Source organism: Helianthus annuus, chromosome 17, assembly GCF_002127325.2.
Source record: "Helianthus annuus cultivar XRQ/B chromosome 17, HanXRQr2.0-SUNRISE, whole genome shotgun sequence".
NCBI lineage: Eukaryota > Viridiplantae > Streptophyta > Magnoliopsida > Asterales > Asteraceae > Helianthus > Helianthus annuus.
In genome coordinates, this window is record NC_035449.2 from 111,295,555 (window position 1) to 111,367,643 (window position 72,089).

The window sequence follows — 72,089 nt, forward strand, 5'->3', positions numbered from 1 at the left end:
TCCAAAGGATACAAACCTTGAATTAATTGCATACACAGATGCAGATTATGTAGGGTGCAAGATTGACAGAAAAAGCACATCTGGTGAATGTCAAATCTTGGGAGAAAAATTGGTATGTTGGGCAAGTAAGAAGCAAAACTATGTTGCCACATCAACAGCAGAATCAGAATATGTAGCAGCAGCAAGTTGCTGTTCACAAGTGCTGTGGATGCAAACTCAACTAAGGGACTATGGAGTAAATCTGACAAAAATACCAATTATATGTGATTCAAAGAGTGCCATTGCAATAACAGAAAATCCAGTTCATCACTCAAGAACCAAACACATAGATGTCAGATATCACTTCATAAAAGATCATGTGGAGAAAGGTAACATAGAAATGTATTTTGTTACAACTGAAAACCAAATTGCTGATATCTTTACAAAGCCTCTTGATGAAAAGAGACACAATTGTTTGATCAGCAAACTGGGCATGGTTAATTTAAAAGAGGAAAATTTTTCAGAAAACAAAGTGACACAAATTGAAAACCAAATTGATGATCATCAAAAGTCTGATAATCAAAGATTAACTAAACAGAGAAGTTATAAAGAAATCCATCAATCCGATGGAACATCAGAAGGTCTGATAAATCATCAATGAATGTGATGATTTATCAAAAATCTAAAGAGGTATCAGAAATTCTGATGAATTCATCAGAAATTCTAATACAACATCAGAAACTTTGTTTAAACAGTAGGATTATCATTAATTATCAAGGATTCCTATCCTTATACATATCCCATTTGTATAAATTCATAATTGTGCATAGTTTATTTTTGTTTTTTTTTGTGTATTTTATTAAATAAAAAAACAAAAAGGGGGAAAGTAACATGCATCTCAAGATAAAATTCAGTAAATTCAACCGTCACAAGAAAATTTTTCAAGAAAATTGAATTTATTCTTACAATACCAATGCATGCAACGTCATTTTTACATAAGGAGTTTAAGAGACACGTAGGCACTAAAATGATTAGGAGCTATGAAAGTTGCCGCCTAGTTATTTAATGCTTACTCACACATGAGGCTTAGTAGACTGTCACATCCACTGCAACAGATATCGTCTTAATTGAAGAGATGAAAATAAAAACCTTTTGCCATTAATATCATTTATGAGGAACTATCACTTTCAATCTATAAATATTAATAACCTGAAAAGGACTTTCTTCACAACAAAATCATCTCTTCAAAAGCCTTCCATTAGAAACTTATTATTCCAAATGGGTCGCCCAAAATCAATGAAAGTTACACAATTCCCTCTCCCTCTTAACAGACATCATAATCTTAGGCTAAAATCTAACTTGGAAGGACCTGCATGGGAGCACTGCAGGTATGTGTATAATATGATCATGCGAAGTCCCTTGGGCTTTGCTATATCAACACATGTCACTATATATCCACTACTTCTACAAGAATTTTGGTGGAATGCTCAAATCGTTTTAAGTGGCACTTCCATGTGGATTGACAACAAAGTTATGGGGGTAAAAATTACCCTAAAGGAGGAAACACTCAAAGATGTCCTCCGGTTGGGTGATGATCAGGAAAACACCTTCCTGGATAAGGCAGATGTGCTACAAACCTTGACAGAAATGGGTTTTCATTCTAACAACATGTCAAGGCAGGTTAGCAAATCTGGTTTTATACCACCTTTCTAGTATTTGGTGACACAGCTAAGTGTCTGCTTTTCTAAAAAGATTGGGCACTTCAATGAACTGTCCTATAGGATGATGGAAGTGATTCATGCTGTTGTACAGGAAAAACCTTACAACTACACTAAGTTTCTCATGAGAGACTTAGAAGCAAACATTCATGACCGTCAACCTTTTCTGATCTACCCTCGATTCGTAACCAAGGTGATTACCAGTCAGCTAGACTTTGGAGGAGTAAGGAGCTGGTATCCAAGGAAAGAGCTGGCACTTCAAGAAAACATAAGAGATCCCACCCTAGTTCCATCAACGAATCATACTGGACGTTTAACTAGTCTCTGGTTATATGTGAAGTACATGTACAACGTGCTGGATGAGGAGGAGGAGTATTTGGTGTTTGCTTGTTTTGTTATGTTTGTGTGTTTGTTTTGTTTATTTTTGTCTGTTATATATTAAGTTTGCCTTATTTTTTTTGCTCAACTTAAAAAAAAAAATTCTTTAGTCAATTGATCTAGGGGGAACATAGATAATATGTCAGATAAAAACAAGAAAAATCTGGTAAAAATCAAATAAAATCTGATAGGATTTAGTGAAACTCAGAAAATCTGATGATTAATCAGAAAATCTGGTAATTTCTCAGAAAAACCCATTAACCCATCAGAATCTGTTGATACACCAGAAAATTCTCAAGATAAACCGAAAATCTGATAAAATATCAGATAATCAATTTTTTATCAGAAAAATGTCTTGACAACCAGGAAGTTTGACAAATCAATCAGAAAATACTGTCTTTAACCAGATCCAAAGAAGCTTATGATCATCTAAATTTTTCAAAGAAGTTTCTTTCAAAATATTTTTTTTTCTGAGGACTGGAACAAGCTATATGACAAATACTTCCTGAAAATCAGAACAAAGATGTGGAGTTCAAAACTGCAATGTAAGTAAAAAATCTTCGAACTCTACTTATTCCCTCTCATCTCAAAAAAATGTTGATTCAATTTCTGTAAATGAATCAAACGCATTCCGATGATATATAAAGGAAATTCAACTCTCAAAAGCATTACTCAAAGATTTTGTGATATATATCATCAAGAGGAAAACTTGGGAAGATACATAATCAAAGGAAAAGGTTTTTATTGGACCTTTTTGAAACAAAAGGGGTCCTACATGAAGAAAAGGTGCAAGTTGGACATTAGTGTTTATCTGCTAAATCCTTGGTATCTCTAAATCTCATCAAAAGATTTACATTAAATTAGAGATAAACCAAAGGTTTTTCAAAAACGGTTGTTTCCTAAACGGATTAAAACATCATTAAGGTGTCATTAACCACCTTGAATACAAACAACCCACGAAAAACATTCAAAAATCTCTGTTCCTATCCACTATAAATACATCATTCGAAAGCAGAGACTTCCATCTTCAATCTTCAAAACTCAAACCCTAAAATCCTTTTCCGAAACAAAAACCCAAATTATCAATGGCTGCTACCAACATCAACACACCTCCAATTGAACACTCTGTTACTTTAATCACCAAAGCCGAATATCTTCCATTAAAGAGCAACAATGAAGCAATGAATCATAACATTGAAGAGTATGACATGAATTGTCAAATTCTCATTGAATTTCCGATCAGATGCCCGATAGCTCAAGCTCTCACAAAGACCAGAGATGTACCAGAAAGACTCCTACAACAAGTTGTGAAAACTCTCAAAGTCTCAAGCCAAATGGAGCTAACAGCACGTGTGTGGGAAAATATCTTCATTACAATCTCATCGGAGAAAATAAGGCGATGCTTAGAACTACCCTTAAACCAAGGCTATGAAGAAGCACCAGAGAAAGAAGATATGTTCGCACAATCATGATGTTGTAATGGGCTGCAAGACAAAAGTTTCAAAGATCAATGAATTCAGGAGAAACAAGCTACCTGCCTTCTGGCAAGTATTAATGGAGATCCTGAACAAGTGTTTATCATCAAAGATTGGAGGTACAGACCAGATAAATATGAATGTTCTGACAATCATGTTCAGCCTCATAAATGGGTTGAACATTGATTTTGGAACAGAAATATTTAATATGATCAGAAGATCAATTCTGACTAAAACTGGAAGGATAGATTCACATCTACCCTTTCCCAGATTTCTGTCAATCATAATTTCTGATGCATTTTCTGAAAGGAACCTACAAATTCCAAAATCAAAAATTATGTGGAAAACATAAATTATGAGACCTTGGAGTGCTGCAGGGTCCTGGAAGTCAGAATTTGATGTACCTGTTCTGTCAGAAAGAATGATGTATCTGATACTAGAAGATTCACCATACAGAGCAGAATACCTGAAGATGTTAAGCAAAAAGGAAGAAAACAAAGAAGGTTTTGAAAATGTGTCCCCCATGGAGCATGATGCACAAGAGTCAAGCACACCAAGAATGGAGCAGCAGGGGAATCTGATCCTCATCCAGTTGATGAAGATGTGAATATGAGTCCTGTGACAGAAGAACATCATGCTGAAGTCTCACATATGGGAGAAACGGGTGCACAACACTCTAAATTCAATAAATTTCATAATTCTAAGAGTGATTCTGATGAATCAATTCAAGGAAAGTATGAAATCTTACACTGGGGTACTGTTTTTACAAAACAAAATGTGAGTCAATCAAAAGACCCATTTTCTGAATCAGATTCCGAGGAGGAAAATGTGGTGGCAACAGGTGGAGATCAGTCTACTGATCAAGGAAACCTGGATGAGAAAACTAAGAGTTTCTCAACAACTCATGGAGAACCTGAAAAGGTTCAAGGATATGAGGAAAACCAGGCTTGAATATGTTTCAGTTTTCTGGTGAGGGAACAGAGAATATGGAATATTTCCATCCTCTTAACCTCAGAACAGCAGAGAATGTGCTTTCTGCTGGTGTTAAAGGTGGAACATCTGTTGTTTCTCCTACTTACCAAGGACATCAATCTATGTCCACTGAACAACTTCACAAGGAACTTGAAGATACAACTGCCACTGAGAAAACAGCTACAGAAGGAAAACTTGATCTAATACTGGAAGAAATCAGAAATCAAAAATCAGAGATCAATGCCTTATCAGAAACAGTCAAAGTTGTGCAGAAGCAGACAGAAGATAACACTGCAGCTCTCAACAAACTAAAAGAGTCATCAGAAAACAGAGAGAGCTCATCAGAATTTAAGAAAGCTCTCAATGAACTATAAGATATCAAGAAACAAATGGCTGGAATTGCAACTGCAGGAGAAAGCTCAAGTTCAGGAAGAATACTTGAAGAAATACAGCTCCTCCGAGCCAACAACATCAGCATGGTTGAGGCCTTTGAGAAACTGTTGGTGGAATTGACTGCACAAAGAAATCAAGAAAGCGAGGAGTTTTGGAAAATGAAGAAACATGAAGAAACAAATACTCAAGCTCTTACTAATGTTCATCTGTTAGTAAAGAGATTACAGTATAATGTTGCCAGTCTAGCAAAGGTTGATCTTCATAAACTGAAAGCTCCAATTCCACAAGAAAGACAAGCAAGAGGAATAGAAATTCCTCAACAACAACCAGAAAACATTCAGCAAGATCAAACCAAACAAACAGAAACACCAACAGATCAAAAACAGAAGTAGCCCATGGGTCCACCTCCAGATAAACAAAAGCTACTCATGGGTCCTCTACCAAACGTCCCAAAGCCAGACACTTCAAGGGTCCAACAGAAAGAACATGTTCCAATTCAGACATTTTCTACAGCCATCACAGGAGAAACAGAGTTAAGCATAAGGATGGATACAAAAGAGAAGAGAAGAATGGAACATGAAGTGACCTCCTCAAAAAGGCCAAGAAAGATAATGAGAGAAGATTCAGAAGGAAACATCAAAGAATCAATGGTGCTGGAAGATGATTTACACACAATCATGTATCCTGAAGAACATCTAAAGCACTACTATTGGAAAGATCCAGAAGACAACCCAAAGAGGCCACTCTCTCTAATGAGTAAGGGCATTGTTGAAGAAAGAAACAATGGTAGCTGGGTAATTTTGCATAAACACTTGACCAATCCAATAGTATCTATTGAAAGAATTGATACTTTGACCACTGGAGGAGGTATATTAGGTAATGAAGTACAAAACAAGTATACCTTGATCAGAAAAGATAAAAATGAACAAAGGGTTACTGATGCAGATCTGGCTGATGATATTCATCCAATGGACATAGTCAAAATGAAGAATATCATTGATAAAGAAAAAGGGAATACAGTTGTGATCAGAAGAGCCATTGACTGTCTCAAAAGTGCAGGAGCAAAGTTGTACAACAGGGCTGCACTGGCAGATTTTGATCTATGTATCAATTTTGAGTATAGCAACAAAGTACAAATACCTCCTCCCAACACCATAATTCCAGCTAAAGTTCCTTCTAAACTAGTGAGAAATGGAGCAATCTTTGACAAACCAGAAATGGGTGTGGTCTTCAAAGATGCTAATGAAAAGAAAGCTCTGTTTAGAATTAGTGAAATATGCAGGTATTCAAATCAAACTCTGAAATAGATAAGAAACTGCATGAATGAGAAACAAGAGCAACTCAAAAAGAAGGGAAAGCACAATGAACAGCTGAGAAAAATAATTGAAGAGTGCATTGAAAACTGGATGGAAGCAAGAGGATGGTACAAAGAAATGTACAAAGAAACTCAAAAGGCAATAGATCACAAGAAAAAGCTGAAACCAGGGGATAAATACAGAAGTGGAGTGAAGATCAATTAATGAATTCATGAGATTAAAACTGCTGTTTTTGAACAATATTTTAAGTTTTTTTCTGTTTTGAACAATGGTTGGTTTGACTATGTTTCATGTTTCAGAACTTAGTTGTTTGATTTTTTTCTGTTCAAAGAATTAGTTGAAGTTTGTTTATATTGATATAGATATAGATAGTTCATTTTCTTACAATACTTAGGGGGGGAAACTGTTAGGAAACTTTATTTGTAAGTATTGAAGAAAATCACAATCAACTGGATCTCTGAAGAGATAACAGTCCTGTAGATCACAACAAGAAAAAGATGAGATAGGACAACTGAAATGCGCAGCATCTACTTCGAAGAATCACAAGTTGATAAAGAGTTGATTTGGATTATCAGAGAAGGTCATTTCTGATGGATCTGATTATATTTCTAATGAAATATCATCAGTTTCTGACGATTCTGATAATCAGACTTTCTGATGATTTGTTTACCAGGATTTCTGATGAAGTGGTTTATTAGCAATTCTGATGAATACCCCACTTGTCTAAAACCAAGTTCTATCCTGCCACCAATGACCGAAGCACCTGACACTATTGGATATCATGATTACAAAGGCAACTTGAACGTTGGATTCAATGAATATGTCAAATTGCTACTTTATGCAGGACTTATTGCATGAATAAACTATTGTTTATTCATGTACCCGGACTTCTATAAATAGAAGGCCCAACCAGCAGAAGACAATTGAGTTTGAAGCTTAGCATTCATATACAACACCCAAACTCCATTGCCCTTCTCACCCACAGAATTCAAGATTCATTTGTATTAGATAATAATCTTACAATCACCTTGTTAAACTATTTTGTTTCAAAGTGATAAAAACTTGATAATTCTATAGGTCTTGTTTCTGAAGGTCTGATTTCCATTTCCGCACATCTTTTTCACATCTACCGAAATCACTTGCCATATTACGTGAAAAGAAGTTGTTTAGGCCATACTGGGTCCAACAGTTGATATATTTCACATGATATACATGATATTTTGGATGCACATTACATGATTTACATTTGACACATGAACATTTTAACATTTGTTATACATTACATGGTTTACATTTTGACATAAACATTTTGGCAAATGGTTTAAACATAAACATTTTACATTGGTAGTTTGTTTGGGTAAGTGATTTAAGTAACGAGGCATGTGTAATATGATACAAGCATGGTGGATACGCTGCTGGTACTTCCTATATACAAGTGCTTGTATGATATTACATATCGTAACGTTATTTATGTCATTTCAACTTAGATATATAACATTTTACACAAATAACATATTTTTCACAAGATATTGTTTAACAAAACAGTTTGTTTTATACAACTCATTTTACTTGGTTATTTAATTAATCATACACCTTTCTTTTATATAATCTGTTTTCTTATCACATTTTTCGTATGATTTATAAAAGAAAACACTTAACAAGGTTCATGACCAATTTTTATTAAACATTTCTTTAAACTCAAGTCATGAATCCTATTTTCACAAAACCTATGTATCTCCCAGGCATTTTTATGCTGACGTACCTATTTTCACATGTGTTTCAGGAGCTGTTGCATAGGTTTGATTCAGGATACACTAGGGTGGACTCGGGCCTTAGTGACATAAAAGAAGCAAGATTAGTTTAAATAATGCTATGAACTCTTGTTTCCTTTGTTTAAAGACAATGTAATCCCTCTTTGTTTATAAATAAAACAGAACTTGAATTACCATGGTTATGAAACAATAATTCTGTTACAACACTCCGTGACGTTTCCGCCGCGGTTGCATGTTATACGCGGTCGGGGTGTGACAGAAGAGTTGGTATCAGAGCCAATGGTTATAGGGAATTAGGTTATTATTAATGCTTTGACCTAGACTATAACCTTTCTAGGACCCCAACACAAGTTATCTTGTGTTTAGATCTTAAAACATGCACTTCACCTATCCTTAGGTGATTGCCAAAACAAGAACCCAATTTTCCGAAACGATTTTTGAAAATCAATCATCTGTTTTTAAATGATTTATTATAAGGTTTTGAACCCTTCAATTTTTTTTCTGAATGATTTTGAAAATTTATCATCCGTTTTTGAATGATTCTTTTGGCCTTGTGCCTTCCAAGTTTTCAAAATCTCGTCAAAGTTTTGGGTTCTAAATAGTGTGAACACATGCAAACTGGAAGAGTGAATGCTTATACCCTGGGTCTTCTGTCTAAGGCTAGAGTGTTCAATCCACATAATCGGACCAGTCACTCTTAACTGGGAACTCTTGGGGTGAGTGTTCACTTATATGCGAGCATGTCTTCGCGATACATTATTTTTGACCCATTTACTTTGGTTAGTAACTGTGTGTCATTTGTTTGCTTTGTGGTAACAAACAAATGACCACCATCTTTGCCTTTGTTGATTTTTGTTTCATCTCATTCTTTTCATCTAATCATCTCACTCGTTTCCTCTCATGTTTCCTCTTTTAGAAGGCCTCCTCGACGCGAAAATCCGCTATCTAATGCCGAAATGGCAGATATCATGGCGCAGCATATGGCTGCTGTACTCCCAGACATTATTGCTCAAGTGAACCAAGCCAACAATAACCAGAATGCTCCATGCAATTTCAAGAGTTTCAATTCGGCTAAACCACTCAAGTTTAGTGGTTCTGAAGGGGCAACTGGGCTCCTACAGTGGTTCGAGAGCATTGAGAGTACGTTAATTCACGTTTTGTGTCCTGAAAATCGGAAAGTCGAGTTTGCTTCCAGTGTGTTTCAGAAGAGGGCTCTTACTTGGTGGAATGGAGTTATGAGAGACCGCGGTGCTGAGGTTGCATTAGCACAGACTTGGGCTGAGCTTAGGGCTCTTATGATGAGGGAGTTTTGTCCTCGTCATGAACTGAGAGCTTTAGAAAGGGAGTTTGATGACTTAAAGTAGGATAGTGGTGAGCACTGGGCTTACACTGACAGGTATGAAGAGTTGAGCTTGCTTTGCCCTACCATGGTTACCCCACTCGAGAAAGCTATCGAGAAGTATACTGATGGCTTACCTGACTCTGTACAAGACATCGTCACTGGTAGTAACCCTACCACAATTCGTCAGGCAATCGAGTTAGCTGCAACGTTGACTGAGTCGCAGGTTCGAAAGGGTAAACTACACAGGAAGGGTGACAAAGGTAAGAAACAGTCATCTGATAAGGGTGAGAGCAAGAAGGGTAAGAACAAGAAGGGCAACGAAGGGATCTAGGAAGCGTAAGGCTTCCCAAAATTTTGCTATCACTGCCCAAGTCAACCAGGCAGCTCCCGATCAACCCGCACAGCCACCAGCAAAGAAGCGGTATGCGGGGAATGCACCTTTGTGCAATAGATGCAATAGTCACCATCAACCGCAACTTCCGTGCCATTTTTGTACTAACTGTGGGAAGTCGGGTCATCTTGCTGATATTTGTCGCTTTGCTCCCAATCTAGCTGCACGTAAACCAGCTCAGCAGGCTGCTCAACTGCCTGCTTAACAGCAAGCACAAGCTGCATGACCTCATTTTCCTCCTGGTTCGTGCTATAATTGTGGAGACCTGACCCATTATCGAAACCAGTGTCCAAGGCTGGTTAATGTAAATCAGAATCAGGCTCAGGCTCGAGGTCGAGTCTTCAATATGAATGCTATTGAGGCGCAAGCAGACAACGAGGTGGTGAACGGTATATTCTTTGTTAACAATCAGTCTGCTTCTGTTCTTTTTGATTCAGGTGCCGATAAGAGTTTTGTGTCGTTATCTTTTGAGCCATTGCTTCGTGTGTCTAGAACGAAACTAGGAAAGCCTTTGAAAGTAGAAGTTGCTAGTGGTGATCCCATTGTTCTCGATTCTGTTCTTCGTAACTGCCAGTTGAACCTTAACAACCATCTTTTTCCCATCGACCTCACGCCAATGCAACTGGGGAGTTTCGACGTTATAGTAGGCATGGATTGGTTAGCCAAGCATCACGCAGAGGTAGTTTGTTTCGAGAAGATTGTTCGAGTTCCGCTTTCGACAGGTGAGATCCTACAGATTCGTGGTGAGAAACCTGCTAGTAGTCTCAAGCTCATGTCTTGTACTCAAGCTCAGAAGTATCTGTGATAGAATTATGTGGCCTTCTTGGCACATGTCGTAGCAGATAAAGGCAAAGGTAAGTCTATTCAGATATCCCTGTTGTTCGGGATTATCCTGAGTTGTTTCCTGAAGAGTTACCTGGTTTACCCCGAGCACGCCAAGTCGAGTTCCGTATTGATCTTGTACCTGGTGCAAATCGTCTCCATATCGTCTTGCACCGTTTGAGATGCAAGAGTTGTCTAAGAAGCTTCAAGAGCTTTCTGACAAAGGTTTTATTCGTCCTAGCTTCTCACCTTGGGGTGCTCCCGTTCTTTTTGTCAAGAAGAAGGGTGGATCTTGTCACACCCCGACCACGTAAAACAACAAAACGTGGCAGAAACGTCGGGGAGTGTTGTAAAAGAATCATTGTTTCACAACCATGGAATAAATAATTTCGTTTTATTGAATCATTGAAGTCTTTGTTCTATTACAAATCATATAAATACAAATATTATCTTTCAAGTTTTAAAGTCGCTAAGGCACGAGTCCATCCTAAGTGTATCATGTATCAACAATCATCACAAAGCAGCACCTGAAACATGTGTAAAAATAGGTACGTCAGCATAAAAATGCCTGTGAGATACATAGGTTTTATTGATTTAGGATTCATGACTTATAAGTTTAGAGAAAAATTTTGTTTAAGAAAAGTTAGTCATAATCCTTGTAAAAATGTTATTGTTTTGTAAATAATATAAAAATCGATAACAAAACAGATGATATAAAAGAAAGATGTATAAATAAATAATTAGGTAAAAATGAGTTTATATATATATTGTTTGAAAAACAATTTGATAAAAAGGTTCATAGTATAAAGATATACTTTTGTTTTAAGAAAGTCAAATAAGTAATATATTAAAATATATTTCAGTTCCAAAATAGTCAAACAGATAGTATATTAAATATACTTTAGTTGTCAAAATAATAGTTTTCAGTAGTATATCAAAAGTATACTTTGGTTTTGAAAAATAACATATTAAAACTATGTTTTGGTTTTGAAAATAACATATTAAAACTATGCTTTGGTTTTGAAAATAACATATTTAAACTATGTTTTGGTTATGAAAAATAACATATTAAAACTATGTTTTGGTTATGAAAAATAACATATTAAAACTATGTTTTTGGTTTTACAAAATATATGTTGGTTTTCTACAATATCACATATGAAAGCATATCAAACTATACTTTTGGGAGTATAACTAAATATACAAAAATAATGTGATTTAAGAATTCATTCAGACCTAGTGCATCAAAATACACCTTTGAGACTATAGAAATACCACAAAGGCAATCCCTATTTGGATGGAGAAATAAATTGGTTTCAGACATTCCATGACAACAGGAATGAGGTGTCAAATCCTATAGCGCTATATCATACTACCAACCGGTCTGGTGAACAAAATAAGTACTATTCCAAACATTAATTTTATAATCTTTAAGAAAAATTAGAATTTAAACCATAAATAATCATTCAGTTTGTAAACAGATAAGTACTAGTATGTATAATCAATTATACTTTTGAAAATAAGAACATAACAAATAGGTACACATGTTTCACCCCAAAACAGTTGAAAAACAGTAAAAGAGGGGACTATGTACTCACTTGAGGGTGGTTAGAAGTCTTGAACAACTACCAAGCAAGCTAGAGGGAGCACGGTATCAAGCGGCTCCTAATATAGGTAACTACATAAATAAACCGGACCTAAAACGGAAGATCGGATAGGATGAGGTCTCGTAAACCAAATGAGTGTGGGAACTCATATGATATAGTTTAACAAGGCCTACATACTAAAAGGAAACCTAACCTAAGTGCTTACGACCCATCACGACCCGTTTAGATAGCTTACGCTACTAAAACGCGTCGTTCGCGTAAAATGCGTTCGGACCGCCTAACTAGTCCTATGACAAGTATTATACGCCTAAACATGTTTAATTATGTTGCATAATCAGTTAAGTGACAAAATTTTGGGTTACATATGCTTAAATATCAATTATGCATAAAAAAGGTATTTTGGTAATTTTCCTAAGGCATATAAACTACCTATCATACAACTACTTAAACGAACTGACCATAAGGTATAACCTCGGAAAGTTATTCCCTATACAACTATGGTCACTAAACATGTTTGGTCGGATCCTAATGATCGGCCAAAAGGGTCTAGTTCGAAAGTCTAAGCGGTTGCTTACACCGCTTGAGTTACGACTCTATATAAGCACTAATCTAAAAGTGACAAGCTAAACACGCTAAAACATGTTTAGTTAAGTTAGAAAACAGGTTTGGTATCAAAACAAATGGTTTTGATACCTAAAAGTAGTTTGGTTACAAAATACGCGAGAATACGCATTTTGGCCGAAACTACGACTCGTCACTAACCTAGATAACGTGGTAATCAGTAGGTATAGTCACTAGGGACTATAACCATCATGATTACGCTCACGTTATGAAGTTCAAACGAACTTCATGTTGACCATAAACTGGTCAATGCAGAAAGTCAAACAAAGTTTGACTTTTAAACGAAAAACGCATAAAAGAACGAAGGAATACTTACAAAGGGTCCCCACAATCCAAATAACTCAGGTATGAAGCAAGGCTTCAACTTAGAGCACATTAGATCAGACTTGTGTGAATTGCAAGGAATGGAGGTGTGGGTATTTATATATTTCGGTCCACCGTTAAGATCATTCCTCGTAAACCGAGCTTGAATCTCAACCCTCCATGTGTGCCCATTGTATTTTAATACTAGGGGACCTTAAAACCAGCCCATAGAATGCTCAAAAACCATTTGCAACACTTGGAAACAGCTGGAAGATCTGGAAATCAGATTTTTGCAGAACTGGGAGATCCTCGCGGCCCGCGTAAGGTCCTGCCTATGCTTACACGGCCCACCTGGGGTTCAGATCAGCAAAACAAGTTTCAGAAATGGCAGTTTCAGTCCCTGCAGTGTTTTAGGCCCCATTTTGACACATCTAAGGCTCATTAAGCCAACTTTATGGCCCTAAAATGATGCCTAAACATTGTGAACATGAAACATGCTCAAAAATATGCCGGATGTCGGTTCGTTTGGTCGTACGCTCGCGTTATTCGCTTAATTACGACGGAAGTCGTAACGAACGCAAAAACGATCCAAATTAAGCGACGAATGAAATTTTATCATGCCAAACACTAAAATAAAATATTTTAATGCTTACATAAATTTTTGGATGTCCGGATATATTCAGAACGTAAGATATGCGCGAAAATGCAAACTGATGCACTTTTTGACGCTTTTAGTCCCTATTGATCAATAAAGTTTATTTTAGCATACCGAACCCCTAAAAGCCTATTTCTAAGCTATTTAAAGGATATTTAGGGTATGTTTAACTTATGATCAAGTTCCGGAATGTTCGTTACTATACAAATCGGTATAGTTTCGCAGTTTGACACAAATAGTCCCTTCGATCGAACAAACTTGATTTCAACACACCAAACCATCCAAAACTTATTTCTAAGTTATGTGAAGGTTATTTAAGGTATGTTAAGCCTATGTCACTATTCCAGAGTGTTCGTTGCATTAAATTGGTTATATTTACGCATCAGTGCGCGTATAACCCTCTAGAAAGCGATTTAAAGCTTGAAATCGGGCAAGAATTGATATGTGCAAATGATACACATATTCTTACAAATACCAAGTGTGAAATACAATATTTCATTGGTTTGGTATTTGTTTGATGGTTGAAGTGACACAGGTGTCACAGATTTTTCAGGATGTGTATCGATTATCGTGAGCTTAACAAGCTTACCATCAAGAATCGATATCCCCTACCTCACATTGATGATCTCTTTGATCAATTACAGGGTGCTTCTTATTTTTCAAAGATTGATCTACGTTCTGGGTATCATCAGCTTTGTATGCATGAAGAAGATATTCCCAAGACTGTTTTCCGCACTCGATATGGGCATTATGAGTTCACAGTTATGCCATTCGGTTTGACTGATGCTCCTGCCGTTTTCATGGACTTGATGAATAGGATTTGTAAGCCTTTTTTAGATAAGTTCATCATCGTTTTCATTGATGACATTCTGATATATTCTAAGACGCAAGCTGATCACGAGCAACATCTTCGTCTTACTCTGGAACTCCTAAAGAAAGAGCAACTTTTTGCCAAATTCTCCAAGTGCGAATTCTGGCTTAAGGAAGTTCAATTTTTGGGGCATATCGTCAAGGAACAAGGTATTCATGTAGATCCCTCCAAGATCAGTGCGATTAAGGATTGGGATACGCCTACTACTCCTACTGAAGTTCGTTCATTTCATGGTCTCACGGGATATTACCGCCGCTTCATCGAAAACTTCTCGAAGATTGCAGTTCCTCTAACTGCTCTAAGTTAGAAGAACAAACCCTTTGAATGGGGATCCAAGCAAGAGGAAGCGTTTCAGACCTTGAAGCAGAAGCTTTGTGATGCGCCTATATTGTCTTTGCCTGATGGCAATGATGATTTCGTCGTGTATTGGGATGCCTCCAACTTGGGTCTTGGCTGTGTTCTCATGCAAAGGAACAAAGTCATAGCATATGCATCGAGGCAGTTGAAGATTCACGAGAAGAACTACACCACTCATGATCTTGAGTTAGGTGCAGTTGTATTCGCTCTCAAAATTGGGAGACACTATTTGTATGGTACAAAATGTGTGGTTTTCACGGACCACAAGAGTCTTCAGCACATCTTCAATCAGAAAGAACTCAACATGAGGCAACGACGTTGGGTTGAACTTCTAAACGACTATGATTGCGAAATTCGCTACCATCCTGGTAAGGCGAATGTCGTGGCTGACGCTTTAAGTCGTAAAGAACGTGTCAAGCTTCATTGTGTTTGTGTTCAATCTGATATTCAACCTCGATCTGATATCCAAACCTGCATTTCTCAGACTCAACATACTTGTGATTCACAAGGATTGATGGGTAAGGAATTACCCTATCACATTAAGCCTGATCTTGAACTGAAGGACAATGGATCATATTATTTCATGGACCATTTGTGGGTCCCAAGCCAAGATGATCTTCGCACCTTGCTTATGGATGAAGCCCATAAGTCTTGTTATTCTATTCATCCTGGCTCAGATAAAATGTATAAGGATCTTCGTACTTAGTATTGGTGGCCTGGTATGAAGAAAGACATTGCCATATATGTTTAAAAATGCCTTACTTGTTTTAAGGTTAAGGCTGAACATCAACATCCTTCTTGTTTATTGGAGCAACCAGAGATTCCAGTTTGGAAATGGGAAAACATTGCTATGGATCTTATTACCAAACTTTCGCGCACTAAGAAAGGTCATGATGCCATCTGGGTAGTTTTTGATCGTCTTACAAAGTCAGCGCATTTCTTGCCGATCTGTGAGGATTTATCTGCCGACAAGCTGGCTAAAATTTATGTGGATGAAATTGTATCTCGACATGGTGTTCCTTTGAACATTATTTCTGACAGAGATGCTCGTTTTTGGAGAACCATGCAATCTGCTATGGGGACCCAACTTCATTTGAGCACAGCTTATCATCCGCAATCTGATGGCCAAACTGAAAGAACAATCCAGACTTTGGAGGATATGCTTAGAGCTTGTGTGATCGATTTTGGTGGTAGTTGGGATTCGTATCTTCCATTGGTTGAATTCTCCTACAACAATAGTTATCACTCTAGCATCAACATGGCTCCTTTCAAGGCTCGCTATGGTCGAAAATGTCGTTCACCAGTCTGATGGAATGAGATCGGTGAGGCTCAGCTTACTGGACCAGACCTCATTCTAGAGACAACATATAAGGTTAAGAATTTCGCGATAACCTTCAGACAGCTTGAAGCCGTCAAAAGAGTTACGCGGACCGACGATGCAAGCCCTTGGAATTTCAAGTCGGTGATAGTGTATTACTTAAGGTCTCGCCTTGGAAAGGTGTGATCAGATTTGGAAAGACAGGAAAACTTGCACCTAGATATGTTGGACCATTCAAGATCGTCGAAAGAATCGGTAAGGTAGCCTACAGACTTGAATTACCTCCTGAACTTGGAAACGTTCATCCAACCTTTCATGTGTCCAATCTCAAGAAGTGTTTAGCTGATGAGAACCTCCACATACCACTTGACGAAGTTCGTGTTGATAACACAATGCATTTTGTTGAGAAACATGTGGAAATCATGGACCGTGAAGTTAAGTGGCTCAAACGCAAGCGCATTCCATTGGTCAAAGTTCGCTGGGAATCTAAACGTGGACCAGAGTTTACTTGGGAACGTGAAGATCAAATGAAGGCAAAGTATCCGCATCTATTCTCACAAGTTTCCTCTAAATAAATTTCGGGACGAAATTTCCACAAGTAGGGGAGATTGTGACACCTGTGTCTGTAATCATTGTAAACAATTTAGTTATCAATGAAATAATGTTATTTGATCCCAATGTTTTTTTGTTTATGTTTGATATTTTTCATGTTTTGGTTTTTGTTCAAATCCAAACTCTATATCGCTTTCTGGAGAGTTATACGCAAACTGGTGCGTAAACGTAATCAGTTTAACGCGACAAACCCTCCGGAACATCAATTTATGCTTAACATACCTTAAATAACCTTTACATAACTTAGAAATAAGTTTTGAAGGCTTTGGTATGGCAAAATCAAGTTTATTCGCTTACAGGGACTAAATTCGACAAACTACGAAAGTATGCCGATTCGTACTGTAACGGACATTCCGGAACATGATCATAAGTTAAACACACCCTAAATATCCTTTACATAGCTTAAAAATAGGCTTTGAAGGGTTCGGTGTGCTAAAATAAACTTTTAGGTCATTCAGGGACTAAAAGCGTCAAAAAGTGCATAAGTTTGCATTTTCGTGCATATCTTACGTTCCGAATACATCCGGACATCCAAAAATTTATGTAATCATTAAAATATTTTATTTTAGTGATTGGTATGCTAAAACCTGTTTTGTTTCGCGTAATTTGGATCGTTTTTGCGTCCGTTACGATTTTCGTCGTAATTAACCAAACAACGTAACCGTACGGCCAAACAAACCGACATCCAACATATTTTTGAGCATGTTTCATGTTCCCCATGCTTTAACATCCTTATGGAGCTTAAAAATGGGTTTGACGGGTGTTAGAAGTGCCAAAACACGACAATACGCGCACAGGGACCAAATCTGCCAAAACTCAAACTTTGCTAGTCTGCAGGGTCCTTACGGACCGTATGGGGCTGCTTACGGTCCGTAAGCATGTCCCAGGTCAGCAGAGTTGTGTTTCCAGCTGTTTCCAGCTTGTTCCAGCTTCTTCCACTCTTGCACATGGTTTTTCAGCATTCTATGGGCCATTTTAAGGTGCCCATGGTTTTGCAAAACCATGGGTGCACATGTACGGTTGTGATCGAAGCTCATTTTACGATGAACGATCTTAACGGTTGTGCAAAAACTATAAATACCCTCACCCATTTCACTCCCAACCCACACTTGATTCTGAAATTTCTCTAAGTTGATGTGTTTATTACTTCATACCTGAGAATATTTGGAATCAAACCTCCATTCTTGGACCTGTTGTAAGTATTCTTTCGTTCTTTTTCGTATTTTAAACACGAAATTCAAAATTTGTTTGACTTTCTACATTGACCAGTTTATGGTCAACACGAAGTTCATTTGAACTTCATAACGTGAGCGTAATCACGATGGTTTTAGTCTCTTGTGACTATACCTACTGATTACCACGTTATTTAGGCATAGTGACGAATCGTAGTTTCGGCCAAAATGCGTATTCTTGCGTATTTTGTAACCAAACTACTTTTAGGTATCAAGACCCTTTGTTTTGATACCAAACCTGTTTTTAAACTTCGTTAAACATGTTTTAACATGTTTAGCTCGTCACTTTAGGTTTAGTGCTTATATAGGGTCGTAAGGTAAGCGGACTAAACAACCGCTTAGACTTTCGAACCCGACCCGTTTGGTCGATGATTAGGATCCGACCAAACACATTAGGTGACCATAGTTGTATAAGGAATAACCTTCCGAGGTTATACCTTATGGTCATGTCGTTTAGTTAGTTGTATGATAGGTAGTTTATATGCCTTAGGAAAATTACCAAAATGCCCTTTTTACGCATAAATTCATTTTAAGCATATGTAACCTAAATTTTGACATCTAAACTGATTAGGGAACATAATTAGACATGTTAAGGCATATATTACTTATCATATGACTAGTTAGGAGGTCCGAACGCGTTTTACGCGAACGACACGTTAAAGTAGCGTAAGCTACCTAAACGAGTCGTAATGGGTCGTAAGCACTTAGGATAAGTTCCGTTTTAGAATGTAGGCTTTGTTAAACCATGTTACATGAGTTCCTACACTCATTTGGTTTACGAAACCACATTTTACCCGATCTTCCGATTTAGGTCCGTTTATTAACGTAGTTACCTATATTAGGTGTCGTTTGATTCCGTGATCTTTCTAGCATTGCTTGGTGGTTATCTAAAGACTATTGAGAAATCTCAAGTGAGTACATAGTCCCCTCTTTTACTGTTTTTCAAACGTTTTGGGGTGAAACACATGTGCCTACTTGTTACTTTCATGCTTTCCATGTTTTCATATCATATGCTTGCTATGCTCATTAGTACACTTATAGTACATGATTTCATTGTGTTTTTGCTATGTATGTTCATTTGTTGCATACTTAGTACATCGTTTTACATTTCATTTTATTCTATGTATGTCCATTTAGTGCATACTTAGTACATTATTTTACATTACATTTCACGCTATGTATGTCCATTTAGTGCATACTTAGTGCATTGCTTTACATCACTTCACATGCTATGTATGTTCATTTGTTGCATACTTAGTACATTTGTTTTACATCACATGCTTACATTTTGGTATGACATTTAGTTTGTTTAAATGGGACAAAAATACATTCATTAACATTGATCACACCGTTCGTTAGTAGGTAGTGGTACCATACGAATTGACAACTCCCGTTCATGACATCCTAGGTATGTTTGGATGGAAGTAATGACCGAATTCGATACACATAACTCAGATAAACCTTTAATTTGTTTAAGGGTTTGTCGCCACAGTCTCAAGGCTTGAATGTATGCATTTTCACAATACCGCATAGATGTTTGTATCAGTATAGCATGCATTTCCACAAAACATAACTTTGATTTAAACTACGTTTTACTTCAATACCTTGTTTTGTGCATATTTACCTATGGTTTAGTTGATATATTTCACATGCCATACATGATATTTTGGATACACATTACATGATTTACATTTGACACATGAACATTTTGACATTTGTTATACATTACATGGTTTACATTTTGACATAAACATTTTGGCAAATGGTTTAAACATAAATATTTTATATTGGTGGTTTGTTTGGGTAAGTGATTTAAGTAACGAGGCATGTGTAATATGATACAAACATGGTGGATACGCCGCTGGTACTTCCTATATGTACTTGTATGATATTACATATCGTAGCGTTATTTAAACCATTTCAATTTAGACATATAACATTTTACACAAATAACATTTTTTCACAAGATATTGTTTTACAAAACAGTTTGTTTTATACAACTCATTTTACTTGGTTATTTAATTAATCATACACCTTTCTTTTATATAATCTGTTTTCTTATCACATTTTTCATATGATTTATAAAAGAAAACACTTAACAAGGTTCATGACCAATTTTTATTAAACATTTCTTTAAACTTAAGTCATGAATCCTATTTTCACAAAACCTATGTATCTCACAGGCATTTTTATGCTGATGTACCTATTTTCACATGTGTTTCAGGAGCTGTTGCATAGGTTTGATTCAGGATACACTAGGGTGGGCCTTAGTGACATAAAAGAAGCAAGATTAGTTTAAATAATGTTATGAACTCTTGTTTCCTTTGTTTAAAGACAGTGTAATCCCTCTTTGTTTATAAATAAAACAGAACTTTAATTACCATGGTTATGAAACAATAATTCTGTTACAAGACTCCCCGACGTTTCCGCCGCGGTTGCATGTAATACGCGGTCGGGGTGTGACATATTATCCATGATTAATCTCTTTGCACACCAAGTGTTCGATAAAGTGTCCAAGTGAAAATTTTGACGAAACATATTACCAAAGGTTGTTGTTTTTTATGAATTGCACTACCAAATGTAGATAAGACCTTCTAACCGAAAAAGCATAACTTAAACATCCAAGAATTCAAAAAGTATTGAGTAATTCACAGTAGTAGCGAAGAAGTTTAGTGCAAATTCAATGCAGATGGTTTCTTTCTCTATATGAATGTATCTATGGGAGCATCATGTAGAAGTTGTATGTTATATATTTTAGGGATTTAAGCCCCAATCACTATTGGGCTTTGGCCTAATCTTTTTTAAGTAGCACTTTAGTTCGGTCCATAGGTCCAAGTCGGGTTTCACCATGAAAAGAACCGAGAACCGACCCGACCAGATTTTATTTGAAAAATTGGAACCGATCTAAATACCTAGGTACTTGAGTTCGGGTCAGGTTGGATATATTTTTGGTTCGGTTCTCGGTTATTTTCGGTTCGGACCTAAACTTACTCACCCCAAGTATGTTATGTCTTTATTTCTTAATTGAGAGCGAAGTATATATTTATTGTAAAAGAGTTAATTTAAAATAGACCTTCAAGTATGTTAGAATATATAGTGTTGTTTTGATAAGGTTATAAAGATGTTACCTGAGCTGAAATCCACTTCTTCAGGCATATGATGATGATAACATGAAGGCACGAAGCTAGTATGTGGATTGGGCGCATCTGGCCAGTGCGAAAGAAGCATATGACACTCATAAGACCATGATAATCATCGCATGTATGTCTGACAGAATCGGAAAGTAAGAGGTTGTAAGACTCTCAAGTGATTGAGAGAAATTCCATATTGGATTGAACTTGTTTGGGTCCATAGACAAGTATGGACCAAATGAGTTTAGGAATGAAAAAAATAATAATAATAGAAGGGTATCAATGGAAAAGTTTGAATCCGTAAGTAAGTATGGATTAAAGGTGGAATGAAAAGGTTTGAATCCGTAGGTGAGTACGAATCAAATTTATAAGAATGAAAAGTAGGAATGAAAAGTTTGAATCCGTAGGTGAGTACGAATCAAACTTATAAAAGTGAAAAATATGAATGAAAAGTTAGAATCCGTGTAGGTAAGTACAAACAAAAAATATAAGAAAGAAAGGTTAAGTTTATAAATGAATACGGCTCAAACATATAGGGATGAAAAGTAAGAATGAAAAGTATCGAATCCTTAAGTAAGTATGAACCAAACACATAAGAATGAAATGTCAGATCCATAAACAAGTAAGAATCAGGTGAGAATGAAAGAGGGAATGTGTTCCTTTCCCAACTAAGGGAGGTATAAACCTTGTAAGTGGTGTCGGTAGCCTTGTCGGGTTAGGTATGTTGCTCGACTAATAGAATGCATACATATATGTACACATGTGATGCATATACAGACATGCGTAGGTTAGGCTGGAGCTAGTTTTTGAAACCTAGCTAAGAACGTGTTGATAGTTTGACTTTGTTAGAGTCAAACAAGTTATATGAGTAAGTATAAGGCAAATGTTAATAAGATATCAAGAAGGGTGATTGTAATTAGCACATAAATAGAAAGTCTTATTGAAAGAAAGAAGTATTGAATAAGTTACGTGATGGACATATTAGAAATCAATTCATGAGAGTTAGGGTGAATGAAGTGTTATAACCTAGAAAAATTACTTAAGTATCGATGGAACGAGAAAGTTTTTGCAAGAAAAGCTAAAATGATGTTTTTGTAAGTATGTTCAAAGTGAAAGTAAGTAAAACGTGTACTACAATATGTATATATAATATATAGAAATTGGTAGCTTGACCTCGAAAAGTCAAACTACATAAGTTGGCAAATACTTATTGAACTGTAAGAATAGTATGTGAGAAATGCAATGTGTAATGTAGTATAGCATATAAGTGAGAAATCTGAGAAAGTATTATAGGTGAGTAAACACCGAATAGAATAAATATTTATATGAAATTTTCTAACCGTTAATCTTATAAGTGAGAATGGTATAATGCTTGAAGTGATGAAACTAGTAGAGTTGGTAAAGGCTGCTCACGAGTGGAAGCTCATCACATGGATGAATGAAATCAATCTAGATATGTATGGACTCGTAAAGAAATGGGCCGATCCATTTCATGGTTCAATGGATTGGGCCAAACTAGCAAGGTTAGTAAATTGTTCAACCTGTGAATGTTAGATAGAAGTTCTATGTAACACCATGACCGCGTATAAAATAACCCCCGCTGGAATAGTCGGGGAGTCACGTTACAAATTATTTCAAACACATGGTACTTAAAGTTTATGTTTTATAGAATTAATAATTTAAATTGTATTTTGGGAATTCGAAACAAAACGCAATAACTATTTTATTTTAAGCAAGGCAAGGCCCGAGTCCGAATCCTACATGTAGCATACTTGTACATCATTAAACATTTGTTCCTGAAACAAATGTAAAAGACGGTCAACAATAAATGTTGGGGAGTAACATAGGTTTTGTGGTCAAAACTCATAGCTTTAAATATTGAAATATATTTAACCAACTTCAAGAGTTGATATTTTTAACTAAACCTTTGTAACCATGAATCTTTGATAAAAAAAGTGTTTCTATTGTAAAACTGTATGAGTAATCAAACAATTTAAAAGAGAACATTGTATGGTTAACTTAGAAACCATTTGTGAATTTGTATAAACCAACCAAATGTTTTGTTTTGTATAAACTTGGTGTGTGTAAGGTGTATTACGTTTTTATTGATATTTTAAGCCCATTTTACACATTAGTCAAATTTTAAATTTATAAAACATGATATTCTACTAACACTAAACACACACTTGGGCAAGTGCACCCATCTGAGCGTAGTATAGCGTTGGTAATATACCGAGGTCGTCCAAGGACACCAGAGCTTTTAATACCGGTTTATCCTCAACGTCTAATCAATCTAAAGTTTTGAGAAAAGTTTTAAATATGAAAAATAAAACTAAAAATGCAGAAATAAAATAATAAAATAAAAACAGATAGACAAGATGAAACACTTGGATCCGACTCGCCTTTTAATTATCCTTTGATGATTTTCGTACTTTCGGACTTTTTAAGAGATTATCTTAGTTATAGTAGTAGGCCCCTCTTTTGAAGGTGACGTTACCCTCAACCCAGTGGTTTGAGACAGCAAGGATACAATCCCAAAGGGTCGGAATATTGAAAGATAATTAATTAAGTTATTAATGCGAAAAGTGGTAGGCCCCTCTTTTGAAGGTGACGTTACCCTCGGCTAAGTGGTTTGAGTCAGCAGGGATACAATCCTAAGTAGCCGGTTTAATGTATTAATAATAGTTTACATATGAGGGGGTCAAGCTCTTCGCACCCCCGCCATCAAATATCAGTGGGTATTGAAGGAGGTCCTAATAAGCTTGACCTAGGTCCTTGCAGGATCTATACATTGAACATGGCAAAAACCTTACTAAACCATTCCCTTAACCCTCGACCAGGTAGCCAACATACCTCTATATAGACCATAGAGATATGAATGGTGTAGATATTTTACTTTATATAGACAGTAAAGTAATGCCAAGACACCACAGACAAATGATAAAGAAAATTCACCTTCAACATAAGAAACTAGTTATTAAAGTCATTAATACAAAACCAAATAAAAAGAGCCGAAATATTAAAAATCAAAAGTAATACATAAAAGAATTGTCTTCACCGAGTGATGTAAGAGACTTAGCCAAACATGGCCTTTGATTGACAAGAACTCTTACGATCAATCTTGGATCCCGAGACTACTAAACAATCTAAAGATGGATGATGGATGATGGTGGTGGGTGTTGGTGGTGTAGTGGTGGTGGAGTGGTGGCAAAGTGGGAGAGTAGTGGTTTGCCAAGGGATGCCTTTGAAGTGAGCCAAGCACCCCTATTTATAGCCTGAATAGAAGCCCGACCATGGCGTCGCATCCAGCAGACACGCCCCCGTGGCCATCCTTTTCTCTTCCTTCATTAATTTCATTTTTCAGCATAGGGCTCCACACGACCCGTGTTTGCTGGGCACGACCCCGTGGGCAGAAGCGTATCTGTACTACCAAGATTTTGCAAGATTCTGCGTATCTTAGCATTGACCATGCCCCGTGCAGAGCTGGGCACGCCCCCATGGTGGGCGCAGAAGCTTCCACAACTTTGTCTTCTCTGCAGGCGGCTGATCACGCCCCTGTGTCCGGTAGGCACGGCCCCATGGTCAGTCTTCTGTTTCTTGTTTTTGCTTTTGGGGATGCTGTCGAGGGGTCAGGCATGTCACGTTTATTCCTTTTTTTGTATTTATGTTGGTTTTTGCTGTATATTTGTTCCTTTTGCTCGTTTATGCTCATTTGGTCCTGTAAATTCAAAAGGAAGACAAAAACACACTTTTTCCAACATTGGTACTAAAAAAGGGTTAGTTTTATGCCTCATTTGATGTAATTTATATGTTGCATTTTGCACACATAATAAACCAATCCAAATGACTTGTCTTGCATAAACCAACTAAATGACTTGTCTTGTATAAACCAACCAAATGACTTGTCGTGTATAATCAAATGTCTTTTTATAAACCAAATGTTTTGTGTAAACAAAATGTTTTGTCTTGTATAAAACAAAATGTGTTACACAGTTTTTATCATTCCCAAAGGAAAGTTCCAAACAGACCTTGGAAGCGGGAATGGGGTTGTCAATCTTATGGTACCATAACATATTACCGGCATTGCCATGTTCAACGCACCATCAAGTTTCATACAATGTAAAGCATGTTGTGTATATAAATCATATGCAATAAGTTATGTAAACTTTGAAAAGTAATAGGCACATATGAATTACCGCAAAACAATTTGAAAAACTGAAAAGTGGGGACTATGTACTCACGGGTTGCGTAGATATCTTGTTTAATCGTGTATGCAAAGCTCAAGTGTTTCCTAAATCCAAACTATGTCGGATAATTATATAATTAGTGTGTATTGTGATTTAAACGTAAGAATTGATAGAATGTGGTTTATTAACCAAAAAACGAAAGAATTGATAGAATGTGGTTTATTAACCAAACGAGCGAAGGATCTCGTATAATATGGCTTATTAAACCTTAAATTCTGATTGGAAAGTGTCTAATGGTGTTTTAACCCGTTACGACCTGTTAAAATGGTTTACGCTAGTTTAACAGGTCGTATGCATAATTATGGGTCCGGATGGTTGAATGAGTCCTATGACGAATCCAATATGTCAAAACATATTTAATAATGTTGTATGGTCAGTTTAAATGTCGGAAATATTGCCCATATAAGTGTAAAGCCATTTTATGCAAAAAGGGTATTTTTGACCTTTTAAAAGTATCTAAAGTTGACTCGTCATTTAACCTATCAAACGACATGACCATAAGGTATAACCTCAGAGAGTTATTTCCAATATTACTATGGTAATATAAATGGGCTTGTTCGGATCCTAAGGTTGACCAAGCGGGTCAGATTCGAAAGTCAAAGCAGAAGTCAAACCGCTCGACTTTCGACTAAGGAATAAGCGCTAAACTAGAAATGACGAGCTAGACATGTTAAATCATGTTTATCATGTTATACAAACTAATTTGGTGTCAAAACTTTTAGTTTTAATACTCAAAAACTTTTAGTTTTAATTCTCAAAAACTTATTCGTCGTAAAATGCATAGCGTTTTTTGCTTTTATTTCGTAAAACTTTGACTCATCATTTTGTCTACTTAACGTGATAATCAGAGGGTGTAATTGCAAGGGATTAACACCTTCATTATTACGATCATGTAGCAAAGTTCAATTTGAACTTTGACTTGACCAAAATGGTCAGAACCGAAAATCAAAGCAAAAGTCATTTTGCTTGACTTTTGGCTCATAACTACCTAATAAAAAGAAATAGATTAGGAGAAACACTTACAAGTGTTTGAAGGGAAATATTAGAACTCATAGAAGGAGGCATCAAAGCAAAAGCAAGCTCCAAGAGAGTGATTTAGTAAGAAAGAAAAGAATGGTGTGAAGAACTCAAAGATTTCAAGGCTATTTATAGTGATTTAGGATTCATGAGAACTTGACAAGTGTTAGATGAGGTGTTAAGGATGTTGCTTAGGGGGTGTTTGTTTTTTGTGAAAAGCACTTCCAAACCTCTTATGTCTGCCTCACGCAGACCACGCGCAGACGTTTGAGTCTGTAGCATGTTTGTTTTTTAGAAGTGATTTCATTAAAAAACCTCTTCTAAACCTCTTCCCCGCACAGACCTAGCCTCACCACTTCTCACCTCTTCTCACCTCTGCTTTTCCAAAACACATCTCAAAAGCCAAAACCCTATACCTTTGCTTTTCTCCACAGAGATACCTCCATATTCTCCAGCCAGCCAACACCTCCACCATCGTTTATCTTCCTCAGGCGACCCCCTTCCATCGCTTATCTTCCTCCGGCAACCCCCCTTTGTCGCTTATCTTCCTCCGGCGACCCCCTTTCATCGCTTATCTTCCTCCGGCGACCCCCTTCCGTCGCTTATCTTCCTCCGACAACCCCCCTTTGTCGCTTATCTTCCTCCGGCGACCCCCCTTCGTCCGTTCGCGACCTCCTTCGTTCTTGAAGAGGAGGATCTGTAAGTAATCGTTTGTTCAGTTGCAGCTGTTGGCGATCGTGTTTGTTCAGTTGCAGCTGTTGGTTCTTTTGCTCAATTTATTGTTTCTGAAGAGAAGGATAGAGCCAATCTCAAGTCTAGTCATGTATAATATAATAGGATCATCTACATAATATAATTATTCTGAAAATGTATATTATTTTACTGTTACAATTTGCATTTTTAATCAGTATACCTGTTATCAACATAATTTCAGTAATAGGAAGAAGATAGCAAAATAATTACTAGTATACTTCATTGTATTTCTTTGAAAACATAACAGTGTAACCAATAGATCCCAACGAATCCAAAACAATAATTGAGTTTTAAGTTTTGTGACAGAATCCAAAAAATAAAAAAAAGGAATAATATTTTGTTTTCAAATAAATAACCTACGAAAGAGTTTTAGCAGTTTTTAGTTTTTGAATGATTTTATAAGTTGCAACTACTAAATTCCAACTCATATGTTAAACTACAGGTGTTGTTAGTTCTTGGTGCAGCTGGAGGTGTTGGTCTTTCAGCTGTTCAAATTGGGATGATTTGTGGTGCCACAGTTATTGCTGTGGCTAGGTGTGTGTTTCTTCTATATGAATTTATTGTACAACCCCTAATTTCGAACAACTGTGCATTGAATTTGTTTGATATCTCATAGGAAATGAGAAAGTACGGCTTTTGAAGGCAATGGGTGTTGATCATGTTGTTGACTTAGACAATGTTATTGAAAGCGCCAAAGCGTTTTTGAAAACAAGAAAGCTGAAAGGGGTTTATGTTTTATATGATCCTGTTGGAGGCAAGCTTACGAAAGAAAGCATGAAGTTATTAAATTGCGCAACACACATTTTGGTTATAGGGTTCGCGAGTGGTGAGGTCCCTGTTATTCCTGCTAATATTGCTCTTGTTAAGGTAAACCAATTGCTTGACTCTTGTTTGTAGATCATGTATATGGGTTGATTGGATGTTAAAAAACTCTTTTAAGTTATATAAAATCAGTTTTTTATATTTCAGTTTATTTCAGCAGCTTGCAGAAGTTAAAAAACAAATAGTCTTCTTCTTGCAGACTGCAAAGGTTTGGTCTACCTTTTCAGCTGCAGATGTCTGCAGATGTGGTCCGCAGACTACAGACATTTTACCTCTGAAAAACAAACAACAACTTAGTGTCTAGGGAAAAATATTCATATTTAATTAATCAAAATCAATAAAATAAGTAAATAAAAATGAAGTAGAAGAACTTAGGTTCCAAATGAACAAATTCAAACTTGAAAAGGATCTTTCTGATTCTCGAAGAGTGAGGGGCAAAATGATATATCGAGAAAGTGTAGGATCGTTTTCAGCCCTGAATGAGTCGATCAGAAGAATTCCTGTCCAAAACAAGAGGCGGAAACTAATGTTTTGGTGCAATCTCAGCCATATTCACTTTAACTGTTGTTTTATTGATCACTGATGCAATTACAAGCTCTGACAACACTTCGGCAGCACTTCGTGGCTAACCAGAAGACAATGACCTAGAACTGCTACTGATTTCGCTCCTGACAACACTATATATAGGCTTTCTGATTTCGCTCCTACATACAAGAACATTACGAGCGAAATCACCTAATAATGATTACGAGCAAAATCAGGATGTAACCTTTTGGGCGAAATCAACTATTAAGCACATATGAGCGAAATCAGGATCTAGAACTATTTCAGGCGAAATCAGAATGATGAGGTTTCGCTCCAAATGACAAGATGTCATTTGGAGCGGAATCACTTCCTAAGACATGTTTCTTGGATTCTGTACCCTGTTCTATCCTATTCTACGCAAGACTCGATACAAGACGCAGGCGACAGACGGATGCACCAACAAACTCCCCCTCGGATGTTGACGGAGTCTTCAGTGTCGAGTCTTCGGTTGTCAACCTTTAGTCTTTATCAGTCTTTATCACCAACAAACTTCTCTCTCTCTCGAATGTTGAATGTTTAAGCTTCATCAGCATCAGCAATTTCAGAATCAGCATCGGCTCTAGCTGCTTCCTCAACTTTGTCATCAGACTCCCCCTCTCAATCTGCTGGGATCGTAGTCTGGAATTCACACATTCATGATTCATTTCATGATCGTGACCTGGCTCTCTTCCAGCTCAGGTTATCTGCATAATCTCTACCCAACACATAAGTTTCTCAAAGATTAAATCTTTAAAATTTAGAAACTATGAAGATAATATACAAAGTAATTTGTTCTTCTGAAAATTACTTGTAAACATAACATCTTCATTCACTCTCTCCCAAACCTGTTCTTCATAATTAGCACTCGGGATTTCGAAAATCAGCTTTTCAACATCAGTTGTCGAAAATCTTTTTGGATTTTAGAAAATTTTATGCTAAAACATACTAAAATCTTTTTGGATTTTTGAATAAAGGAAAGTAAGTGCATAACCAAAATATTTACAGACAATATTTTTGTGAGTTCGTGCAAGAGGATCATATCAGTTTTTGAGACACATCACCAACACCGTTAAGCTAGATTTCATTTTAAGTTTTAAACAATTCACCTAGATTGTCAGTATGTTTGTCCACTTAAATTTTCACACAAAGTTCAACTGTTTCGAGATATGCTATTAATGTCTTAATCACTTAAACTTATTCGTGTGTGCCACCACTTGAATATACTCCCGTATCTAGATCCCAATATTCAGTCTTACAGGTGAGTATACCACAGATGATATATGTCAAGGGGTTAAATTGTGAGGGCCGTGAGAGCTCAGGTCGATACTTCCGTATATGCAAAGAGATGACGGCTTCAACTTTCGGTGTGTCCCCTTTAGAGGATCTTTTCTTCAACAGCAATGATTATCAATTTTATTGTTTAATCATAATTGCTAAGGGCTTTTGCTATGTTTCAAGCAATTTGTAGAAAGTATTATACGAGGACTAGGTCAGTAGTTCCATACAGCAAAAGTCCCGGTATAATACCCCAGATATCATTGAGCATAAAGACCTAGTATCTCAGAATAAGGGACCTTTCAAACAAGATTTCAGGGGTTACCTATATATCCAAGAAGATGTTACCCATAGAATAAGCAAGTTTGAATTTTTAGGTTTATATCTCATAACAATTTACTAAATGTGCAAAAACCTACTGACACATCCACGGTGAGATTGTTTATCACATTTTTAACTTTTCATTTCTTTAGCATGTTGTGATAGTCCACTGATGTACTATCATTTCCTCTTTTATGCAACAAAACTCATTTTTCATTTTATCATGTTTTTGGCTTTTTCAGATTTTCTAATGTTTTTGGATTTTCTGGAAATTTCTTACTCCCCCTAAAATTCAAAAACATTTAAGGAATTTGAAAACAAACTGTACAGAATATGACAACTGATATGAATCACCTCAAATCTCCATCCGCTTGGCATAAACAATCAGAACTCCCCCTCACAACAAACTATTTTCCCTTTAAGATTTCAAAACACTTAAGTTTTGTTGGTGTAGTTGTCTGTCGACTACATCTTTGTTCGAGTCTTAGTTTAGGGCTGATTGTACAGTGCACGGAAATCAAGGAAGTGTAAAATAGTGCTGATTTCGCCCCAAATGACACTTTGTCATTTGGAGCGAAATCACCAATATCTTGATTTCGCTCATACGTATATTAGATCTGATTTCGCTCTTAAGCATTTCATCTGATTTCGCTTATGTGGTCCCTGTGTATGTAGGAGCGAAATCACAATAGTATATATTGGTATCTTGAGCGAAATCAGTAGAGTTAGTCTAGTCAAGTTCATGTGTGTGACGGCGAAGCCCTGCCAAAACGTCTCCAGTGCTTGTACATTGTCATTAGATCAATAAAAGAGACAATTAATAGTGAAATCAAGCTAAACAAAGACTGAATCAATGAATTCCGCCTCTGATTCAGTCTGAGCACTCTTCTGATCGACTCGTTAGGTCGTCTCACGATCCTACAAGTGGTATCAGAGCTCAGGAGGAAGAGTTCTTACCGTTCAGCTCGTTTTCGCTCAAAAATTCTGATTTCTACACCTTCTTTCATCATTTCAGAAAGTTTTAACGGTCAAAATTGTTTCAAATTTTCACATATTGTGTAAAATTGTCTATTAACAAATCCTTGAAAGTTTCAGCATTAAAATCAGCTTAAAAGTGACAAAAAATGGTTCGAGATCTGATTTTGCTCGAAGGTACTTGAGTGATTTCGCTCGTAGGTTCAAGCGAAATCAAGTGTTTGTCACATTAGGTTCTAATTTCGCTTGTACAGTAAAAGCGAAATCAAAGGTTTTGCTCTTGAGTTTGAGATTTCGCTCCAAAGGTTTACAGTTCTGATTTCGCTCGAGTTAATACTTTGATTTCGCTCTTTTGGTCATTATCTAATTTCGCTCCACTGAGCAATTGCTGATTTCGCTCATAAGTATTCAGAATCTGATTTCGCTCGAAATCATATTCTGATTTCGCTCGAAAGCATTTTCTGATTTCGCTCGTGTGATCTTTCCAATTTCGCTCCTAAGAATTATTGTAATTTCGATTGAAAGATTGTTTGTGAGAAAAATTGTCAGAATTATATAAAAGATGGCATTAATGTTTGACGAAAAGGAGAATGAGTTTATTGGAAGGTTAAATAGTTATGGATGTTATAGAATGAGCACATATGAACAAGATGATAAGAAGATTTGGATGCTTAGACTTAACAATTTTGCATGTGAAAAGAATGAAACAATGAAAGAAATGGAAAGAAGATTTGAGTACTTAATAGACAAACTAAAAATGTTTGACATAAAATTGACAGATGCTGAAAAGGTATCAAAGTTTGCAGATGCTTTACCTGCTGAATGGGATAATGTATTAAAAGAATTAAAGCAAAAACCTAAATTTTCAAAATTACGTCCATTTGATTTCATCAATAAACTTCAAAAACACAGTTATGAAAATTCTGACAAGAAGAAAACATTGATGAATAAAATCAAAGAGAATGTAGATGTATTGAATTTGGGAAATCTAGGAAAAATCAATTTGGATGTAATTACTGAGATTGATAAAAGAATCTATATGTGTTTTGCTACAAAACAAAACATGAAATATGATTATAAAAGAGGATGTTATATTGATGAAAATTTAAAACCTCTTTATTTTGTTAAAATTGTTTGTGCAGGAACATACAAGACAGAATCAAAGGAAATCAAAAAGAATGAAGAATTTGTGGAGAATGAACTTTCAAGTTCTGCATCAGTGTGTTTTAAATGTGACAGCTTTAAGACGGAAAATGACAAACTCGTGAAAGATGCGAAAAGTTTGACTTTGGAAGTCAGAAAGCTAAATGATAAGAAGCAAGCTGATGATAAACAGATTCTTGTTTTGCAGGGAAATTGTGTAAAGCTGAAATCTGAAAATGATAAACTGTTAAGTAACTTGAACAGTTTGACATTGGAAAACCAGAAGTTGAAAGAAAATGAAAAAAAATTTGAAGATAAACTGAAAGTTTTTGAAATAGAGAAATTAAAAGCTGAAAAAGAATTTCAAAGTCAAATAAAAATTCTTGAAGATGGGAGAAATGTTTTTAGTCAAAATACCATCGAAAAGCAAAAAATGATAAATTCCCATCTTCAGAAAATTATTAGACTTGAAAAAGAAATTGAATGTGCTAGAAAGAAAAACCAAGAGTTAGAAGAAAAGGATGAATGCAAAAAGAAATCTTCAGAAAATGAAGATTTCTGGATAAGGGTTGAGAACAAGAATCTGAAAGCAAATGAAATAAAATTTCAGGAACAGTTAAAAGTTTTGGAAAATGAAAAATCTGCTCTTGAAAAGATTAAGATTAAGAATGAAAAATCAATCAAGTCTCATCTTGAAAGAATATCTCAGCTTGAAAACAAAGCTGAAAATTCAAGAAACAAGATTGATGAACTTGAAAAGAAATTGAAAGGTTTTGTGACCTCATTAGATTTCTTGAATATCCCCTGTCCAAAACCGATCAATTCTGTTCCAATAAGTGACGATGTCACAAACTTTGACAATGTCAAAGTTGAAGATTGTGATGAGAAATCTGATGATGAAAATGAAAAAAATTAAAAAACAAAAATTGTGTTTGAAATTAAAAGAAAAATTTCAGAAAACTGTTCTACAATCGACTGAAAAGGGAGAATGCTCTAAGCAAGAACCTTTGAAGAAGAAAGTGAAACAAAAATAAAAGGGTAAAACTTTGAAAAATATTCAAAAAGAGAATAACAGCTCATCAGATCGATCATCCAATTAAAACCAAAAATTACAAAAAGTAAAAAATAAAAACTCAAAAATTGTTGGCAATAAGTGGTGCAGGTCGGACCACAGTGCTCAAAAGCCAAATCCAGCAAACATGTGGAAGGAATATCACCAAGCCAAACAATGCTATGATCTGAGCATCTGGTGTGAAAGTGGTGATTGGTATGATAACAGAGTGTGTTACCAATGCGGTTATCAAGGACACATTGCTGTTAACTGCCAGAATTGGAGCTATGAGACGAGAAGATGTTATAATTGCAACATCAGAGGTCACATTGCCAAAGATTGCCCAAGAAGATCGAATGACAGATTGAGGGCTAATTCTCAAAACTTGGCAAAAATTCCAGTCAATGTCAAGCCCCATGAACAGAAGGTTCTAAAACCTAAAGTTCAAGAACAGACAATTCAAGAAAAAAAAGTTAAACTTTCATAGGGGCAGAAAGACAGACTGCGAAAGAAGAGGAAGAAGGCGAGAGAATATCTGGAGAAGATATTGTCCTCGGGTTCATCAGTTGAATCAAATAAGAGTTCTGATGAATCGACTCCCTCGATTGCAAAGTCAAGCAAGACGAATTCATTGGATACAAATCTGAGGACGAAAGAAGAAAAGAAGAAGAAGAAAATGGTCGGCGATGAATCTGACGTGTCAAAATCAGACAAGCCACCTTCAGGCAATGAATCTGACAAGTCAAAGTCAGACAAGCCATGTGCAGGCAATGATTCTGGTTCGTCAAAGCCAGAGGAGCCTGATGTTGAGGTAACAAAGGAGAATTCAGGTTTAACAATGGATGATGAAAATTTTCCACCATTGTTGAACAAGAATTCAAAATCACCCAAGGATCGTCAGGCTTGGGTGAATCTATTCAAATAGAAAAGCCTGACTTGCCGGAGTTCCCAGGCTGGTAAGCGTGGAACATGAATCGGCACATTTCTTGAGAAATTTTACTCTGGTGATTTTTTTCCTTACATGTGGTAAATCAGGGACATTAAGTTGTACTTGATTTTCTACAAGTGATGTCTGAGATTTAAAACTGAAATTGTAAAATTTGTCATGTGTATGTAGAAAACAATGTGATGAAGTGACCCCGAACCTACAAATGATTGGTAAACAAACTATTTTTTCTGGAAAACCCATTTTGATTAAAACAAACTTAAGTGTTTTGAAATCATAATGGGAAAGTAGTTTGTTGTAAGGGGGAGTTCTGATTGTTTACGCCAGGTGGATGGAGAATTGAAGTGATTCTCATCAAGTTTGTACAGTTTGTTTCAAATTTTCCCAGAAAATCAAAATTGAAACATATTTTGATTTTAGGGGGAGTAAAATTTAAAAAAAAATAGAAAATTTGAAAATGTCAAAAACATTGAAAAATTTAAAAATGAGTTTTGCTGAAACAAGAGAAATGATAGAAAATCAGTGGACTATCACAGCATGCTAAAGAAATGTAAAGTCTAAAAGTGATAAATGGTCTCACTAAAGATGTGCCGATAGGCTCAGCTAGACTAGTAGATTTGCAATAACGATACAAACATAAAGAAAAAGCCTAGTTCTAGTGGAAAACATGATCAAAAGCGTAGTACTTAGTTTTGTCCTTCTTGATTGTGTGCCTGCTCAGTAATTGCTGAATGCCAAAAGTATAAAAACTGGTTAAGTCTGTGAGCTTTCACAACTTTACTAAAAATGATACTGTGATTGTGCATTTCATTTTGCAAAGATTTAAACTTGTTTTATTTCTTTATTTTGTTTAAGCATTGGACATCCTCTGCGTATACATGAGTATCGACCTGGATGTTAGTGCCTAAACGTTCTGCTTTATTTTCTTTGGTGTTTCGTTTAAGCTTTGGATCACCTCTGCGTATACGTGAGTATCGACCTAGTGGTTAAAGCCTAAACAACTTCAGCTTGTTTTTATTTTTCTTATTTTGTTTAAACATTGGACTTTCTCTGCGTATACAGAAGTATCGACCTGATTGTTAATGTTTAAACATACTGCGTTGTTTTCGCACAAATCACAGTTGATCAAAGTTTAAAGGCATTACTTGAGTCAGTGTATTGCATGATGAGGGGATATGCTGAGATCGTGGGGTCCATAAGAATTTAGTGCAAAATTAATATACCTTAACGTATCGGTAAGCTTTTCGAAAGTTTTTAATTTGAGTTTAAGTGGATAACTATATCGTCAATCAACGTGAATCGTTTAGAACTTAAAACGATTAAAAGCTTAACGGTGCTTGTGATGTGTCTAAAAACTGATATGATTCTCTTTCGCAAACTCACAAAAATAATGTTTGTACATATTTCATTTCTGCATTTAATTTCTGTTATTGCATTTATGTTTCATATTTTGAAAAATCCAAAAAGATTTTCGACAACTGATGTTGGAAAACTGATATTCAAAATCTCAAAGGCTAAACATGATGAACAGATGGTTTGGTTAATTGGTTTGAAATGTTTAAGATGATTCATTAAGTTGAATCAGAATTTGGAATGTTTCAAATTTTTTGATCAATTTTAAATGAAAATGATTCTCAAAGGTTTAGTTGATTCATTAAGATGAATCACAACATTGTTTGTTTGTAATAGAGTGTTTGAGATATGTAGGTATCTGATACTGTTGCTACGGAAATCCAGGAGATGCATCAGAACCTGAGAAGAGCTTAAACTGTAAAAAACCAGGATTTGATTTCAAAGGTGATAACAAATTCCAGACAGCGATCCCAGCTCGATGATAGGGGGAGTCTGACAAAAGTTAGAACTAGAGAAATATCCGGGTACATGATTCCAGGAAGAGTTCCTGAAGAAGACCGATCAAGATTGAAGAATTGTCATGTTGAAGACTCTCACTGAAGATTCCGTCAACATTCAAGGGGGAGTCTGTTAGTGCAGTTGTCTGTCGACTACATCTTCTTTCGAGTCTTAGTTTAGGGCTGATTGTACAGTGCACGGAAATCAAGGAAGTGTAAAAAAGTGCTGATTACGCCCCAAATGACACTTTGTCATTTGGAGCGAAATCACCAATATCTTGATTTCCCTCATATGTATATTAGATCTGATTTCGCTCTTAAGCATATCATCTGATTTCGCTTATGTGGTCCCTGTGTATGTAGGAGCGAAATCACAACAGTATATATAGGTATCTTGAGCGAAATCAGTAGAGTTAGTCCAGTTAAGTTCATGTGTGTGACGGCGAAGCCCTGCCAAAACGTCTCCAGTGCTTGTACATTGTCATTAGATCAATAAAAGAGACAATTAATAGTGAAATCAAGCTAAACAAAGACTGAATCAATGAATTCCGCCTCTGATTCAGTTTGAGCACTTTTCTGATCGACTCGTTAGGTCATCTCACGATCCTACAAGTTTGTTTTAATCAAAATAGTTTTTCCGGAAAATAAGTTCGTTTATCAACCACTTGTAGGTTATGGAGTCATTTCATCACATTGTTTACCAATCTTTTAAATGAAAGTTAAATCAAGTTCAATTTAATGACCTTGATTAACCACTTGTTGAATCAATGATTGGACCATTTGAAGGATCAAAAACCAAAAATTTCAAACCTGTTTTTAAACCAATTACCCTCTTGTCGGTTGAATTCTCAAGGTGCCGATACTTACTCCACACTTACCATCCTGGGAGTTCCGGCAATTCACACATCTCAAAACAAATTTTAACAAACATTTTCAAGAATGATGCCGATTCATGCTCCACGATTACCAACTTGGGAGCTCCGGCAAGTCAGGTTTCTATTCTTTGAAAAATATATCCACCCAAGCCTGACCAGCCTTGGGTGTAACAATCTCTTCTTCATCATTTCTTTTAACAGTCTTGTGAACATTCATTTTGGAAGCATAAAATTCTTTGACTCCTTTGGTCTTACCATTGACCATTTTTCCAAAAATATTTTTCACATTACCGTTGAAAGCTTTTTCAACATCAAACTTATTCTTTTCAGAATAAAATTGATTTGACATTTCAACCCAACTTTAGATTTCCAATTTTTAGCATTTAGTGGTGGAAAATTCACATCATCCATTGTTAAAACTGATTTTTCATTTTTCACAACGACCTGCGGTTCCTCTGTCTTTGTGGAGACAGATTCATCACCAGACCTGTTTCCTGAACCCTTAACAACCCATTTTTGATTTTTCAAATTATCTGTTCTTTTTACTACATACTTTGAACATTCTCCCATTTCAAAGGTTGAATTTTCAAAGCCTGTAAACTTTTTGGTTGTAAGTTCAGTTTTCTCAACAATTTTCTCTTTCAGTTTACCAGAAACTTCCTGTTTTGGTTTGAATGTTTTAGGACAGTTTCTAGCAATATGACCAGCAGTTTTGCACTGAAAACAGGTTCTCATTTCAATTTTCTTCTGAACAACATTCTTCTTCAGCTCTTCTTGCTTTTTTTGCAAGGAATTCTTGATTCGTCTGCTTTCTGAATGCTTGCTCTTTCTCAGCCTCTGTCGTTTTCCCTGAAACAAACATAGTTTTTGGTTTATAAACTTTTTCATTTTTATAATTTTTTGGTTGATTAAATCCAAGACCTTTCTTTTTGAAATTACAATTATGGTTTGGTTTCTTTCGAAAATTATAACCACAATTGTAACCCATTTTCTTGTTAAATCTTTTATGGTCTCTTGAAGTGTATTGTTTAGGTTTTCCGAAAAGATTTAAATCTTTTATTTCAGAAATATTAATTTCTGTGATTTTGAAAACCTTGTTAATTATTTCAAATCTAACACTTCTTATTGGAAAAATCTCATCAGAATATAATTTGTCAGAATCTTTCAAAGTATATGCTACTTTGAATGGTTCATCATTCAAATTAGATTTTGATAGTAAAAACTCTTTATCATAAACCCGTTTGTCCTTTTTATTGTCGGCTTTGACGTATCAGACTCAGACTTTGACTCTGGTTTGGACTCCGGTTTTGACTCCTCTATGTCATCTTTATCCAACACCTGATCGACCACACTTTTTATCAACTTTGACTCATGATCAGTGTCGGATGACGTGTACGTGACATCAATATTTTATAGCAAGTTATCTGATGGCCCAGACTCCCATTGTAAGTTATTTGGCTTTTTGACTCTTTCGGAATTTAGATTTCGAGGCGAATATCCATTTTCAACCGGGGGCGGACATCTATTGTAGACCACACTTGGTTTCTTACCATAATTTTTCACTTCATCTTCGTCTCTTATCACGGATTTCTTTTCTTCTGAAGTCTTTACTTCTTCAAAAGTCTTCAAACTCTCCACAATCGGATAGATCATGTCAACAACAAAAGTAGAACATGAGTAACTATTCAATAAACTTTTAACTCTCTCAGTTTTTATTTTTTGTGTTGCCAATTTCAGCTCCAGATCAGCACATTTCTTTATGTGAAAGTTGACGTCATCAAGGTGTCTTATGTAAGCTCCTTTGAGTGTATTCATAGCAACAGCTTGTTCACAATTCGATTCTGTGTATTTGTTGATCTCTCTGTTCATTGTATCATATGATTCTTTCAATCTGCTAATGTTGTGCAACAGTTCATTGTTTTGCTTGATCAAAGAATCACAGCTCAGACACATTTCAGGAACTTTGATTGCTTCAGTATCAACTTTGATCTCAAACTTTGGAACATCTTTGACTGTTCTGTTTGATTGGAAAAACTCATTTCTTCTCTTTCTCTCGGCTTCTTCTTCAGCTTTTAGCCTTTCTTCTTCTTCCTCTTCTTCAATCTGTCTCCGCTTTTCTTCTGCAGCTTCCCTAACTTTTCTGCATTTTTCAGCCCACTTCAGATCGTAAGCATTAGCAATAAAAGCTTTAACATTTGATGTTTCTTTTGACATTTCTTTGGCCATGAACTCTTGGTCTGGGCAGAAATTGTCCCAACTGAAACCTTCAGCCAACTTTTCATCTTCTTGATCTGCTAAACATACTTTGTTGTTTGTTGGAATGTAATTATCCCAACTGAAACCTCCATCCTTTCCCAAACAAGCTCTCTTTGAATCTTTAATCTCCATTCTACCATGAGCAGTTTGTGCCTGATGCAGTGCTTGTTGTTGTTGTTGATACGGCTGTTGTGTGACTTGATGATAAATCGCCTTTTTATGGTAGTCGTTGTTTCCGAAAGGGTTTTGAGTTCCACTCGCTTCATGATTTGTGCACTCCCTCTTGAAATGCCCCTTTTCCCTGCAACGAAAACACGTAACTTTAGACTTATCAAAACCTAAAGTTGACACATGAGCCTCATGAAAATCATCTCTGCCTGTAATTTGTTTGAATTTTTCAGCCCGTCTCAACACACTAGCCATGCACCATTTAATGTCCATCAATTCTATCTCCTCAGCATCGATTTGATCGTAATCCTCTTTTGTGAGCATTGGATTACCGATCCTACCTGTAACTAAGCCTCCGTAGGATTCAAGCACAGTCACTAACAAAGACATGTGGCTTTTAGCAACTTCCTCAGTATAGTTCTGATCATTTTCCAGTTTGAAGGCAATGTTGCATTGAAGAACTTTGCCACTCTTTGTTGTAGTGAACAGTGGATCATATGTCGGAAATGAAGAGAATCCCGTTGAGCTGCTTGATCCCTGAGATGGTTTTTCAGAAGAATCTTTTGCATTGTAAGCGGTTTCAACCTTTGGAGAAAAATTTGTCTTTTCACTAACACCACTCTTGAAATACAGACTGATGTCTTGTTCTCCATCTTAATTCTTCATCCTAGCAATCTTTCGCTGCTCCATCTCTTGAGCTTCTAGATGCTTGATGAAGTCTCCCAGTGTTAGCTTTTTATATTCTTTTCTGTTACTTTTCAGTATGATCAGAAAAGTTCCCCAGATTTCATGTGGTAGCGCATCTGCAAGTTTTTCAATCAATTCATCAGTATCCTTTTTAATACCAAGTTTTGACATATTTCTCACCAAGTTACAATATCTTTCAATAATTTGCTTGGTGTTCTCAGATTTCAAACCAAGGAATAAATCAAATTCTTTCTTCATGAGTGACTTTTTGTTTTTAAGCATATCATCGCTTCCTACAAATTTTGCTTCCAATTCGGTCCAGATCGAATAAGCAGTTCCATCATGTTGAAGCAAGATCAAAATGTCCTCTTTGATTGCTTGCTGAGGCAGACTCACCATCAGTTTTTCATCTCTATATTTCTTTTTCTCTTCAGTACTCATTTCTCTAATTGTTTGCTGAATACCATTAGTTGTGGGTCTACCATATGGTTCTTCAGTGTGTTCCCACGCATCCAAGTGATAAGCTTAAACCCAATTACCAAACCGTTCGGACCAAGCATTGTAATCATCAATATCCATGAGTTTAGGTGGTTTCTGAGATGTCCCGGTTTCATTTTCAAGCAAAGCATTCTGAGTGATTGTAATCGGACTAGCAAAGGCATTGTAAAATTCGTTGTCCATGTTCAATTTTTCAAAAGTTCACAAATTCCAAGTTTCAGGCGAAATCAGGTTTGGAGCGGAATTAACCAAATTCTGTTCGAGCGAAATCCCAAAGTTCCACTGGAGCGAAATTAGATGTAATGTTCAACTGGAGCGAAATCACACTTAACTTTGGAGCGAAATCTGATTTGGAGCGAAATCAGATTTTTAGAGCGGAATCAAGCTTTTGGAGCGAAATCAGGTGCTGATTTCGAGCGAAATCATGCTGACGTCACTTATCCGAGATACATTTCGAGCGAAATTAAGTAAAACTCAGATTTTAGACTGATTTTAGCTTTGAAAACTTCAAGGGTTTATCAAAACATGATTACGCATGATGTGTGTGAAATTGAGTTGGTTTTACCGTGAAAATTTTTCAAATTTTAAGAATAAGATGTAGAAAATTAGAAATCACAGCTGAAATAGCAAGAACTCTTCCTCCTGAGCTCTGATACCACTTGTAGGATCGTTTTCAGCACTGAATGAGTCGATCAGAAGAATTCCTGTCCAAAACAAGAGGCGGAAACTAATGTTTTGGTGCAATCTCAGCCGTATTCACTTTAACTGTTGTTTTATTGATCACTGATGCAATTACAAGCTCTGACAACACTTCGGCAGCACTTCGTGGCTAACCGGAAGACAATGACCTAGAACTGCTACTGATTTCGCTCCTGACAACACTATATATAGGCTTTCTGATTTCGCTCCTACATACAAGAACATTACGAGCGAAATCACCTAATAATGATTACGAGCGAAATCAGGATGTAACCTTTTGGGCGAAATCAACTATTAAGCACATATGAGCGAAATCAGGATCTAGAACTATTTCTGGCGGAATCAGAATGATGAGGTTTCGCTCCAAATGACAAGATGTCATTTGGAGCGGAATCACTTCCTAAGACATGTTTCTTGGATTCCGTACCCTGTTCTATCCTATTCTACGCAAGACTCGATACAAGACGTAGGCGACAGACGGATGCACCAACAGAAAGATTTTTTGTTCTTATTATAAGTTCATGATTTGATCCGCATATGCTTGGCAAAGATAATAATCAAAAGCGGAAAGTGTTCAATTGGAACATGAAAACATGACTAAATTAGTCCTAGTTTCTCTTCGGGACGGGGTGGAAGAAGGGAGGGGATTCTCGAAATTGGAAAAGGATTAAAGAACCCCGAAATAATTGAACGAGGAGCCGTATGTGGTGAAAATCTCATGTACATAATTGAAAAGGTTCTGTAGAGTGGTAGTAAGGGTGACTTATCTGTCAAATAATTGAAAAGGTACTGGAGAGTGGCAGTAAAGGTGACTATCTGTCAACTTTTCCACTATCACCCCCAAAAAACCATACCCTGCCTTAGGTAAAGTTTCCAGAGTACGATTAACCTCTGGATTTAAAATCACTCCTTATATACACGGTATTGGCCATAATAATCCCAACTATTCGTCGTTGGCCGCCAACAGTCTCAACTTCAAAAGTAACCACAGGCAGTCCCAAGTATTAACATACTGGCCTCCAATGGACCCTGACTAACAAAACCCTAACGCCGTTAGTCTCCGGTCGCCGGAAAAACGTTTTTGGCCGGAAAACTCATTTTTGCCCGGAAAACTCAACATTTTCATCCCATACCTCTTTGTAACCTTATTACGGAACTTTAGGAACCTTTTTCTAGTAAACGTCCCAATTATTGAAGTCTCCTGAAAACTCCTTTTTCGCGGGAAAACTTCTTTTTGGCCTGACCACTCAACTTTGTGGGCGGAAAACTTAACATCTTCGGCCCAAACCTTTTGTAACCTTAGATCGACCTCTAGAAACTTTTTTCTGGCTAAAAACGGTTTTTCAGCGACCGGAGACTAACATCATGAGGGTTCTGTTAGTCAGGGTACATTGGTGGTCAATATGTTAGTAGTTGGGTCTGCCAGTGGTTATTTTTGAAGTTGGAACTGTTGGCGGCCAACGACGAATAGTTGGGATTATTAAAATCCAATATTCGTAACTTAAAACATTTAAATAGTTAATTAAAGAAATAATACTGATAAAACAAATATATCAAAACGGAATTTCAATCATATCCTAATAAATATAAAATATTAGTTGGGTCTTGATACATGTAGTATTGATGCTTGAAAAAAAGCGTAAAAAAAGTTATTGGATTTTAATAATCGTAAGTTTCACATGTTGACTGATAATAATTCTAATAGTAAATTACGTTTTTGGTCCCTGTGGTTATGTCAGTTTTACTATATTAGCCCAAAATAAGAATTTTTAACGTATCTGCCCCCATGGTCCCTATATCTAACCATTTTGGCCCCTAATTCTAACCAAACCCCAACTCTAGTTAACTTCTTGGTCACATGGGTTGCACATGATGGGTAAAATTGTAATTTCCCCTCTCCCTTTTATGACTTTATAAATAAAACCCAAATCTTGAATAAATCATCATCATCTGCATCTCTTTCTTGAACAAATCATCATCATCTGCATCTCTTTTATTACTTTACAAAAACCCAGATCTGATTTCATAATTTGCACCGCCTGGTGAAGAACCAGCGACCGGAACTCAGACCGATGGCGATGGTGTTGTTTAAGGGTTGGGTAGTGGTGCCTATGGCCGAAACTCGAACCACCACTCATCCCCCTCCATTGCAGTCGAACCACCACTCATCCCCCTCCATTGCAGAACTCGATTAGTCATCCCCCCTCCATTGTAGCAGATCTGAATGTGTTATATCAAAGATTTGGGATGTGATGTCTAGGTTTTGGTGGAGATTTGGGCGGAGATCTAGATCTAGTGATGGAAGGATTTTTTGTTCTTGGAGTGTTAGTTATAATTGTAAGTTGTTTAATTTCTTCGATTGTTGCTGAGTTGATGATTTGTATTGCTTTTTAATGGCGTTTCTTGATCAGTCTAGTGATTGTGGTCCAGATTAGATGTTTAGTTATTTTAATTGTTTCTGAATCGATAGCTATTAATTGCATTTTGATGATATTTCTTGATCGGACTATTGATAATGTTCCAGATTAGTTGGTTGATTACTTCAATTGATGACTTTGAATAGCTTTTGATTGCATTTCTTGAATTCTTGATGAGGCTAGTGATTATCGTCCAGATTTGTCGTTTAAATACTTCAAAAGTTGCTAAATCGGTAGCTTTCAATTTCAGTTCTGGGTTTGAAGATCTGAAAGTAGGTTTGAAGATGAAAGTGGGTTTGAAGATGAAAGTGGGTTTGAAGATCTGGGTTTGAAGTTCTGGGTTTGAAAGTGGTTTGAAGATCTAATGTAAATGATAATTATTGTTTCTTTTATTTTTTATAAAGTCAATAAAATAAAGGGGATGGGAAATTACAATTTTACCCATCATGTGCAACCCATGTGACCAAGAAATTAACCAGAGTTGGGGTTTGGTTAGAATTAGGGGCCAAAATGGTTAGATATAGGGACCATGGGGGGCAGATACGTTAAAAATTCTTATTTTGGGCTAATATAGTAAAACAGACATAACCACAGGGGCTAAAAACATAATTTGCTCTAATTCTAATGTTTAAATTTACCCTCCAACGATCCCAACTTGTAAAAGTTTGACCTCCATTCATTCGTTTCAAACATATAAAAATTTGGTCTACTCAATATATTCAAGTGCACATCTAAACTCGTTAATTGATTTAAGTGCACCTATGTTAGAAAAAGACCAATTAGGACTAAATTCTTACAAGAGGATTGTCGGAGAGAATTTTTAAAGTTGAAATTATTATCAGGCAACAGGTGAAACTTAGAATTATTAAAATCAAATAACCAAAAAAAAAAAAAATCCTAACTCAAAATATCATTTTGTAATTCATCTTTATTATTAATTATTTAGTAATTTATTTCTTTAACGGAATATAAACTTGCCATTAGATTAAAAAACATTACTCTGATTACCGTTCCTGACCAAAATAGAAACCTAAAATGCCCAGAACCAAGTTACACATTTTTTTCTAAGAGAATGAATTCTCTAATCCTTTGTTAAAGATATCAATAAAAGCATCCATTTGTTTAGCCGGAAGCGACAACCCGATTTCAAGATCTTCAGACGAGTCTCTGCTTGCGTTAACTGATATCGAACCATTACAATCAATTGATATAGTCTCGTACTTTGTAGGCTTCCCCCACCCAAAATCGACATCGTAAATCTTCACCTTTGGAGTTCCCGCAACCCCAATCTTGGCCGGAATCTTTGCCGGCAATTTAAACATCATTTCAAACCACAATTCGGCTTCTTTTAACACTCCATCGCTATTCTTCACTGTTTTGCTTATAGCGTTTCCTAGTGATTCAACAGCGATAAGAAATCCTTTATTCCCCGCCAACAATGTGCTCTTTGAAATCGCGACACATGGGCCGACACAGTTCCCGAAATAGGTTGGAGGAAGTGGCGGATCCATCCGACTCCTGAAATTTGCAAGGCAAACAAACCTTTCCAACTCATCTTGACTGTCCAATTTTTCAATTTCTACACGTGATTTTGCAATGCAACTCCATACGTAAGCACATGCTATAGAAAACGACGATACGTAACCCAATGCGGGTAGTTCTGTAGCTATCTATTTCTTGATCAAATTAATCTTTTCTTTGATCAAGATAAAAGTGGCCCGGACTTTGGAGCTCGGGCCAACCAGCTCAGGAGGTTGATACTCTAAATTAAGAGTTTCAACCCCGGGCTGGTTCACAAACATTTTGTCTAAAGACTCAGGGTATTGTACAAGTCTATCAAAAACCGGCAAAGACTGGCCAGCTAAGAGCAACCCGTCTGTACCATGTCTAGCAATCGAAGTCCACGCCTTCAAGAAGTCATACTTGGTGCTGGCATCACAAAGCACATGGTGATTCGTAATCCCGATTGAGACACCGGAATTCTCGAAAAGGGTCACCTGCACGGCGAAAAGAGGGATGGAAAGAAATTCAGATCCTTTCACAGCGCAGCCGAGTGACGGTACAAGCTGATAAAACTTGTGACACGCTCGAGGATGGTATCCAGTAAGATCTTTGAAGTCAAGATCGCATTCTGCTAGTGTAAACCTGACCGAATCACCTTCAACATAACGGATTTCGGGTTTTCTTGAATGATGATTGGAAGGAAACGCAATTAAGTTGCTTGTAAATGGGAAGAAGTGTTGAAGAGTGATGGATAATGATTGTTTAAGATTGGGGACGATTGTTTGCATGAAATGAGGTTTAGAGTGAGGGAACTCATAGAAGAAGAGCTGGTTGATCGGAAAGTGGAGCAGAAACATATTATCGAAGAAGGTGAGCGGGAGTGACCTGTTGCCGACGGTGGCCGGAGGTGGAGATATCCGGCAGCTTTCAACGACAGTCAACATATTGTGGCGGCTAAATTTTTGGTCTTCTTTTCAATGATTGGGTTTTGATATATAACTAGACTTTAACCGTATAACGTGTTGACCAATCATTCATGTGATTCATGAACTGTATTAAGTTTTGTTTCCTCACAAAAAAAAAAAAAAAACACAAATAAATAAAAGAAATATCAAACGTGTCTTTCATTTATGAGATGTATTATGCCGTATAACGTGTTGACGCATCACTCATGTGATTTGTTGACGCATCATTCATGTGTTTCATGAACTGTAGTAAGTGTTATTTTCCAAAAAAAAAAAAAAAAAAAAATTCTAATATTAACACATGGCAAAAACTTATTTACAGATGATGTATACGGGCCGTATACCGTTATACGTCCCGTATAGAATTTAAAAGAACTAACAAAGTCTGTGCCAGCAGACTTTGTCAGTTTTTTTAATTCCATACGGGCCGTATAACGGTATACGGCCCGTATACACCATGTGTAAATAATTTGGCTGGTCGTATCATTGTATACAACGATGTATACGGGACGTATACTGTTATACGGCCCGTATGGAACGAAAATTAGATTTTTCTCAAAGTATTTAAGGGATTTTACAGTCGTGAGGTGGTCAAACCTTTGTAAAAGTAGAAAAAAATAAAACATTAACAAGTAACAAAGATTGAAGAACAAAAATTATAGTCGTGTGACTATAATAAAAAAGGAAGGGTGAGGCATTTGATAAGAGTTGTAAGGAGAAGCGTTGAAATCAATGGTCCCGTCATTACAACCACTTGTTTTCAACGGGGGTGTAATACAATGATTTCTCTCAATTGAATAGACAGACACTTACTTCATAGGACTCTTGAATCGTCTCGAAAGTACTGAACAACCGAAATAACAGCTTCGGTTTCATCAGCCTGTACCGAAAAAACCAAATTCGCAACAATGAATCTGAGTCCAATGTTTCGAATCATCATAGAAGACGTGTCGGGTTCTTCTGCTAGTGGTCGGGCTTCCAATGCTCACATAGGGTGATAAACAACGCTGATATGAACACAAACCAACTGCTTTGTCTTGAGTCGTCGGGAAAACTTTTCCTCAGGGGAGGGTGAGTAGTATGAGTCTGAGTCCATTGTGGTTCGTGAATGTTTCGAATCATCATAGAAGACGTGTCGGGTTCTGCTAGAAGACTATCAGGATTTTGTTGGTTTGTTTCCAGGTAGGGTTTAGAATGTTTGAAGTATTCTTGGTTCAATACCAACTCTTCTGAAAGACAAGAATACAACGTTCATGTATCACAAGGAATGACCGATCTAAGGCAGAGAACCTGATTCAGATACACAAATTCATCACCAGTTTCTACAGCACAAGCACATACACAGTTAGGGTTTAGAATGTTTGAACTATTCGGAAGAGAAAAAACCCCAGCGACGACATCGACGATTATTCTGAAGCTGACGAGAGCGACGATTGTCAGATCAGGAAGCTCAACTTGAATGGACGATATATATCTTCTATCATGCGACGAACCCAATTCTTGCTCAACTCTTTTGGGCCCGTATCGGAATCAGGCGTTGGAAGGATTGTAGTAGTAGGACATTAGCACCACTGTGAAAATAATGAACGTATTATTGGCCATTATTCGACCGAGTAATCAGTTGTATTTTTTTAGTTGCTTCTCTTGTTAAGTTTCTGAACCAACCGAAATCCACAAATTCCAACAGTTTCTTCGTAGATTCCGTCCGGTTTTCAGTACTTCCGAGATCTGAACCAACCGAAATCCACAATTTCCAACAAATTGCATCAGGAAGCTCAACTTGAACGGACGATATGTATCTTCTATCATGCGACGGACCCAATTGTTGCAAGAGAATGGCGAGTTATTTCAGTCTTACAAGACTGTTTGTCGGGTTTCCAATGCTCACACAGGGTGAAAAATAACCCTTGATGTTGAAACGGTTTTACCTCATGAAAAGGAAAGAAACAAATTTTTTTACAGAAGCGTTGGGATTCAAGGGTTTATGACTCAAAGTTAACATTCTGATTCAGATTCAGGAAGCAGATGATTTTGTACTTGGTTTATTCTCTTTAATCTATTAGAACGATCATTGTTTTGTCACGTACATGCGTTTAATTCCCAATATCCTTGTTTTGTCACGTACATTTCGTACGATCCTCGTTGGGTACATTCTTTAGTAGTGTTTGTTTGAGAAACTAACAAGGTAAACCTGAATTTTTAGATTTTTAGACACTTACTTGAACCGTTAGTAATGCTAGATGTCATTTTGGCTGAACCACAACCTATTACAGCACTGTATGAACCTGTGTTTTGAAAATAGGCTTTGTTCTTCGTTTATTGGATCGTTCTAATAGATTAAAGAGGTTTTTACCATTTTTTACCATATGTATACGGGTCGTATACGGTTTATACGGCCGTATACTCTCGGTAAAAAATGTTTTTACCGATCGTATACAATGTATACGATGATCGTATACGGGCAGTATATTGTTATACGGCTCGTATACTATGGGTAAAAAATGGTTTATTCTCTTTATTCTATTAGAACGATCCTTGTCTTCAGAACCTGATTCTGATTTAAACAATGGAATTTGTGGATCAACAGAAATAACTGAAAATAACTCGCCATTCTCTTGCACCTGTATACGTTGATTGTGGATTTAACTTGCAAGAATTGTGTCTGTCGCATGATAGAAGATACATATCGTCCGTTCAAGTTGACTTCCTGATCTGACAATTTGTTGGAAATTGTTGATTTCGGTTGGTTTAGATCTCGGAAGTACTAGCAGAAGAACCCGACATGTCTTCTGTGATGATTCGAAACATTCCGAATAACTAGCAGAAGAACCCGACACGTCTTCTGTGATGATTCGAAACATTCCGGATAACTAGCAGAAGAACCCGACACGTCTTCTGTGATGATTAGAACGATCCTTGTTTTGTCACATACATGGAAAAACAAGGACCATTCACCTCTTTCAACCTACCAAACACCAAAACCCGTACCGATGATTGCTTATCCATACTATTCTTCATAGCCATATTCCCACTCACAAGTTGTTGATAGATATCGTCCGTTCAAGTTGAGCTTCCTGATACATATCATTCGTAAGAAACTTTTCGTGCACTGAACCTTCAGTTGTGTACCCTTCAATCTTCTTGAGTATTTTTCCAACTTTATGCTTGCATCCACCACAGTGAATATTAACTTTGCGTGAAAGAGTTTGGAAACCGAACGGAATCGACGAAGAAACTGTTGGAATTTGTGGATTTCGGTTGGTTCAGAAACTTAACAAGAGAAGCAACTAAAAAAATACAATTGATTACTCGGTCGAATAATGGCCAATTGATTACTCGGTCGAATAATGGCCAATAATCCGTTCATAATCGTCGACGACGTCGCTCGGGTTTTTTCTCTTCCGGTTACCAGGCCTATCATCTCCGTCTACGTTTGGTTTCCTCAACGAAGAACCATCAGCCATTATCTGCCCTTTTTCCTTTGGTTTCTTGTTGATTTTGAGGGTGAGGGTTTCGAATTGATTCCTGTGCTCAAGTTTCAAGTACTGGAGTGAAATATTTGTTGGAATTTGTGGATCATCAGAAATAACTAAATACAACCGGTCAAATCACACACTATATAAAGTGTAAACTTATCGTGTGTTGTAGTTTGGAAAGATAACTGAATAGAGATCTGAATCAAGATTTACGTCTGATGTCCAAGTTTGATCACATTTGACTTTGTTCTTCGTTTTTTTATCGTTCTAATAGATTAAAGAGAGTAAACCATTTTTTACCATAAGAATACGGGTCGTATACTATTATACGGCCCGTATACACAATGTGAAAAAAATTTACCAGATCATTTTTTACCCTTTAAATACGGGCCGTATATACTATAATATGGTCGTATACAGCATGTGAAAAAATTTTAACCCATCGTATACAATATATATGATGATTGTATATGGCCCGTATACTATGGTTAAAAATTGGTAAAAAAATGGTTTATTCTCTTTAATCTATTAGAACGATGCTTGTAATCATCAACCTTTGGCAGCTTTCATTTGAAGATGAAGATGAAGATGAAGAAACGAGGGTTTATTCTCTTTAATCTATTAGAACGATCCTGATTCTGATTTAAACAATGGAATTTGTGGATCAACAGAAATAACTGAAATAACTCGCCATTCTCTTGCACCTGTATACGTTGATTGTGGATTTAACTTGCAAGAATTGGGTCCGTCGCATGATAGAAGATACATATCGTCCGTTCAAGTTAAGCTTCCTGATGCAATTTGACAAACCATCTGCTTCCTGAATCTGAATCTGAAAGTTAACTAGACCCCTCAACTTGTCATTCATAACAACTAAGTGTCTGGAGAAGAGTATGTTGATATAGGAGAGTTGATGCAATTTTCCAAGCATTTTATCGTGTGTTGTAATTTTAACGAAGCAATGAAGATTGAATATGCAAACCGCATCCGTCTTCTGTTATGATTCGAAACATTCTGAATAACTAGTAGAACCCGACACGTCTTCTATGATGATTCGAAACATTCCAAATAACTAGCAGAAGAACCCGACCCTTCTTCTGCTAGTTACTCTTTTCTTCGATTTCAACGAGGCAACTTTCCTTATCACCCGAACCGGTGATTTCTTATCCATACTATTCTTCATAGCCATATTCCCACTCACAAGTTGTTGATCTTTGCGTGGTTACTCCCGAACAAACCATGCCCACCTTGACCAGAATAGATAAGCATATCACTCGATCCACTTACATTCGAATAACGCTGAGAATCCACAACGGTCTCTTTGCTTCGTCCACTAGAACTATTTGTGTATGCATTCTTTTGGTAGTTAACAAAGCTAATTAGAAAAAAAAAATTGTAAAATTAATCATATCGATTTCTATAACAGGATGGATGTGACACACACAGATAGATAAGTTGTCACAGTTGTCAAGACTTTTTGTCGGGTTTCCAATGCACACACAGGGTGATAAATGTGACAACTCAAGTTTCAAGGTCTTTCCTCGACACGTTATTTGTTTCACAACTGTATTTGCATAACTTGTTTGCTTTGTAATTGTACATGCTTGATTATGCTTGAGTTATGGTGTTTCTGTTTGATTAACGAATGTTAGAAATTTATTAACTGTTTGAACTCATAAACCCACAATCAACGAAACCTTGTGAGCCACAGACATACACATCACGATGAAACATACGGAGTTTCGCCATCACTCTCACTCGACAAAACCTTGGAGTTTCGTCATTCACCTTCCGACGAAACTAGGGAGTTTCGCCATAATGGGTTTCGGGCCAAGTTAAAGCCCAATCGAATTGACAGTTACGTTATATAATACACACACCACAATTCATAAAACCCTAGACTCTCTTTCTCTCAAAACAAACCGACGACAGCCCCTTCCATCTGAAGTTAGATCTTCCTTGTTCGATCATTCCTATTTTGCGTTCCGTGACTCGGTTAGTAATCCCACACCTAGTTGGTTTAAATTCTGAATATATGGTTATGATGTTTGAGCATGTTCTTGAATATATGATGGATGATCGATTGGTTGCATGACATTGTGCGAATTGTGATATTGATTTAGGATTCCGATAAACTATGTGTGCTTGAACAAGATTATATTATAAACATGTATCTTGTTAATCAAACCCTAGAAAATAAGGATAGCACACGGGATATAAATACGAATCTTAAGTGGTGTGGATATTTTGATCGAATAAAGACTTGTATTAATGGATTCCATGATCAAACTGTTGTAGAAATCATTATACATGTTTGGATGTAAACTTGTGAGATAGCATGAAATAGTAAATTGATTGGATGATTTATGTCTACTTGAATGACTGCTATTGTTGGTGATTATTAGATGAATTAGGATTCGTGAAAGTGAACTGATGCATTCTCAATTTTGATCCGATTGAATGACTGAAGGAAAACGTTAAACTGTTGTTTTCTATGTGATTGGGTAACTGTTGATGTGATGCAGCATATGGGGATTCGTCACTCTCAGCTTGACGAAACCTATTGAGTTTCTCCATGGGTGGTGCCGACGAAACATGGAGGGGTTTCGTCATTTCTGGGTCGACGAAACATAGGGGTGCCGCAGAGGACGGGCGTGAACTAATGGATCTGGGCACTAGTCAATGATGATAGACATTGATGTTAGGGCACCAACTTACTTCAGTCAGTGGTCGATATGGTAAACGAGTCTAGTGGTTCACATGGGGAAGCCCCCACTGGTTATGGATATGGTTTGGAAACAAGGAAGCGGGTTAACTTATGGTTAACAAACGAACTCATGATTTTTGAACAACTTTAAAACGAACACTCAACTGTGAACTCGCTCAACTTTGTTGTTGACTCGTTGTTACATGCCTTGCAGGTCGTTAGAGGTTTAGCTGGAGCTTGCACGAGCAGGAGGAGTCATTGTGGGGCATGGACCGTTGTGTGCCATGTTAAACTTTATGAACTTTAAACTATGTTTTGGTTATTTAAACTTTACTATGCTTCCGCTGATTACTTAAACTTGTTTGATATCTTTTAGACACCAATTATATTGTGGTTGGTTTTGTTTATTTAATTACATTGTTCAATATGATTGGTGACTTGATCCTGGTCAGTCACGCCTCCTGCGGTGATACTCCGCTTTTGGATTTTGGGGGTGTGACAGATTGGTATCAGAGCCATTGGTTATAGTGAACTCAGTTTTAAAATGGAAAAGCTTTTGATAAAACCAGACTATAACCTGAACAGTGCTCAACGATCCACAATGACGCTTCGCTCCACGTGCAAGACTCAACATATAGGTGATATGGTATATGCTTATATTGCTTGCATGTTAGTTCACATAGTGCATTGTTTATAGTATGCTTAGCTAGCGTAACAATTGTTGTTTGAACCATGTGTGCTTACTCTCTTCTGTCATCACACACTTATGCACTTTCACGACACCTCTCTCACTCGTGGTTTCTTTGATGTGAAGATCATGGGTGGACGATTGAACTTGACTCAAGCCCAGCTGACGGCTCTTATCAATGAACGAGTTACTAAGGCACTCACAGCAGCCCCTGCAGGAGGTATAACCTGCCACTTCGACCTATCTTAGGATGTTTAGATCCTACCCTCACGAACAACTCTTGTGCTTAACCTTGTCTTTTCTTTCTCGCGCAATATGTCAACATGCTCAGCCTCCTGCTTGTACATTCAAAACCTTCATGGATTGCCGACCCAGTACTTTTAACGGCACTGAGGGAGCTGTAGGTCTCCTTCACTGGTTCGAGAAGCTTGAATCTGTCTTTGAAATGTGTGAATACCCTGAAGCTCGTAGAGTGAAATTTGCTAATGGAACACTCGAAGGTGTTGTGTTAACTTGGTGGAACGCACAGCTTCAGATGTTAGGGTTGGTAGCTGCTAATACCACCCCATGGAACGACTTCAAGGATCTGATTAAGAGAAGTACTGTCATCACGACGACATTCGCAAGCTAGAAGTAGAGTTTTATAATTTGAAGATGACGGGGTTGGAAATTGAGGCGTATACGAAGAGATTGAACGAGTTACCTATTTTGTGTCCTACCATGGTGGACCCTCCCATCAAACGTATTGAGCTATACCTCAAGGGTTTAGTGCCAGAGATTCAGAGTCATGTGACTGCAGCTAACCTTGGTACCATTCAGCAAGTCATATGGTTAGCCCATCGTCTCACTGATCAGGCAGTTGAGCAGAACAAGCTGCCCAAAGTATTAGTGCTACTATCACTTCTGATGCTCCTAGCGATAACAAGCGAAAGTGGGATGGAAATTCGAGCAAAGGTTCTACTTCTATTCAGTCTCAGGCTCAGCAGCGAAAGACTGATGACTTCAAGAGCCCTGGTCAGCAGTCTTCAGGTAGTCAGAATCAAGGTCAAAGTGGATACAAGGGAAATCACCCCAAGTGCAACCGTTGTGGATATCACCACAGCGGACCGTGCACTAAGGGCAACTGTCAGAGATGTATCAAATATGGCCATATGGCCAAGGATTGCCGGAGCCTCTATCCTGCGAATCAGCGACGCCAGCAACAGCAGCAGACCCCACAGAATCAGTCGCAACAGCAACAACAGAAGGGTAACAACAAAGGATGCTTTCAGTGTGGTGCTGAAGGCCACTTCAAGAGAGACTGTCCCCAGCTGAACCAGAATCAGAACAACAACAACAACAACCAGGGGAATGGAAACAATGGGGGTAACAATGGTGGCAATGGTGCCAGGGGTCGTTCTTTCGTGATTGGTCAAGGTGATGTGAGGAATGATCCCAACGTTGTAATGGGTAAGTTTCTTCTGGATGACTTCTTTGTTTCTGTTTTATTTGATTCTGGTGCTGATACAAGTTATGTGTCCCTAGAAGTTAGTCAGATGCTTAAGCGTACCCCAACACTTATGAACACCAAGCACATTGTAGAGCTAGCAAATGGTAAAATTTTAGAGGCCACACACATAGTTAAGGGTTTTAATCTTGTTCTTGCTGATCAGACCTTCTCTATCGACCTTATTCCTATCGTTCTGGGTAGTTTCGACGTTGTTATTGGGATGGATTGGTTGTCTCAACATCAAGCAGAAATTCTGTGCAACGAGAAAATTGTCCGCGTCCCTCGTCCTGGTAAAGAACCCCTCGTAATTCGTGGTGACAAGAGTGGTGCTGTGGTAGGCATCATATCCTTCCTTAAGGCCAAGAAGTGTTTACAAAAGGGTCACACTGCCATATTAGCTCTCGTTACTAACACTTCAACGAAAGAGAAGAAGATAGAAGACATTCCGATCGTACGCGACTTTCCAGAGGTATTTCCTGAGGAATTACCTGGTCTTCCGCCTCATCGACAAGTCGAGTTTCAAATCGAGCTAACTCCTGGAGCAGCGCCCATAGCTCATGCACCTTATCGATTAGCCCCATCAGAGTTAGAAGAATTGTCCACCCAACTGCAAGAGCTATTAGACAAGGGTTTCATTCGTCCAAGCTCTTCGCCCTGGGGAGCTCCAGTCTTGTTTGTGAAGAAGAAAGACGGTACCTTCCGAATGTGTATTGACTATCGCGAGCTCAACAAGGTGACCGTGAAGAATCGTTATCCTCTTCCGCGTATCGACGACCTATTCGACCAGCTGCAAGGGTCGAGCTACTACTCAAAGATTGATCTGCGCTCGGGCTATCATCAGCTGAGAGTCAGAGACGAAGACATCTCCAAAACAGCATTCAGGACTCGTTACGGACACTACGAGTTTCTGGTTATGCCTTTCGGGCTGACAAATGCACCTGCGGTTTTCATGGATCTTATGAATCGAGTGTGCAAACCTTACCTGGATAAGTTTGTAACTGTTTTCATCGACGACATCTTGATCTATTCTAAGAGTCAGGAGGAGCACGAGCATCATCTACGGCTTATTTTGGAACTTCTTCGAGTATAGCAGCTGTATGCTAAGTTTTCAAAATGCGACTTTTAGCTTCATGAAGTCCATTTCATAGGCCACGTGGTAAATGAGGATGGGATTCATGTGGATCCATCCAAGGTTGATTCAATCAAAAACTGGCCTGCACCCCGTACACCAATTGAAATCCGTCAATTCTTGGGTCTGGCAGGTTACTACAGAAGATTTATCAAGTACTTCTCCAAGATTGCGCAACCTCTCACTTCACTAACTCAGAAGGGTGTCACCTATCGTTGGGGTGATGCCCAGGAGTCCGCGTTTCAGCACTTAAAGGAAAGACTATGCAGCGCACCTATCCTATCATTGCCGGAGGGCACAAATGATTTTGTGGTTTATTGTGACGCGTCAATTCAAGGTCTTGTTTGTGTGTTGATGCAACGGGATAAAGTCATTGCTTATGCATCGCGCCAACTTAAAGTTCACGAAAGGAACTACACTACTCATGATCTGGAGCTGGGAGCTGTTGTTTTTGCACTCAAGATATGGAGGCATTACTTGTACGGTACCAAACACACCATCTACACCGTTTACAAGAGTCTCCAGCATATCTTCGAACAGAAGGATTTGAACATGCGTCAGCGTCGATGGGTTGAAATACTGAACGATTATGAATGCGCAATTAAGTACCATCCAGGCAAAGCCAATGTTGTGGTCGACGCCCTCAGCCGGAAGGAGTCTAAACCTAAGCGTGTGCGAGCGTTACAACTTACCATCCAATCTAGCCTTCCTACTCATATACGAGATGCTCAGGTTGAAGCATTGAAAGCAGAAAACATCAGGGCTGAGTCCCTGTGAGGATCGAAGAAACGATTAGAACAAAAAGAAGACGACGCTTACTACGTAACGGGGCGCATCTGGGTTCCACTATATGGTAATTTACGTGAACTTGTGATGGATGAAGCACATAAATCTCGTTACTCGGTACATCCTGGTTCGGATAAGATGTACCACGATCTCAAGACTACGTATTGGTGGCCCCATATGAAAGCTGACATTGCAACCTATGTCAGTAAATGTTTGACCTGTGCTAGGGTCACGGTCGAATACCAGAAACCATCAGGCCTACTTCAACAACCAGAGATACCGACATGGAAATGGGAGCAAATTTCCATGGATTTCGTTACTGGCCTGCCTAGGTCTCAACGCGGAAATGATACCATTTGGGTGATAGTGGGTCGATTGACAAAATCAGCACACTTTCTGGCTATCAAGGAAACATATAAGTTTTCCACACTTGGAACATCTACCTGAAGGAAGTGGTTGCTAGGCACGGGGTGTCAACCTCTATCATTTCTGATCGTGACGCGCATTTTACATCTGAATTGGGGCAAGCGATGCGCAAGTCCTTTGGCTCTCGATTAAACATGAGTACATCATATCATCCACAGACGGATGGGCAGTTCGAACGCATCATCCAAACTCTCGAAGACATGCTTCGAGCATGTGTAATCGACTTTGGTAACGGCTGGGAAAGACACCTTCCTTTAGTGGAATTTTCATATAACAGTTACCACACCAGCATCCAGGCTGCTCCGTTTGAGCCATTGTACGGACATAAATGCCGATCACCTCTTTGTTGGGCAGAAGTTGGCGACAGCCAAATCACTGGCCCCGAACTTGTAGTAGATACAACCGAGAAGATTGCTCAGATACGACAGCGAATAGCGGCAGCTCGTAACCGTCAGAAAAGCTACGCAGATAAGCGCAGGAAACCACTTGAGTTCCAGGTTGGGGATCGAGTGCTACTCAAAGTCTCACCTTGGAAAGGTGTAGTTCGTTTTGGCAAACGAGGCAAACGTAACCCGCGATACGTTGGACCTTTCGAAATCATAGAGAAAACAGGCAAGGTGGCCTACAAACTAAACCTACCGGCAGAAATCAGTGGAGTTCACAACGTATTTCACGTGTCAAATCTGAAGAAGTGTCTGTCAGATGAGACACTCATAGTTCCTCTCAAGGAGCTCACTATCGACGATCAGCTGCGATTCGTCGAGGAACCAGTAGAAATCACTGACCGAGACATTAAGGTTCTCAAGCGCACTAAAATACCTCTTGTTCGAGTTCGTTGGAACTCCCGTCGTGGCCCAGAGTTCACCTGGGAACGAGAAGACCAAATGAAACACAAGTATCCCCAGTTGTTCGAGAAAAGTACAACCACTACTGAGGCTGAAGCTACTACGGAATTTCAGGACGAAATTCCAAACCAACGGGGGGATGATGTGACACCCCAGGAAAAGCAGGAAACAACGCAACACAACTAGCTTCCTCAGTAACCACGTGCTAAATTTCGGGACAAAATTTCTTTCAAGTTGGGGATAATGTGACAACTCAAGTTTCAAGGTCTTTCCTCGACACGTTATTTGTTTCACAACTGTATTTGCATAACTTGTTTGCTTTGTAATTGTACATGCTTGATTATGCTTGAGTTATGGTGTTTCTGTTTGATTAACGAATGTTAGAAATTTATTAACTGTTTGAACTCATAAACCCACAATCAACGAAACCTTGTGAGCCACACACACACACACATCATGACGAAACATATGGAGTTTCGCCATCACTCTCACTCGACGAAACCTTGGAGTTTCGTCATTCACCTTCCGACGAAACTAGGGATTTTTGCCATAATGGGTTTCAGCCCAAGTTAAAGCCCAATCGAATTGACAGTTATGTTATATAATGCACACACCACTATTCGTGAAACCCTAGACTCTCTTTCTCTCAAAACAAACCGATGGCAGCCCCTTCCATCCGAAGTTAGATCTTCCTTGTTCGATCATTCCTATTTCGCGTTCTGTGACTCGGTTAGTAATCCCACACCTAGTTGGTTTAAATTCTGAATATATGGTTATGATGTTTGAGCATGTTCTTGAATATATGATGGATGATCGATTGGTTACATGACATTGTGCGAATTGTGATATTGATTTAGGATTCCGATAAACTATGTGTGCTTGAACCGGATTATATTATATACATGTATCTTGTTAATCAAACCCTAGAAAATAAGGATACCACACGGGATATAAATACGAATCTTAAGTGGTGTGGATATTTTGATCGAAGAAAGACTTGTATTAATGGATTCCATGATCAAACTGTTGTAGAAATCATTATACCTGTTTGGATTGTGAGATAGCATGAAACAGTAAATTGATTGGATGATTTATGTCTGCTTGAATGACTGCTACTGTTGGTGATTATTAGATGATTTAGGATTCGTGAAAGTGAACTGATGCATTCTCAATTTTGATCCGATTGAATGACTGAAGGAAAACGTTAAACTGTTGTTTTCTGTGTGATTGGGTAACTGTTGATGTGATGCAGCATATGGGGATTCGTCACTCTCAGGTCGACGAAACCTATTGAGTTTCGCCATGGGTGGTGTCGACGAAACATGGAGGGGTTTCGTCATTTCTGGGTCGACGAAACATAGGGGGTTTCATCACCCTAGGGTTTCATCACCCTGGGGTTTCGTCGTGTAGGGGTTTCGCTGTAGGACAGAACTTTGCAAATAGAATGTGATTAATGTGTGATTGTATGCTGACCCTTGTCTGTTGAAGATATGTATGAGAAAACATAATCTAGTTATGTCTTGCATACTTAACCGTTAAGCACTGTTATTAATCATACATGTGGACTGTGAGATTGAACAAGTTGTGTAACTTCCATGTGATATGTGGTAACTAATGAGTAGATACTCACTGTGACCTGCATTTATACGTGAACTTTGCAAACATAAACTAATATCGTATGTATGCATGCACTAGGCTTTGACAGATAAACTGTGATCAAGTAGAGTAGCAAACCGAGCAAACCAAGGTGAGTTCACACTATCTATAAGGCATGGGATTCCCGGTGGTTGGGAATGGGTAAACGATTAAAATGGAACCTGCGTGATCTCCTGGTTTGGAGACACGTACTACATCCTCTTAATTGAAGGGTGACAACACGGAATCTGCGTGATCTCCTGATTTGGAGACACGTACTACATCCTCTTAATAGAAGGGTGACAACGCTAATACTAGACCAACAACTCTATCATGAAGTCCCTCACATTTATATCGACTTAATCTCCGGGCCAATGGCGAGTGGGTCATTAGTTAGATAGCACTATTTAGGTTTGACAAGCCTCACACCGTGCCGAAGAGGACGGGCGTGAACTAATGGATCTGGGCACTAGTCAATGATGATAGACATTGACGTTAGGGCACCAACTTACTTCAGTCAGTGGTCGATATGGTAAACGGGTCTAGTGGTTCACATGGGGTAGCCCCCACTGGTTATGGATATGGTTTGGGAAACTTTACTATGCTTCCGCTGATTACTTAAACTTGTTTGATTTCTTTTAGACACCAATTATATTGTGGTTGGTTTTGTTTATTTAATTACATTGTTCAATATGATTGGTGACTTGATCCTGGTCAGTTACGCCTCCTGCGGTGATACTCCGCTTTTGGATTTTGGGGGTGTGACAATAAACAACGCTGATACGAACACATGTGTTTCGAAATAGGCTTTGTTCTTGGTTTAATGAAGTAACATGTAACATCTAGTTATATTCAGATTTAAATAATGCCCGCCTCAACTGAGATAACGGACATCCATCAAGCTAAAAAAAAAAACTTGTGTTTCCCATAGTCACAAAAGATTGCGGGTTGTATTTCGCATAGCCATCGTTTCCGTAGTAAAAAACGGTTGGGTTTGCACATTCAATCTTCAATACTTCATTAAAATACCACTAGTAGAAGAACCCGACACGTCTTCATGTTACGGAGAATGTTCTAGAGATTGAAGGAAAAGGAAAAGATTTGTTGAAATCGAATTTGACAACTATGATGACTTATTAAAAGTAGCAATCACCTCTAATCATTTCCTGGTCAAATCTCACACTATAAAGTTTATAGTTATCGTGTGTTGTAGTTTGGAAAGATGACCGAATAGAGATCTGAATAACAAACTTTGGAGAACTTGTTTGTGTCGGGTTCTTCTGCTAGTTACTCGATCAACGGACTGATCGGTAGCGTTACTCTACTTGTGCTCCGATTTAAGCGGCGTGTTCCGATCAACGTTGTTAAAGGTGATGAAGAGTTAAGAAACCCTAGAATGATGGTGTTTTTACTGGAAAAAACGTGATACTTGAAAAAACATCCTTATATACGACCCGCATACAGTTATACGACCCGTATACATTTGGTAACATCAAAAACCTCCCAAAATAATTCCATTGAGCCGTATACGTTTTACAAATCGTATAAACATGTGTACGGCTCGTATAACTATATACGGGCCGTATATAGTAAAAACAAAAAAAAACATTCTCTGCGCCTTTTCCTATTCAAAAACATTCTATACGGGCCGTATATTTTGTATACGGCCCGTATACACTAGGGATGTGAAAATAAGATATAGGGGGTGTGGGAACAAGGAGAGCAAAAAAAAAAAAACCAAATGAATAAAAAATATCAAACGTGTCTGTCATTTATGAGATGTATTAGAGTTTATCTTGAGACGGTATTATGTCATTACTATATACCCACACTAGGTTAAAACACGTGTGATACACCGGATTGGATAACAAATAAAAATGAAATAGATAAAAATTTATAACATACAAATAGATATCGTATTTGCAAATTTTTAATCTATAATTACATATTAGATTTACATTCACAACTAAGAGCATTCATATCGTATCCGTCATTTTCTTCTCTAAAATTACACTAAAAATCACTATAATTCTTTCTCATTTTCAATTAAATAATATTTTTATATATCTTTATCATTATTTTTTCTCTCCCCTCTACTCACAACACACTTTCTGAAGAAATTAAAAAATTTATAAGGTGAACAATGTTTTTCCATATTTACAGATGAACTCTAACATTTTCTCTATCCTTCCCCCACAACCCCTCGTAACCACTATCTATAATATGGGAGAGCCTCTCAGAAAATTTGGTGGACAGGATGTGAATGCTCTAAGAAATATATAGATACAAATAGAAAACTCTAAAAGCTTTTTTATATACAACATTCAATGTCGTATTCGTAAGTTTACCATCTTATCAACAATTACGAGTTTGAATTTATCTCTGCTTTTAACTCTGGATAAAGCGACATAATGCTGGCCATTAGAAAATATTGGTTGTCTGAGAAACAGACCTACTTTGGATAACGATTGACCTTGACTTTTATATATCGTCATGACAAAACATAAAACAATAGGAAATTGTCTTCTTTTAAACTTAGATGGAGTTTTCTTGTCAGATAATGCGTTAAGGAAATTATAGAAATGAAAGTTCATTTACCATTACTTCAGCTTCTATAACACGCGAATAAGACAATCAGAACTCCCACTTTTAGTACTAAATTAAAAAAAGTTTGCGAAAATTTAAAAAAAAAAAGTAAAGCTAAAAGTCATACAACTATTTATTTTACTAAATTATAAATTAATAGACTTTTCAGGTTTAAGTCTAAGTTTGACTTTCTTTTTCTTCACTTATTTAATTGTTCTCAAATTAAATTATTTTTTTTCTTGATTTATAATATTAGATATATATTTTAGTAAAATTACATTTACAGACTTTTACTATCAAGAAAAACTAAGATGCTATAATCATGGTTTTTTTTTAAATTTAGTTGAATATAATAGTATGAATCTTGTTTAACTAACAAAAGGTGAAGGATGACACTTGTCAATATAATAGGGTAGGCTTATGTATAAATGACACATAAGCAAAATTAGCTTCATCATATTATAGTAGATAGATTATCATATAGAAGTGGCAAATTTGAGATTTCCGACTGTAGATCGAAAACATATATACCGAAAAATTTCTAGAAACAGGGGGTCAAAAACGTATATACCCAAAAATTTCTATATGAAAACCATATATATTACACTACTGAGCGAAAAGTTCGCGGGGTCGGGTGCCCCCCCCCTCCCCTAGTCCCTTAATAGTTGCGCCTCTGCCATATAGTGTGGAGAGGCTTAAAAAGTGGACGTTATTTGACACGTGGACGACACCCTAGCACAAGTCAGAAATGGGTAGTTGTGCCAAAACGCGGCATTGTGCCAAAAAGCGGGGTGTGGGAAGGGCGTGGAACAGTGACGTTATTCGACATGTGGCACCTATTTTTTGTTATTATTTTTATATAAATTGTGTATTTAACTTTTTTTAAAATACCTATAAAGGTTGGGACCCTTGAGCTTGCATTTGATGTGAAAACATAAAAGGTAGGTCTGTAAGAAGTTGGATGTATGCCATTATGCTCGGATTGAAGTTGCGAACCGGTTGAGACCCTTGAGGGAAAGTGGTGTTCGGTACTTCACCCACGCCACAGGGGTTGTTCGGATCGAAGTTGCGGTTATGTGGATGCCCTTTCTTTTATAAAAGGTTGAGAGATTTTATAAAAATTAAGATTGGAAAGAAGAGAATGAGGTGAAAATGGTGAAAAGTGTTGAGTTTTTGTATAGATGTGGTAAAATATTTTTTTTAAATCAATTTTTTCAAATAATGTCATTGGGGTCCAATGGCTATATGCCACCACATTCATAAACATGCCATGTTGGCACACATTTATTCACAACGCCGGTAAAGAATTGCACCCCCAATCCATAAACGCCACTCACAACACCGTCGACGGTCTGGTGTGTGCGGCTTGGAAAGGCAAAAACGCCGTTGATTCATGCCCACACCGTATAGTCTAAAATTGATATATTAATTAAACGAAGAGTAAACTGCTACATTCCTTCACCTTTAGATTTTTTTGTGCGATTTTCATTCTTAAGTTTTCCAATTTATTGGGACTTTCACCTCTCAAAAATGGCCTCGTAAATGAGAATGACAAGATTTAATTTTTTTTTATGGAAATGTCACCTCAGAAACAAAAGCAGTAAAAATAACCAAAACTCATTGACGAAAAAAACATTTTACTCTTAAAAGAAAAATAAATAATTTTAAGTCTCAGGGCAAGGAAGAGTTTTGTTACTAACAAAATCATAATTTAACGAGGTGAAAGGAAGTAACAAATAATATATTAAAATGAGTTATTTTAATATGGGTTGAGTTATAGTACAGAGGGGTTTAAAAATAATAAGTGAAAAAAGTCACCGTAGGATGACAAGTGTCTAAGGAGGATTCAAATGAAAATGGTAATTTTGTTAAGGGAATGAAAAGAATATACACATTGAAGTCATATGTTATTTCCCTCATTTTTTAAATGTCCATAACGTTTTTATATGTCATTTTTTTTTAAATTATACCATAAACGTCTTTTATCTTTAATATGAGTACCCTATTGTTATCGTTTTTTTTTTAAATTGAAAACTCAGTTATGCATTACACAATGTACATAACGTAAAACATAATAAGTATCAAAATAAAAACACAATAGAAAGTAAATCAAAAACACAATGATGACAATAGATAAAAGACACAACGGGTAATAAACTAAAACACTATAGACATAATGTAAAACACAATAAGTATCTAATAATACAAATGCAATGGAAAATAGACTAAAGCACAACTGATGACAGCAGATAAAAGACACAATGGACAGTTGGCTAAAGCACAATGGATAACAACCCAAAAAATACAATAAATAACAGACTAAAACACAATGGATAACCGACTAAAAACACAAAGAACAACAGACTAAAAACACAATGAACAACAAACTAAAAACACAATTGACAACATATTAAAACACAATGGATATCATCTTCATTGTTTTATAGATTCTTATAAAAACGCAGTGGCCAGAAACAAAATTAATATTGTATCATAAGTTTTAATAATAACACAATGTATAGAAACCTTAGTAAAAACATAATGACCAAAACCCAGTAAAAAGACATAATGACCTGAACCTTTAACAAAATGCAAAGAAAACCTAGTAAAAGTGAATTTTTTTATTTTATTTTTATAGCAATATCATACACATATTAAAGATAAGAAAACACTTGTTATTGTGGTGATATTTTTTTAAAATATCATATGAAAAAGTTATGAACATTTTAAATTGATGGGGAATTGACATATGACTTGCATGTGGAGAGAGAAAGTCAATAAATGTATCATTCATTTTATACCCTTCCACTATTATCTTTTCTCTAAATCTAATCTCAACCATTCAGATCTAAACTTAATGTGTGAAACTTCTGGTTTTCCCCACGCGCTTTGTTTATATTATAATTATATGTGAGTATAATAAACAAGATTTATGGTTGGATTAAATGTGTATTATGTGTATTTTGTGGTTATGATGTGGAATTTTTATTGTTATTATTAAGTAACTTGCCAGCCGCACACTCCTAGCATCACGTACACCATCCCTGGACTCGCACACCCACACCTTCCTTGTCGATGTCTTGGGTCACTGCACAGTGAGTGGATCAGGCCCAACATGAGCCCATGAGAAACCATAGAGACACCGCACACTTGTTGATGTGTCCCAGCCAACAACTTGAAGGATTTGGCAGCAATCATTAGGGCTCTAATCCCTAAAAACATTCTCTCTCTCTCTCTCCCTCTCTCTTGCCTATCCCCTCTCTCTAAAAACCCTAAAGAAACATCAAATCTTCTTCTCCTCCTTCTTCGAGCTTGACGGCAGCCACACCCTTTTGAAGATAGCTGGAAAAGTGTCGAGTTAGGAGCTCTATTTCATCCTCATTTCTACACACCCTAGTATCTGTTTAGTGTATTACCTCTTTGATAAAGATAAATGATTAAAAGGTGCTAGCTTGGTAATGATTTCGTGTGATAAATGATTAAACATGATTTTGTGTGTGGAACGATTTTTTCTATTTGATGTGTTATTTACAAACTGATTTCGTGCTTAGTGATTACACAAAGATCCGATGTTGTTTATAAAGAATTTGGACTACATTTGATTTATGATGAAAGGATCTACATGAATGTGGATGATGATAATGGATGTACAGGAATATTCGAAATGATAATAGCGCTATTTAGGTCTCACTAAAACCTTATACCGTGCATTGAGTGGACAGGCGTGAACTAATAGTCCTCGGCAACCGTCGATGATGATAGACATTGACAAATGGGGCACCAACAACACAAGTGCGATAGTTTCGGTATATCATGGAGTTTAGTAGCTTGTATTATAGGGTAGCTCCCCATGGCATTGTATAAATGAGTTATTTAACGAACATAAATTTTTGAAACAAAAACCAGACAACTCGTGAACTCGCCAACTTTATGTTGATACCCTACTGCATGCTTTGCAGGTACATAGTGATGGATGGAACTTGGAGCTTAGGAAGTGTAGTGGTCGCATTAACCCGTGTTGGGTTTTTAATAATCTTAAAACTTTGAACCTTTGACTGTACTGTTTAACTTATGCTTCCGTTATTATCTTTAACGTCGTTTTTCTTTAAACTTAAGACTTGATGTGGACTTTATTAGTCGGTAATCATATTTTTGATAAAACTGCTATATTATTATGATTGTTCAATATGATTGGTGGCTGGATCCTGGTCAGTCACATGTATTGTCACACCCCCAAAATACCACTTGCGGAAACACCACAGGGCGTGTGACGTACCAGAATCTAGCCACCAATCACATTGAACTCGTAAATATATTTAAATACAGCTTTCATTCATTAACATAAAGTGTTACAAAACGTTACATATAATTCAATGTATACAGCGGAAGCATAACTTATTTGTTAAGTGTTTTATAAACCACAAGTACAAAGACAATTAGTCTTGTATTGCGATACCATGCATCTCGACCCATGACCACTCCAGCCTTCCAGACAGCAAGTTCCCAATGCTACAACCCAATAGACCTGCAAGCATGTAGACAAGTGTGTCAGACGACGCTGGTGAGTTCAAAGTTTTGTTAACGTGATTAGTTACCGGTTACCAGATTAAAACGTTTCACAGATTTGATGTTGTTAATCACACGCTTACCACCGATGGCTCCAGATTATTTGCCCTAAACCCCAATGCCTCTATCAAAGCTGTTGATGCACAATGTCTATCACCTACGTCATCAGTCCATGTCGTGTCAAATACATGTAATAGATCAAAAAATGTAAAGTTTATGTGTTTTATAGCCAGTTCGCACGAACTGATGTGGATGTGTCAGGTCGCATGAACTGGGAGTTGTCCAGTTCGTGCGAAGTGAGCTTGTGACCTCATGCGATCTGGTGTACCTATAAATAGGCAGGTTGTGTTTTTCATTTGTAACTTTCCAGTGATTTGTACCACGAAGTGCTGTCCATTTCTCTCCGTATGAAAACGTATTATATGAATGGAAAACATGTTTAAAGTGTATTTCTACTCTTGTACTCCTATTCTAACACTGATTGACGGTTTCTAGTCTGATTCCGCCTTTCTAGAAACTCATATTTGACTCAGATTGACTCGTATTGGACGAATCCTCGATCCTACAAGTGGTATTAGAGCTCAGGATGAGTCAAATCAGTTGATATCAGTGTTTTGAATGGTTGAGAACCTCAAACTTCTACTCTTTCTTGGATTTTCAGACGAATTCACGGACAAAATGGACTGAATTTTAGATATAACGTGTAAAACATCATTTTAAACAATTATACAAAGTTACAGACCATAAATCGAACTAAAACTGATCCAAATTTGTCAAAAAATGTCAGATCGTGTGAATTTTGTGTCAGATCACGTGAAATTTTTGTCCAACTCGCACGAGTTGGACCAAATCGTTTGAAATTTTAATTCCGTATGACCAGTTCGCACGAATTGAGTATCCAGGTCTTGTGATTTCGTCAGATCGCACGAACTGAAATTTCTTTTAACAAAAACTTGTCACTTCGCACAAATTGGAAGTCCAATTCGTTTGAAACTCCAGTTCGTGTGGAAGTCAGTTCGTTTGAAATTGTAACTTTTCAAAACTTAGAAATTTTTCAAAACATTTTCTCAAAGTATAAAATGGATAATCAAGAGTTTTATAATGCGTTTTTCGGGGGAGATATGACAGCAGCTCAAACTCCAGCAAGTATAGCCCAGAATGTGAATATAGAGAACGAGCTAGGAACCATGCAAACACCACCGAAACTGCTCAACATTGAAGATTATTCGGGATGGAAAGATAGATTTCGCACGTGGGTTTAGGCGAATCACTTTGAGTATTGGCAGAAGATTGAAACGAAATATGTTGTTACTACAAGTGATGCTGGTATTTCGAAAACAATTCACTCGTTAACTCCAGCCGAACAAGAACACTTTAAATCCGAGAAGAAGATGGTCAGTATATTACAACAGGCAATTAAGGAAGATATTTTGGTACTTTTACAACATCAGAATGACGCGCAATCAATTTGGAACGCTCTTAAGCTCAAATTTCTTGGAAGTGCTTCAATGATCAAAAGCAAAAAGGTGCTACTAAAGAAAGAATTCGACATATTTACTACTATCAGTGGAGAATCAACGAAAGAATTGATTGAGAGGTACTGTCACTTGGTATTGGAGATGAAACATTTGGGTATGGATAAAAAAGACGAAGAGTGGGTTGATAAGTTGGCTGACGCACTACCACAAGAAGAGTAGGGCACGTTCTTATTGGTCTTGAAGAACAATTTGGAATACGTGGGTTTCAATTTGAGTACATTTATCGAGAGAATTGAAGTTCATGAACTTGAACTTCAAAAGATGAGAAAAATGAAATCTGCAAATGTACAGCAAGATGTTCATCTTTATTACAAAGGAAACTCATCTGCCACATCTACTCAAAGTCCAAAGATTCAAACAGCATTCAGTGCAAATTCTTCATTGGGAGTACCTCAAAGCCCGTCTAACAACAATGTTTCACCATTTTCAAATTACGAACCGAATCCTAAGGTTCAGAGTTCTCAAGAACAAGTTTCTTCTCAAAGTTCTTCAGGTTCAAACAATCAGAGTTATAGCCATGGGATACTGTGCAATATCGCTGTTAACATAAAAAATGGTCAAGATTTTACCGAGACAGCAACAAAGCAGCATATAGCACTTCTAGGTTCAGTACTTGAGTCTTACGAGAGTCTAGTAGCTGGAAGAATTGGCAACCCAGACATGACTAAAGAAGACTATGATCAAATTGATCCCAAGGAAATGGAGCTCATCGACAAAAAATGGGGAATGGCGAGCATTGTGAGAAGAGCTCAAAGGTTCATGGAAATTACCGGACGAAGTAGTCTCGCATGTCCTGATCCTAAACTTGGATTGGACAAATCGAAGGTGACTTGTTTCAAGTGTAAAGAGAAGGGACACTTCAAGCGCGAATGTCTGAACAGAGAAGTGAATAACCACCAGAATCCATTCGCCAACGACTATTACCGACAGGCCATCTATCATAAGAATAGTCAACAACCATTTAATCCACGACCTCAAATCGAGAACAGTCCATCCAAACAAACAGAAAAAGCTCTTTTGGTGAATCAAGATGACGAAAAGCTTCCAGAAGGCTTCAGTTGGGATAAGTACATTCCAGGCAGTGGTCTTGCAATGATGGCTGAAATTGTTGAAGAGCCAGAAATCGACGAATGTGTTCCTGAAATTGATCTAGAAGAGGAAGCAGCAGCGGTCTACTATTATCAATCTGAACATGAGGTTATTGCTAGTGCATTTAAATCCATAATGCCAACTAATGTATTCAATTCTTTTGCAGGTTTCTTCAGTGAACCGACTACGGGATTTTGCCCACAGTATGAAGTTGAAAAAACTCCGGTTCAAGAGATCATCGATGTTTCAAAGGAAATGAATGAAGAGACTTTGAAAGAAATTGCAGATAAAGCTCTTATGGTCAAGCTGCAAGAGGTAGAACAAACCAAAACACCTTCTGATAACAATGAGACCAAAGATGCAACTCAAGAGTCAGTGTCAGTCGAAAAGGAGTCAAAGTCCGACGACAAATATGAAAATGTGAAGTCCGAATCCGGAGAGAAATCTGAGTCCGTGTCCGGAGAGTTTGGTAAATCGGAAAGTAAAAATGATAAACAAGAAAATGGTTTTGAAAAAGTTGATCAAATTCTTGAAAAGCCATGCGAAAACTGTTTAAAACCATGCATGGATTGTCTTGAAAAAGACAAACAGTTTCAAGAGTTAAAAAAGTTTAACGACAAATTAAAATTTGATTTTAATGATGTTAAAGTAGCTTATGACACTCTGTCACGTTCAATTAAAATGATTCACAATGAGAGTAAAGAAAATGATAAAATTGTTAGTTTGCTCAAAGCTACGGTCATGGATAAGCAAATGTCGATTAACATCCATCTGGACACAATCGCATCTCTAAAGAAGGAACTTGAACTGATGCGCATTGAGACAGAAAGAGTAGACAAAAAGTTGATCAGTTATCTTTCATCTTCATATGTGATTGATCAGATCGTTCCTCACCAACCAGATGTTAAACCAGCTTTCAACAATGTTCCACCCCCAATGTGGAATCACTATACGCAGAAATATCCAGATGGGGTGGAAAAAGCATTCAATCTCAAACTGAGAACAGAGGAGAATGAGTTACCGGAAAACATAGATGTTACATTCTCTCCGTCTGACACCGAAAACGAGTCACCACTGGTTAAAACAGTTGTAGACCAAGTGTTGGGTGAAGGAGTGATAACACTGATTTCGAAACAGTAAAAACTCATATAGAGAATTCCAGTTCAGATTCTGAAGATGACGGAAACTTTCTTGATAAGTTTATACCAAAATCAGATAAAGTCTTGGATGACGATTCGATTATTGTGGTTTACACGATGATCGGAACTGACAAACTATATACTGATTTTGAGTACCCGATTCAGAATGTGAACTTGGAAAATGTTGAAAAAGTTTTTAAACTCGTGGAAATTGATATCTCAGAAGTTAACAACAACTCGTTTTTATCAAAACCGAAAAAATCTTTTGTTAAACAACATGTAGGATCGTATTTCGACCTAAACGAGTCGTTCAGAGGCTTTCTCCTTGGTTTCAGGTGCGGAATTACAAGAAACTAAGGTAGAAATAGCACGCAAATCACTTTAACTACTTGTTTATTGATCTGACAATCTTTTACAGCTCAAATCTCGCACCGGCAGCACTTCGGTACGATTTCAACACACCGTTACAGACTAGATCGCTCATTGGACTATATATAGGCGATTGGGTTCGCTTATTGGACAGGCCCAATAAGCGAACCAAACATTAGATAATCGAGCGGACCTACAATGTTGACATACGAGCGGACCATGTTACCTGCCGTTCGAGCGGACCCAACATCTTGTCGTTCGAGCGAACTTGATCAATGTTGTTCGAGCGGACCACTCATATGTCCGCTCGAGCGAACCTAACCTAATTGGACCAACGAGCGGACCTATCTATTACATGTTTTCTCGTTTTCCGTTCATTATACCATCAGTCCTATTCTAAGACTCGAATGAAGATGTAGTCGACAGACAACTGCACCAACAGACTCCCCCTTGAATGTTGACGGAATCTTCAGTGAGAGTCTTCAACATGACATTCTCGGATATTGCTCGGTCTTCTTCAGGAATTCTGCCTGGATCTTTCTTTGGCTATAACTTTCATCAGACTCCCCCTATCATCCTGCTAGGATTGTCATCTGGGATTTGTTACCACCATTGAAATCATCTCCTGGCTTTTCTCTGCAAATTTCTTCTCAGGTTCTGATGTATCTCCTGGCTTTCCCTAGCAACAGGATCAGAAACCTGCACAACTCAAACAATCTATCACAAACAAACACAATTGTGATTCAACTTAATGAATCAACTAATCATTTGATACTTTTTACAATTAAACACTGATCACAAATTTGAAACATTCCAATTTTTGATTCAACCTAATGAATCATTTTAAACATTTCAAACCACTTAACCAACCTGTCTGTTCATCAAGTTTAGCCTTTGAGATAAATCAGCTCTTCAACATCAGTAGTCGAAAATCTTTTTGGATTTTTCAAAATATGAAACGTAAATGCACAGACAAAAATTTAAATGCAGAACAAACATATTTTTGTGAGTTTGTGCAAGAGGATCATATCAGTTTTTGAGACACCTTACAAGCACCTTTAAGCTTCTAATCGTTTTAAGTTCTAAACGATTCACGTAGATTGACGATATAGTTGTCCTCTTAAATTTTCATACAATTTTCAATCTATTCAGGATACTATTTAAGTGTTTTATGAACTTAGTTCAGTTCATGTGTCCCACCTCTTGAATATACTCCCGTATCCAGAATCCCAATATTCAGTCTTACAGGTATGAATACTACAATGATATCTGTACATAAATTAGGGGAAATATGCGAGAACTGAGGGATCTCAGGTCAGAACTT

At 37.2% G+C, this 72,089-nt stretch overlaps 2 pseudogenes; one reads left to right on the forward strand and one right to left on the reverse strand.

The window, feature by feature from the left end:
• Positions 1-9,430: 9,430 nt before the first annotated feature.
• Positions 9,431-28,187, forward strand: LOC118488880 (annotated as a pseudogene).
• Positions 28,188-44,786: 16,599 nt separating this feature from the next.
• On the reverse strand, positions 44,787-46,364 carry LOC110922892 (annotated as a pseudogene).
• Positions 46,365-72,089: the final 25,725 nt, after the last annotated feature.